At 36.0% G+C, this 72,089-nt stretch overlaps 2 protein-coding genes across 2 annotated transcripts; one reads left to right on the top strand and one right to left on the bottom strand.

The window, feature by feature from the left end:
- The first annotated feature begins 5,612 nt into the window (after positions 1 to 5,612).
- On the top strand, positions 5,613 to 6,908 carry LOC110106120. The gene is made up of 4 exons (XM_020835883.1): positions 5,613 to 5,941; positions 6,030 to 6,153; positions 6,295 to 6,588; positions 6,825 to 6,908. The coding sequence occupies exons 1-4, from the start codon at positions 5,613 to 5,615 to the stop codon at positions 6,906 to 6,908; spliced, it is 831 nt and encodes a 276-aa protein (XP_020691542.1).
- Positions 6,909 to 9,895: 2,987 nt separating this feature from the next.
- LOC110106101 (heat shock 70 kDa protein 17) lies at positions 9,896 to 49,809 on the bottom strand. Its single transcript, XM_020835857.2, has 14 exons — positions 48,769 to 49,809; positions 35,386 to 35,618; positions 26,319 to 26,478; positions 24,743 to 24,988; positions 24,524 to 24,660; positions 24,055 to 24,409; positions 23,746 to 23,904; positions 23,382 to 23,456; positions 23,203 to 23,303; positions 23,054 to 23,123; positions 12,406 to 12,462; positions 12,118 to 12,179; positions 10,584 to 10,656; positions 9,896 to 10,502 (listed from the first exon to the last, which is right to left on the bottom strand). Exons 1-14 carry the CDS (start codon positions 49,531 to 49,533, stop codon positions 10,299 to 10,301), a joined length of 2,697 nt encoding a protein of 898 aa, XP_020691516.1. The 5' UTR covers positions 49,534 to 49,809; the 3' UTR covers positions 9,896 to 10,298.
- Positions 49,810 to 72,089: the final 22,280 nt, after the last annotated feature.

A 72,089-nucleotide genomic window follows, 5' to 3' on the forward strand; every position in this document is an offset into this window, starting at 1 on the left:
GAGTGAGATGGGGATATATATAATAAAAATATATATAAAAAAAAATTGTTAGTGGCTTGCACCATAGCGCTCTACTTTAAAATTTTCTTATTTTTCAAATAAATTTATTTCAAACTTTTGGATTATTACAATCTCCCTACCTTAGAAAAATATATAGTCCTCGACATTTCTATATTAGTCTGAGAGAGAGAGAGAGAAAGAGAGAGTATACTCAAAATAAAATTTCAAACTCAAATCAATATAAATAAAAAATCATATCAAATCACAACAAACAATGGAAAGATTATACATTGTGTGAAAGCCTTCTTTTTCTTTTCTTGTGTGTTTTGGTCTGATTTGAGATTTCCTTCCAGGTTCGTCCGGACAAAATTGGGATCGTCCGGGATGAACAGTTGAAACATTGGCAACCCGAGAGCATCATCCCATGACGATTATAATTATCGTTCGTACGAAGGCAACCTGAGGGCACCGTCCAGGGACGTAAACAATTTTCATCTGAACGATTGGAGTTTAGAGGAGATCGTCCCAAGATGATTGGGGCAAATCGTCCGGACCATCGAGTTTGTTAAGTATCCGAAATAAGATATTTTGAAGAGATAGAAAGGGAAGGAGAGAGAAAATGAAGGGAAGAGGATGAAATTCGTGTTTTGGGCGTCTTCGGTCAGTTTTCGTCCGTCGTCGTAGTTGGGAAAGTTTATCGACTCGAGGTAAGGCACATTACGCCTATCTCAATTTTCAGAAATGTGGTTTTTGACGGATTTTCTGTTTAAAATTTTGTTTTCATTAACGAAAAATGGGCATAACTTTGCACCGGTTAAACTTTTATCGCGTAACTTTTGATATGTTTTTGAGATAATGATTTCATATGTTTTGAGTATTTTCTAAAAATTTTTCAAAATATATTTTGAATTTTGCGAGGTTTTTATTGGATAGAAAATTATCTGGATGTTGAAAAATGTTGCATCAGTATAATGAAAGTCTTGAATGATGTTTTATACTATCTCTGATAATTTAGTGATTTTCTGAAACTGTGAATTTCTGATCAATTGAATTTCTTATTGTCTATCGTTATACTCCCTAATGATATTCTGATACGAATCTGATTTCTCTGAATTTGATATGAATTGATATTTGATGTGATTTGAATGATAGAAGAAGGGAGTTATAAGGGGCCAGAATTCTTTGAGATTCTGTCTGAGTCAGGAAAGGGAGGCATAAGGGGCTAGAATCCTTTGAGATTCTAACTGGGTCCGAGAATATGAAAATGAATTCTGATATAATAATTCAGTATATCTAATATATTGTGCTGCTGTAAGCATAAAGGGAGGCATAAGGGGCTAGAATCCTTTGAGATTATGTCTAGGTCAGGGATATATGATTTAAAATATTCTTTGAATTCTAATTTGAAATGTGATTCTGAAATGTGATTTGAACGATTCTATGATATGAATTTTATTCAGTTCTTCTGTATCTATTATTTGATTCCGTACGATCGTTTGAATTCTATTTGTATATCTGGATTTATGATGAATATTTGACTTTTGTATGTTTATATGAATAAACTATTCTTTTAAAAGTTTTTGGAAATTATTTTGGAATGTGAAAATCTAAAGATTTTGATCGGTTAGTGTAGTCTTGCAGAGTTGTTAGCTCATTGTGGTTATCTTTATGGTTTTCAGGTTCTGGAAAAGGGAAGGAGGTTGTGGACTAGCCATTCAGGATCTGATTTGAAGTCATATGTATTTTTGCTAATTTGATTTTTGTACAGTCATGGCTTTTTCTGTTCAGTTCTTTCTATTTAAATCCATGTACTATAGTGTATATGATTAATTATTTTGATAAATGGTAGAGAATAAAATTATATATGAGTTTCTTTGTATATTTAGAAGTTTGTAGTAGCTCTGTATTTTCTATATGTTTATGTATTAGAATAAAGTCTGAATCAAATTCCAAAACTAGATCCTGGATTCATCCGTCGTGACTCAACGTAATGGGATTCGTTCTGATCGGGTTGGGACGTGACAAATTAAAGTGGTATCAGAGTAGTAGTTTTGGAATTTGGATTGTAACATAGAGTTCTAGGAATTGAACTATAAGTTTGGTGGGGTAGTTTCAGTCTGTCTGAGTTTTTATTATTTTCATTTTATGTGTATAGTTGCAAATTCTGTGTGATTATGGATCTGCCAGACCCAGATATGACTGATGGGCAGAGTGCTAGTCAGGCAGCTCCTGTGAATAGTTCTGCCCCAGTAGTTGGTTTAGATACAGTTTCCTAGTTTGATACGTTGGTCGCTCAGATGATGAGCGAGACGCAAAATAGAGTTTCTGCTGTTAGATCTGAAGATGTATATAGACATCTACAAATGTTTCTGAGATTAAAGCCTCCAAGGTTTAAGGGCACAGTTGAGCCCAGAGCAGCTGAGGATTGATTGAGGTTGGAAAATACTTTTGCTGGTATGTAATGTCCTCCTGATAGAAAGGTACCATTAGCAATTTTTTTGTTGGATGGTGAAGCAAAGCGCTGGTGGATGGGCCAACAGGAGGAGAAATTCCAAGGTAAACTAAACTCCTTGATTTATTAGGAAGAATTTTTTGAAGTGTTTAGATCTTGATTTATAACCCCTTCTGCAAGACAGCAAATGCAGGAGACTTTTCTGAGATTGGTTCAGGGGAGCAAGAAAGTTATGCAGTACGAGGCAGAGTTTATTGCTTTGACGAGATATGCTCCTCAGTTGGTGAGTACTTCTGTTGAGGAGTGTCATAGATTTCTGAGGGGACTTCGAGATAGTCTGAGGCAACCCCTGATACTATTTCACATTTCTAATTTCTCTGAGCTTGTTGAGAGAGCTCGACTGATTGAGAATGATCTAATGGTTACTCAGCAGCGGTGAAATGCTAATAGAAAGAGATTCAGTGGAGATGCATATAGCAGTAGTTTTTCTGGAAAGAAAAAATAGATTTGTAGTCGGAGAATCCAAGAGGAGTGGACAGTCAGTATCTTCTATAGTTTCTGGTAGTGGCAGTATGGCCAGTTCTAATTTAGTTAGTGGGGCACCAATATGCCAGAATTATGGACGGTGACATTTTGGCCAGTATTATAGGATGACGTGTCAGTGTTTCAGATGTGGTCAGTCAGGACATCGAATAACTGAGTGTCCACAAGCCGGATTGATCGACGATCTAAGTCTAGATCAGAGAGCTTTGTTAGACCGGTGGGAAGGCCGAGGACAGCTCCTCCCTATACTATTTCTGAAGGATCATCTGGTAGAGCTGGTGGCTCGGGTTCTGTGGCAAGGAGACCACTTAGTGGTAATCTGAGGGAGCCTAGTAGTTCTGTAGCTCCAGCTCTAGTTCGGCCACATGTGTACAGTTTGAATCAGCAAGAGGTTCGAGATGCTCCGGATGTGGTGATAGATAAAATTTATATTTCTGAACATCCCTATCGTGTTTTGTTTGATTTTGGAGCTAGTCATTTATTTATTTCGGAGCATTATTTTGATGCTTCGCAACTGGCTTTCGTTATATTACCTGTTTCACTTTTTGTTATTTTGCCACTGGAAATAATTTGATAGCCCGAAAGTTTTGTTTATGTGAGATTGAAATTCCAGGAAAGAAGTGGAAGGCATGTTTGATTTTGTTGCTGATTTCTTCGTATGATGTTATTTTGGGTATAAATTGGCTGAGTCTGCATTAGGCTCAGATTGATTGTCTGAAAAAGTAAGTTATATTGTTTATGGATGATGAAAGATTTTATTCCAAGAATTAAGAGGTGTTTAATTCTATTTAATTTCTGTGTTGGAAGTAAGAAGAATGTGGAAGAAGAGGTGTATGACATTTCTGACTTCAGTATGGGATATGAATATAGATGCGGGTTCTATTTCTAATATCCCGGTTGTACAATATTTTTTGGATGTATTTCCTGATTAGTTGGTTGGTTTACCTCCGGATAGAGATGTTGAGTTATGTATTGATGTATTTTCGGGTACAGCTTCAATATCTAAATCTCTGTACAGGATGGAACCGAAATAACTTGCAGAGTTAAAAGTTCAACTACAGGAGTTAGTGGATAGAGGATTTGTCCGTTCGAGTGTCTCTCCTTGGGGTGCACCTATTCTATTTGTGAAGAAGAAGGATGGTACAATGCATATGTGTGTTGATTACAGAGAATTGAATAAAGTTATAATCAAGAATAAGTATCAATTGCCGATGATCGATGATCTGTTTGATTTGCTTGCTGGGTCTTCTGTATTCTCAAAGATTGATTTGAGATCTGGTTACTATCAGGTGAAGGTGAGAGAAGCTGATGTGATTAAAACAGCTTTCAGTACTCGGTATGGGCACTACGAGTTTTTGGTTATACCATTTGGGGTAACCAACACACCAGCTATTTTTATGGACATGATGAATAGAGTATTCAAAAATTATCTGGATCAATTTGTGATCGTCTTCATAGATGATATTCTAGTATATTTTAGTTCTGAGGAAGAGCATGACAGATATTTGAGGAGTGTGTTGGAGACGCTGAGATGATAATAATTGTATGCAAAATTCTCCAAGTGTGAATTCTGGCTGAAAATCATTTCTTTTCTGGAACATATAGTAAGTGGTGAAGGTATTTCTATCGATCCCCAAAAAATTCAAGCAGTTGCTAATTGCCAAGGCCTACTACGGTGTTTGATATACGTAGTTTCTTGGGCATGGCTATATATTATAGAAAGTTTATGAAATGATTTTCTCAGATTTCTGCACCTCTGACAAGATTGACTCAGAAGTCAGTAGCTTTTATTTGGACACTGAAGGGTGAAGCTAGTTTTCAGAAGTTGAAGGATTGTTTGACTTCTACTCCAGTGTTAGTACTTCCCTCTGGTACTAAAGGATTTCAAGTCTTCAGTGACGCTTCACTGAAAGATTTGGGATGTGCTTTGATGCAGCATGCTCGGGTAAAAGCTTATGCTTCGAGATAGTTAAAACCACATGAAAAGAACTACCCGACGCATGATTTAGAATTGGCCGCTGTTGTATTTGCTTTAAAGAATTGGCATCATTACTTGTATGGCGTTAGGTGTGAGATCTTCATGGATCATAAGAGTTTGAAGTATATATTCACTCAGAAGGATCTAAATTATAGGCAAAGAAGATGGCTTGAGTTGATTAAGAACTATGATTTGACTATTTAGTATCAGCCTAGTAAGGCTAATGTGGTGGCAGATGCTCTGAGTAGGAAGTATTCTTGATTATCATATGTTCAGCTCACTTCTGATGAGTATCTGATACGAGATATAAAAAGATTATAGTTGGAGGTGTTATCTCATACTGATTATGGAATAATAACTCAGATGAGTATTCATCCCTCTTTGGAAGAGAATATTCATGGAGCTCAGAAGTAAGATACATAATATTTGAAGTTGATTGATCAGATCGAATCTAGTAAGAAACCTAAACTACGAATTTCTGATTCTGATATTATTTTCTGTAAGAATAGGCTGTGGATTCCTATGTCTAGAGATATGAGGAAAGAAATTATGTACAAAACTCATTATTCATGCTATACTATTCATCCAGGAAGTGGTAAGATATACGGAGATATGAAAAGCTTATTTTAGTGGCCTAGAATGAAAAGGGACATAGTTGAATTCGTTTGGAAATGTGAAGCCTGTCAGTTAGTGAAGGCAGAATATCAGCGACCGGGAGGTCTTTTGCAGTCGTTGCCTATCCCTAAGTGGAAGTGGGAAGAGGTAATAATGGATTTTGCTATGGGATTCCCCAGATCAAGGCAAGGGCATGATGCTATTTGGGTGGTTGTTGATCGGTTGACAAAATCCGCACATTTTCTTCCGATTAGACAGATCGATCAAGTGGATAAGTTAGCTCAAATTTATGTTAAAGAAATTATCAGATTGTATGGTGTGCCGAAAGTGATTGTATCTGATCGGGATGGCCGGTTTACTTCTAGACTTTGGAGAGGTATTCAACAAGGATTGGGTACTAAAAGATCTTTTGAGATTATGTGTTCTGGATTTTGGAGGCAGATGGGAAGATCATATCCCACTGATAGAATTTGCATATAATAATAGTTATCAGTCAAGTATTGGTATTGCACTATACGAAGCTCTGTATGGCAGAAAGTGCAGAACTCCTTTGACTTTGACTGAGGTGGGAGATAGATAAGTGATGGGTTCAGCTTTTGTAGATGATACAGTAATGAAGATCAATCTGATGAAAGAAAGGTTGAAATCTACATAAGACAGACAACAGAAGTATTACAATCAGAAGCCTAGACTGGTTGAATTTCAGGTTGGTGATTTTGTGTATGTTAAAATCAATCTGATGAAAGGTGATAGCAGATTTGGAAAAGTAAGCAAACTCAATCCAAGGTATGTCAGACCTTTTGAGATCATTGAAAGGGTTGGAAATTCTGCTTATAGATTGTTATTGCCTGATCAAATATCTGATATATACAATGTGTTTCATGTATTCTCTTTAAGAAAATGGATATCTGATTCTGGAAAGAAACTTGTTGCTGATGATATTGAAGTTCAGGCGAATCTACAATACAAAGAAGAGCCTGAAAAGATTTTGGCATTCGATGTAAGAAAGCTGAGAAATAAAAACATTCCTATGGTTAAGGTTCAGTGGAAGTTCATAATGGCCAGAGAGGCTACTTGGGAGAAGGAATCATATATGAGACAATTTTATCATAGTCTGTTTTGACTCAATTTTATATTGGGAATGTTGAGGATGACATTTTTCTAAGGTGGGGAGATTGTGAAAGCCTTCCTTTTCTTTTCTTGTATGTTTTGGTCTGATTTAAGATTTCTTTCCAGGTTCGTCCGAACGAAATTAGGATCGTCCGGGATGAACAGTTGAAACATTGGCAACCCGAGAGCATCGTCCCAGGAAGATTATAATTATCGTTCGTACGAAGGCAACCTGAGGGCACCGTCCGGGGACATAAGCAATTTCTTTTGAACGATTGGAGTCCAGAGGAGATCGTCCCGGGACGATTGGGGCAAATCGTCCAGACGATCGAGTTCTTTAAGTATCCATAATAAGATATTTTGAAGAGAGAGAAAGGGCAGGAGAGAGAAAACGAAGGGAAGAGGAAGAAATCCGCGTTTTGGGTGTCTTCGGTCCGTTTTCGCCCGTCGTCGCAGTTGGGAAAGTTGATCGACTCGAGATAAGACACATTATGCCTATCTCAATTTTCAGAAATGTGGTTTTTGACAAATTTTCTGTTTAAAATTTTATTTCCGTTAGCGAAAATTGGTATAACTTTGCACTGGTTAAACCTTTACCGCGTAACTTTTGGTATGTTTTTGAGATAATGATTTCACACGTTTTGAGTATTTTTTGAAAATTTTTCACCGAATATTTTGAATTCTTCGAGGTTTTTATCAGATAGAAAATTATCCGGATGTTGAAAAATGTATCATCAGTACAATGAAAGTCTTGAAATGATGTTTTACACTATCTCTGGTAATTTGGTGATTTTCTGAAATTGTGAATTTCCGATCCGTTGAATTTTTTATTGTCTGTCGTTATACTCTCTGACGATATTCTGATACGAATCTGATTTCTCTTAATTTGATATGAATTGATGTTTGATGTGATTTGAATGATATTAGAATGCAGTTATAAGGGGCCAGAATCCTTTGAGATTCTATCTGTATCAGGAAAGGGAGGCATGAGGGGCCAGAATCCTTTGAGATTCTCTCTGGGTCCGGGAATATGAAAATGAATTTTGATCTGATAATTTTGTATATCTCATATATTCTGGTGCTGTAAGCACAAAGGGAGGCATAAGTGGCCAGAATCCTTTGAGATTCTGTTTGTGTCATGGAAGGGAGGCATAAGGGGCCAGAATCCTTTGAGATTCTATCTGGGTCAGGGATATGTGATTTGAAATATGCTTTGAATTCTAATTTGAAATGTGATTCTGAAATGTGATTTTAACGATTCTGTGATATGAATTTGATTCTGTTCTTCTATATCTGTTATTTGATCCCGTATTATTATATATTCTATATCTGTTATCTGAATTCAATCTGATTATTTGATTTCTGTGCGATCATCTGAATTTTGTTTGTATATCTGGATTTATGACCAATATTTGACTTTTGTACGTTTATCTGAAAAAACTATTCTTTTAAAAGTTTCTGGGAATTGTTTTGTAATGTGAGAATCTGGAGATTTTGATCGGCTAGTGTATTCTTGCTAAGCTATTAGCTCACTATGGTTATCTTCATGGTTTTCAGGTTCTGAGAAAGGGAAGGAGGTTGTGGACTAGCCGTTCGGGATCTAATTTGAAGTCATAGGTATTTTTGCACTTTTGATTTTTGTACAGTCATGACTTTTTCTGTTCTGTTCTTTCTGCTTAAAGCTATGTACTGTAGTGTATATAATTATTTTGATGAATGGTAGAGAAGAAAATTATAGATGAGTTTCTTTGTATATTTGGAAGTTTGTAGTAGCTCTGTGTTTTTTGTATGTTTATAAATTGGAAGAAAGTCTGAAATAAATTCCAAAGCTATATCCTAGATTCATCCGTCGCGACTCAATATGATGGGATTCGTTCCGATCGAGTTGGGTCGTGACAAGAGGGACTGTAGTCGATGGGTACAGGAGGTCAGAGGGATTATAGTTAACGAGCGACGGAGGTCTAAGCGACTGTAGTCGATGTGTACCATAATACAAAGGGACATATTCAACACGAGACTAAGATACGAGGGACCGTAATCAGGAGGAGACAGAGGTAGGAGGGATCATATTCGATAGGTGATGGAGGTCAAAAGAGCATAATTGAAGATGGAGGTCAAAGGGTGGTCGTGATGACCGTAATCAACAGGCGACGGTGGTCGGAGAGACCATAAGAGAATAGCAACAAAGGTCGGAAGATGATCGGGCGAAAGTCTGAAGACTTTAGATGGCCAGATCGTAGTCAGATGGTTGGGAAAAAGTCTAGCATTGATTGGCAACCGGGCGCTTGTCCAATGTTGGTTAGACGAAAGTTAGGCAGCTATAGATGATCGGGAAAAAGTTCGGGGGCGGTATGCCAATGATTGGGCTAAAGTCCTATAATGGTTAGTGGTCGGGTGACAACCTAGGGACGGTCGGCTGCAAGGGTAGGGTCTGGCGGAGGTCAGTAGCTGAGTAGTGGTCCGACGATGGTCGAGACTTCTGAGTAGAAGTTCGAAGGCGATCAACCACCAGATTATGGTCCAACGATGGTCGGGCTGAAGTTTGGCGGTAATCGATAATAACCAATGGAGGTCCAATAATAGCCTGGCAGCAGGGGGGTATTTAAGTCGACCAACAGGAGTTTGCCTGAGGTAAATCTAGGTTGAACTCTAAATCTTTGAAGCCTCTGAGCTTTCTTGAATCTCCAGTCAATGGTTTCCTTCATGTAGAGAGTGAATGTTTATTTATAAATTTTAAAAATAATATGCCATGTAAATATGGAGAATGTAGGGGATAAATATGGAGTGCTCCATCAAACTGCCTGTATTAACCCCTTCAATCATATAGCATTTCATAGGCATTTATGCATCTTTATAATGTCAAAATTAAGCAATCTTGGATTCATCTCATCGAGCCATTCGATCAACCATAAGTATGCAATGTTTGACCATCATTTGGTCATTCAATTAATGCTTTGAACCTTTCAAATGTGCTTTGATCCCTTTGATTTGATGCCATTTGGGTTCGAATTGAACCGATTTTGATGTCATTGAATTCATCTCCTTGAGATATTCAATCTGCCTAAAATTTTGTTGAAATCAAAGTTCAAATGATCCCAAATTTAATTTTGAAAGTTTTAATTTAAATATGCCTAGAGATTCATGCTCAATCAGAACAATTTTTAGTTGTGTGTCATTACTAATAAATAATTAAGATATAAAGGTAAAATGTTTTATCTGCTGATAAAATCGTAAATGTTAACACCACAGAGCTTACTGGTGAAATATGAATGAACACGTTTAACATGCTTATAGTATAATCTGAAATCTGACATCTTGAATATTAAAAAAAGGTTGTGCTTAATGTCTGGGTGTGCGCCAATGCGGGAGTCTAAACTCAAAACCTTTTTAAGCCTACCAAAACTTCTGTTTGCAGGACCTAATTCTACCTATAACTCTGGTGATTATCTCAAATCAATAATAAGAAAAGTAGAAAATAAAAACATTCCGAAGATCCTGTATTGGCTCTCGTAAACTCCAAGAATACTTGCCGTGGCCATGTTCATCAGAGATGTTGTCGCACTGTTTATATGAAACAGCATTGCTTATAGCTTCATTCGGTTACAATTCATCATGAAGCTCAGGTTCTACGTTGGTGCTGGGGGAACTTGATGATTCTTCTGTGGATTGATCCTTCTGAGTGGAATTCTCATCTGAATTCGAGTTAGATGCATTAGTAGAGTTTTCTTTGCTTGTTGATTCTTCCTCCTTCGGAGCTTTCTCAACTTTTGGTTTGGGTTTTGGAATTCTGTTGACACTAGATATCTGCATAAATGAAGGTAATCATATATCACTCTGATTAAGATAACCACAATATTGCTGCTATAAGGAATAATTTAAATTTACCTTGTCCTGAAGTTCGGAAACCTTGTCATATATCTCTTCTGATGTGATGGCCGGTTTAATGAAGTGAGAAGTCCTGCAAAAATTTTAGTCAAGTGGAGCTTGGCTACAAGACGGAATTCTAAACAAACTCTTCCGGGTGGGGGCGGGGGCAGAAATAACTTAGCAGATCATGAGATAACCCGCAAACGGATTTTGACAGCAAAAAATTCATTAATTCACGTAAGCTCAAATTGAAAAATATTTAATCATCCCTTCATGATGATGTAAAAAAGGAAAATAGAAATTGCTGATTGATTAATTTAATGCAGCACCTAAAAAAAAAAAAAACTTTAGACTCCCTATCAAGTTCTTAAAACTAAATCCAACAACAACAATTGAAAAACTCCTTATCTGTGTTGCATGGCCATTTTAGATGTCTAAAGAAAATTTTCCTCTATAATTAGTCATGTGTATTTAAAGAAATAGTTAAGGAAATCTCTTGAAAGCAGCATTGCTGCAGTTCCAGTAGGGTGAGGTGATAGCGCCATGTAGATATGCATGTAAGTAGAGAGTGGTAAGAAGACTAAGCAATGTAGAGCTAAAGATAAGAAGCAGCAGATAGGAGCTATACCACATTGTAGATTTGATGCAGATGCAACTCCTCATCAGTTGCCACAACCCATAATGAAGCAATTCATGTTTCCATTTACAACAATGAAACAAGCTCCTAACTAAAGATTGAAGCTGTTAACCTTTACCTCATTTGGCATTTGTTGATCGTCAGGTAGATCATGGCATTGACACGGCATATGATATGCATGTCCTACTTATTTGCTTCAAGAATACAGAGGTTGGGAGGCTCAATACTTTATTTATAGATCAGGGCATGAACGACCAGAGCATTTGACATGGTTGTCATGCTGTTTTGGGGTGTGGCGCTTGGAATTTAGAGTTGTGAAGAAAAGCACTATGGTAAAAGCTTGAGCAACGTAGATATCAAGGATGGGGGCAGAAACATAACATGAACTGTTCACCGTGGCAGTTGAGTTGCGTTTTAAGAAATAAGTGACAGTTCCATATGATGCGTATTTAAAAAAAATCAGAGGAACATAGAAAAATAGACTATAACTTAGGTAACAGGTGGCAACACAATCAAACTCACTTCATTGCACAAACAACTCAATTTACTGCTTTATATTTGTCTACACCATCTTTTCACTAGCCCAAAACTTCCTGAGTATAGCTGCTACAAGTCTGCAACATTCCTACTTATATTTTAAAACTCCTATTTCTAATTGATGGATGGTCTGACAATAAACATATTATTTCTAGGATGAATAAAACCACTACTTTATAGCAGTCCGAGCAATCAGAATAGTAGGCATGCAAAATATTTAAGACTAAAATGATATCATGAAGTTTCTACCATGTCAATATTAATAAAAAAATATGCCAAAAAAAAAATTGTTATTAATCAAAAGTTTGGCTAACAAGACTAAAATATTTTAGCAACTATCATTCTAAATAGAAGATTCGAGATTCAAGTACTACTCACTCTTTTTGGAGGGCCTCCTTATCTTGTAACCAGATTTTGACTTTGTCAGCATCACTCAGAATCTAAGAGTAATTTATTTTAAGAAATGAAATTGGTTAGAACAATGCGCTCATTCGCTCAATAGGATAAGGTGGTTTATGTTGTATGGGTGGCGGGCATGCACATTGCTGCAAATCTTTTGAATGTGGGAGGTTTATTTTTGAAACAGATGGGGAGGTAAGTGGGGTAGTTCGAACTTGTTTTTAGACAACAGTAGATTTGTAACATTTCAACACTTGAAGTACTGACCTCATCAACTCTACTTTTTGGAAGCCATGGTTTGTTTTTCTCCCAGTTATCAACAATCTGCACAAGTTCAAGTAGAATGATGTCAAACATCAAAATTAATCACTGTTCAGTAAAATTAAGCACTTATTCTCAGAAACTAAAGAAACAAACGTAATAGTTCATAAACAAGTACCAAATAAAGCAATAATGGGAGCGGACAAGATAACACAATCTTTCAAGACAAATACGATCATACCAAACCCAGCCTATTCCTGCCAACATTTAACAGTATAACATTAATAGGTAAACTGACTCCTGTTGTTCACTGCTGATATACACCTTTCGGTAATGTTAAAAAAATATGTTTATCTCTTCTTTCAACTTAGAAATTGTATGCAAAGCAACCTAAAAGTATTTTTATGATAAACATTTACATTGCCATGGTTGGGCAATTCCTAAATTGGATTTAATAAAAACTTGTAAAAAAAAATTTATAAGTAAATTTCAGATGACTATACACTTTCCATCTTCATGGTTAATAATCATTCTCAAAATATTCTTGTTGAAGTTTATTAACTTCACAAACTATTATGGTCTCATCAACTTAGTCTATACATTAACTTGAGTTAGTAAGGCCAATAAAATCAGTTAACAGATGCTTCTATTCTAAGATCTCCAAGTGAAAAGACTGACAGATCATCTCAGAACAAGGCCAACTTGTCATAAATATTTCAAGCATAGCCACTTGAAGAGTAAAGATCACAAAAATACGAGCTTTTTAGGCATGCAGAAGTACATTAACAGTGATAAATATGTCATATTATTCTGTTTTGTCTATTTTGTTCTCATATGAGAATGTGAATAACAGGCTCAATTTACTTCAGGCTTTGTTTTGTTAGGATTTGGCTTTTTTTTTAAAAAAAAAAAAAAAATAGGATTTGCAAAAACACAAGTTTGATTTGTGGGGGAAAAGAAACAGTGAAAAGCTCATATTTGTAATCGTTCGATGGCCTCAGCTGTAGGAACTTGGAAGTGAATTTAAGAACCCACTCATTTATCCCAACAAAAGTAGCATCGACTATACCATGTAAAAGAAAGAGCACAAGACAATACAAAAGATTATTAACAAATGAAACCTTAATAGAAATGAATGTTGCTTTAGACAAATATTTTTTGAAATTAAATGTTTCATTACAGTCAAAAAATTAATGCATAAAAAAATACATTAGCATACTTTCTCTCCATGTCATTAATGTAGCACAAAACAGCTAGCTTATTCCATAATAGATCACATTTTCATAAATCAACCAAAAGAAGTCAAACGGGTAACAAAATAGTTCACGGGATCAATTTTCAATACCTTTTAGCCCATACTTAGCAGGGTCCAATTTTATATATTTAATTTTAATTTTTTAATATAATAAAAATAGGGGAAACCTCATCCTTATTTAACTGCTATGGATTTCATCATATCTTGAAGGTTTTGTCACTTTATAAATAGGGACAATAGGACAAAAATAGATTATGTTAAAAGAAATTTTATGAAGCCAATTGAGAGTTTTTTTCTAGAATCAAGTTGTGTATTAGTCACTCCAAGTTGTGTAGAGAAAGTCCTCTTTATCCCCTTTCCAAATTGTATATGCATGGTTCTATTTTGTTTTTTTCCCTTCTATTCTCTCTTTTATCTTTTTCCTCGAACAATTTTGCATCATAGCAACCTTCCCCTCCCCCTCTCCACTAGTCATTTGGTTCATAGAAATGGGTTTTAAAACCCTTTATTTTGCAATAGATTTGTAGACAAAAATAAATAATAAGTAACTTCATCAACTTTGAATCGAACACAATAAAGCAATCCCCTATATTTTTTGGTCAAGCTTAGTACATCCTCGCTCAAGATTCACTCCTATCAAGCTTTGAAAGATGTGATAACCCTAATTTGCATAAATTAATTTGCACAACTTCAATCCATATATTTTTTAGTTAACTGACCGTAGAAAGGATCTTTCATGAGGTTCATGCTTGCCTCATATTAGCAACACTGTAGCCTCTTTTGTCCTTCGTTGCACGTCAATGCACACACGTGTGCTCTCTTGCCCTCTTCCTAATGCATCAGTGCATTTCAAGTGCACTCACTAGCATATTGCCTTAAAATTGCTCACTACTCTCATACGCACTCATTGCTCTAGTGAACTTGAGGCTCTTCTTGCATGCTAAAGCTTCTTGAACACTTGTAACATCGAGTGCATGCTCCAGAGCATGCTTTTGCTTGCAATCGCATCCACCTGCACATGTTTTATTGTTGTCACATATTTGGATTAAGGGTTGTTGTTCTGCCTGTGTGCACCTGCTTGCTCTATACAGTGCTTGCAACTCTGGTAAGGAGCATTTTCACCTTGGTGCAGGTGTATGTTATACATAGTTTGGCACTTACGATGGTGCCATTGTTATTTAGGTCTCACCCACTTATGTTCAACTTCTGCTTGGCTTATTGTGCCTAAAATCATACATGCTTACTCCCTCTAGACTCGGATATTCTTTGGCAACCATTTCGCATACAACTCCTCCGAGTCAATAACATTATGATGTTTCTCCTGTAGCTAATCCCACTCCTAGGCCTTCTTTCTTTTTGGGATTTTTATTACCTTGCACTCCCTAATAATTTTTTGAGGTTGTTAGGGGCATAAAGGTCATGGTCCTTGTTCTAACTCTTCTCATTTTCCCACCCATCCCATTTCCAACCTGACCTGGAACTGCACACCACAAGTAACCTCCTCCTTTCAAGGCAAATGAGATTTCATATTATCTAAAAAGATGTCTCAGTTAGATTCTCACCCTTTTCCCACTCTCTTGTTGGGAAGTTCTTCTAGTCGTCCTCGAATGGAGGTTATTTGCATATTCATTGGCAATTTACATTTGGTTGGAGGATATAATATGGGCCTTATTAATTCTTGTCATGTTCTCATTATGCTATCAATATAATTTGATTACTCAAGACTCTTCCCACGAGAATATATGTGGAAGGGCTACAAATCTGTATGATAAGGAGGAAACTACATTTTAACTATTCTATTGAACCTCTTGCAACCCAAGTTTGAGTGTTTTTTATTTTAAAACCGAGACTCCAATCTGTTGTTTTGATAATTTCAAAAAGTATTAAAAAGATCATTTATTATTCTATGTATTATATAAATACTTTTTTTTTTGCTACTAACATTTTAGGAATAGTATAAGGACTATAGCAGCACACAAGATACAAAAAGCCAAGTTAAAAAGATATAGCTCAAGAATTGCAATTTTTAGAAAGGTCAAATATGTAATACGAGTCCGTATTTTCTTTTATTGAGTCTTTTTATATTTAGGTGTATGTTACGAAGACAACCAAACACACATTCATGAGTGGGGATAAGAGGTTGAATATTTAATTTGTTTGTTGGGTCGTACTGTAAGGTCAGTTATAATAGAAATTAAATTAAGTGTTTGATAAAATTAAAATTTAGCACACCTAATCATGACGAACGACCATGATTGTACATGACGATAAGTTGTTTTGATAGATACCATCTTGAAATTTTGGATTTTCAAAATAGGCAAATATGAAATTTAAAATTTGAATTAATTATACTATAATGAATTTGCATATTTTAATTTGTTAAGCAAGCAATTGAATTAGAACAAATCGAATCACCACCCTATTAAATAGTAAATGTCATTAAGATTGAAATACCTTTTACTGAATGAAGTCTAAAGGATAAAAAATTTGCATAATTAAATGTTAAATATTTAAATTGTATCTCTTGTACACTCAAATCTGAAAACTATATGTGTGCATCTCTTGTACACTCAAATCTGAAAACTATATGTGTGTATCTACATGCACCACCAACAACAACAACAACAACAACAACATCAAGCCTTTATCCCACTACGTGGGGTCGGCTACATGAATCCTTTTTCTCCATTGTGTCCTATTAAAAGCCAAATTCTCGTTTAAATCTAATAAAGAAAGGTCATTCCTAATATTTTCTAACCAAGTCTTTTTAGGTCTACCCCTACCTTTCTTAACACAAGTCAAATCTAATACCTCTACTCTCCTAACCGGGTCGTCGGAAGGCCGCCTTTTTATGTGACCAAACCATCTACATGCACCACCAGAAAAAAAAAATCTGAGATAGATTTTGTATTATGTATGAAGAAATAAATGAGGTTAAATAGTCTAAATTAAATATTTTATTTCATAATTATTAACTATTTAGCGTGCAGCTTAGTGAAACCATTATTGATAGGTATACTCATTTTACAAAGATTACTACCTCCTTGCATGCATTGAAAAAAGAAATTAATAATGTAAAAAAAATAATAAGATTCTTAAAAGGTTGCTCGAATCTTGAGATGCGATGTTGACGGCGATTTCAGAATCAAAAGATATGAATACTTACTATATTGATAATTGGCTTGGTTTATTAATTGAAATGAGCATAAAATTTTCTAAAGACCTATAGATACAAGAGAAAAGGAGATAACAATTGCCTTGAAGGCCAACGATATTGATAATTGTAAGTCTGAAGGAGGCGAAGAGAACAACATAGCCTTCTTGACTAGGTAATTCAAAAATTTTCTTAGAAAGAAGCAAAGGAGGCATACCGACAAGTGAAAGAAAGGTGACAAGCTGAATCAAGTTTCTATTGATTGTATTTGTTTTGAATGCAAAGGGCCAGATCATATAAAGTCATATTTGCCGCAATCAAAAAACTCAATCATCAAAGTAAAGTGTTGAGGACAAATCTGATAATGAGAAAAATAAAAGAAAACTTCAAAGAGCCTTTTGGGAAAATTTAAATTCTAAATCATCTGAGACAGAAGTTAAGGAAGATTTCACAAAGTTATGCTTAGTGGTTAAAGACAACGCGGGTGACATAGAAAGTGATTAGGTATGTAATTTCACATATGATGAATTATTTTCTTTTTAAAAAAATGCATGCAAGCTATAAAAAGTTAAAAAAAAAAAAAGTTTTCAAGCATAAGGCATGAGCATAATGTATTGGAATAAAAGCACACAGATGTAGTAGAAAATTTTGAGTGTTAAGGAATGAACATAATATATTCCTAGATCTATATTCTAGTTTACAAAAGGAGCAAGAGGAGCTCAAAAATAATCTCAAGGATAATATACAAGAGCATATTAATTTAGAACTTACATTTAAAGAATTAGGAGTGACTCTAGCTAGAATGGGATAGGAATGAGCATGAAACATATGTTAAGTTTGAGAATTTATAAAAGTGCAAATGAAGCATTACAAAAGGAAATTAATGAATTAAAGGCTCATGCATCAAGATTCATGCACAGGACACGGAGGAGTGCACCACATGCATACTCATCACATAAGAAAATTTATGATAATATAAGTTCGTTCATTCATTATCATTTTACTAGTATTTTTCTAATGATATGGTAGGACACACTGCACTTTGAGTCCACTATAGCACACTATGTTTTGAGGCCTAAAGCCTCACTTGCACAACATTGCAAGACCACATTGTGGGCTTCGAAAATTTGGCCCCGGCCTCCGCCCGCCGTTGCTTTCTTCAGGGGAGTTTTAACGAATTAGGTTCCGGGGTAAATTTTGGGAAGACATGAGTTTGTAGATAAGACACAACTCAGAGATTTCGCCCTCAATTTGCAAGGACTTATCATATGAGTTCTGGTTTCCTTCAGGCGCAAGCCCCTATAGTTAATTACCCCTCACCATAATGAGAGAGAACTTTCGATTAAGACTAGTCGTCAATCAGATACATAGAGAATACGTACTATCTGACATATAGTAGCAACACGGGCATTTGAAATTTGAAGGGTGTTTGAAGAGTGGATATTTAAAATTTAAAATTTCACCATCTTACACTTAAAGCGGATGGTGCGGGGAGTGATGATGGAGCCGATCAAGATTCCATGGTTCTGTCGTCCCGGGTCATCGTGGTCCCTAGTCTACTTAGTCAAAGTGGGTAGTCGCCCAACCTGACAGAAGGATCATTATTGGAAGCCATGGGTTGCTTCGTCTAAAGGTACCTTATAGACCTAGGGGGAGTATTTGTCTAAGGGGATATATATGAATCCACCTGAGCTAACAGAGAGCTTTGTGCCCTATCGATTATATCCTATTGATTCATATCTCAAGGATTTGATGCCACTAAGGAACGTATTGATTCTGGTCATAACTGTTATCTTGTGATGCCATTTAGTAGCAAAACAGCTCGGTTCAAAGGTTCCCGGGTCATAACCGCTTACCTGCACTGTCATTTCACGGCGAAACTGCCGGTTAGAGAACACGTACCACGTCATTATTGACAGGAGATTATTTGATAAAGAATCCTAGTGATATCTTCAACTATGCATTAGCTCTATGTGAGCTGAAGTAAATTTCAATTTATCCACCTTGGCAAACTATTGCGATGGATGGATTGATTTTACTTTAAGTGGTTAACGGTTGAGTTTCAACTTTAAATATCTGGATTTTGATATTTTTGTGAAGTTTTGAACATTTGAGCTTTGAAAACTTTTGGATTTTTGAATTTTACAGCCTCTGGAAGGCATTTTTAAATAATTGAAGTTAACCCCTCCGGTTGAGTTCTGTATTCAACGCAGCCATCATCGGGGTGTGTGGGATTATTTGAGAATTTCATTGATTAGATCTTGTCGACTCTGTCTACTATTTGGCATAGGATCGGGTCCCTAGGCTTTATAGTTTTGTTAATGAATTTTCTTGTTGGAGGCCTTGAAGGTCTTATATGAACATATAAAACAGATCTTCCGGTCGACACCCTGACCATATATATGTTTGATGATTTGAGCCGTGTCAGCTTCTATTTATCCGTATAGAAGGATCGGGCTCGAATTATGTTCATTTATAAACTCGTGCAATATCCCTAGACGTCATGTGTGTACCAGTAACACGCTCGTTGGAGCCCATGCAGGTGTTTGGGGGCATTTTATAATTATTTGTTGAACCTTGTGGACTCCTATTTACTTGCTTAGGAGGATCGGGTTCAAATTTATTAACCCGTGTAATATATCTAGACGTCACGTGTGTTCATACAACACTCTCGCCGGACCCATACGGGTCGTGTGATTGCACATGCCCTTATGTGTACCTATGTGTATACAAACTATAGTGCATGTGCGAGGGTTATTTGAAATATTTGTAAACACCTTTTGTCTTCAAGCAGAAATGTTACAAATCTGGTGGTATGGCCTTGTAGCTTGTAGATTGAGTTGTATGATGATTTGTACAAGTAGACTGTCATGCACTACTTGTTGCTTTCTACAGGTGGATTGTAGTACACTAATGAATCTCTGGCTTTTGCCTGTGGATGTTAACAGCAATTAGAGGTCCTCTATATTTGCTCGTAAATGGCACTTTGCATACACGAGAGGCTTCCTAGGATGGTTCATAAGTATTTGGATGTTTTGTAGCTTTATATATTTTCTTATAAAGAACATACGAACTTGTGTCCACAGAGGATTTATCGTAGTTACTTCATATCCGCTGTTGTTATCCATAAGTAACTTCATTAGTCATTGTAGCTCACAGGGAATAGTTGTATTCATCTACAAGTGATTCGACTTCAACCGTAAGGTTATCACAACCTTAATTGCATACCATTTAAGTGCATTTGTCTTCCATTGGATGATTGTTGGTTGTAGAGATGCTACGATATCCTTGCTATAACAGCTCTTAGGTACTCATGTTTGTAGTTGATTCACAGTTCTTGCTTGCATATGAACTGCAGGGTATTGCTACATTCACTTTGACGAGTTGTCACTACTTATAGGTGGTAGATGTATTTGCTTCCCCCTTGTGTTGTAGCGGATTGTATGAATACTTTAACACTTATCTATTTGAATACACGGGGAGTATCATCAATTGTAGGCAAGTTCACTATGCTCATCTGTTTGTATGTTGATCTCAACTGTAGGGAGTTGTATTTGTCATCATTTCCCATACCTGTTAATGAAGAATGGTGCACCATGGCGCAAAGGTCCCTTTGGAGCCATGGCGCATAGCGCCGGCGCGGCGCGCGCTATTTTGAACATGGCGCAAGCTATATAAAAATTATAAAATAATAAACATGAATATGAAATATTATTAAAAATGAAAGACAAGCTATCATAATAATAAAAGACAACCATAATATATAAGTTCGACTAAGTAACATCAAAATATCTCATAATTCAAATATTACATTTATGATCACCTAAAAGCAAACAAATTTAGATAAAAGAAGCATAATATTATCCAAGGGCTGCCGGGGCGGGGTTCGACCTGCCAGGGGAGCGGTACCGAGCTGTAGAGCGGTACAGAGCATGTAACTAGCGGTACCGAGCATGTACCGAGCATTTACATAGCAGTACCGAGTGGTATCATGCATGTACTTAGCGATACCAAGCGTGTACCTAGTTGTACCGAGCTGTACCTAGTACCGAGCTATACCGAGCGGTACAGAGCATGTAACTAGCGGTACCGAGCATGTACCGAGCATTTACATAGTGGTACCAAGCGGAATCATGCATGTACTTAGCGATACCGAGCGTGTACCTAGTTGTACCGAGCTGTACCTAGTACCGAGCTGTACTAAGCGGTACAGAGCATGTAACTAGCGGTACCGAGCATGTACCGAGCATTTACATAGCGGTACCGAGGAGTATCCTAGTTGTACCGAGCTGTATCGAGCGGTACCGAGCATTTACATAACGGTACCAAGCGTGTACCTAGTTGTACTGAGCTGTACCGAGCGGTACAGAGCATGTAACTAGCGGTACCGCGCATGTACCGAGCATTTACATAACGGTACCAAGCATTTACTTAGCGGTACCGAGCATATACCTAGCGGTACCGAGCTTACCTGTTAAGTTGTAAATTCTTGTAAGAAATAGCCGTACAAAATAACAGAGCTGTGCGGAATAGACGGAGGTTGCAAATCGGAGTCAGCTGGTAAGATTTTTATTGGAACAGACGAAGGAGGGCGCGGATTTAGCAGAAGCACTACTCTGCGGGATGATTCGGCGGAAACACCGACTTCAACTTCGGGACAGATTCGGCTGGATTCGGCGGAAGCAGCGAATGCAGCAAACAGAAAACAGAAAACCTTCGACTTCAGGATAGATTCAGTGACCTCGACTTAAGGACTGCGGAATGCGTTCGGCGGAATGCGTTCGGCGGATGCAGCAAACAAAAATTTTTTCATGAAATTAGGGCAATGAATAGTCGTTTATCTTAAAATATAGATATACTTTTAAATATAAAAAATATTCATATGTATACCGAAATTTAAAAACAATTTGGCGCACTATTTTGCCCCGTCCGCAATGCGCCATGGCTCACATGTGGCGCAAATAGCGCGCGCTATTTTAAACACATGCGCCTCGCCATGAACATGACGTCGTAGGTGCGTCATGCTGTGCGCCATGGCGCGCGCTATTTTGCGCCATTGACAGCTATGTCATTCCCCTTATACACATTGATCGACACATTTGCTTGTGTATTAATTTTTAATATTCATTGATATTTGCATCTTGATTGGCATGAAGTTTCACAACATTTATTGAAAGCTTCATACTTTTGATTGTAGGCACATCGATTGGAATGCCACTATATCTAACATATCATTAGTGTTAATATGTGACTTGTTATACGCATCATGATTCTTTCATCCTTGAAGATGGCTTCAGAATGCTGCCAGCTATACGGTCGTATTTGGACTTGTTGGATCCAACCTCATACACCCATTCAGGCTTCAGACTTGAGCTATGGGAAATATGCTTCACAATGCTGAATCTATTGAAGTTGGTAGAATTTGAGTCATCCTTTGTGGTTGAAGATTTAGAGTCTACGTACATTCGGTAATTATTCGTGACTCCTTCCCACTGGAACTTTAATTCTTCGGTCAATTAGGAGAATTTAATGAACTACACTTACTTGAACTTACCAAGTCAAATTGGCTTTTGTACTTCCTACAGTCCATACTAACGGGTTGACAAAGTGGGGATTCCGCTACTATGACCTTTCTTATGACGTATTGAGTACACGGAGCTGCCAGCAATCCGGTCATATTTGGGCGTTTTAGATCCAACCTTGTACACCAATTCGAACCTTAAGCTTGGATTGCTTCACTAACTCTTCCCTAATTTTCGGCAAATAAGTTATTTTGTGATTATGAATGATGTTCTAACAAACCCTTTCTACTTCTTACAACAATTGAGTTGGGATGAAATTAGCTACTTGAGGAATGTCTAGTACTCTAGCACTAAAAAAAATTCAAATTTGAATTCATTTCATAAACTTAAACATAAATTTTATGATTGGTTGTTAACTTAACATCAACTATCAATCATTCCATCATGCAATAGGGCAAACAATGATAGTTTTTAGTTTCCATATAAGCATTCTACTACTATCAAAATTTCAGTTGACAAAACAGCCCCATAGCACCTAACCATGGGCTAATATCACAACTTTCTAGACAAAATGATATATATATATATATATATATAATCAGAAATTATTCACGCTGTAAAATAAAGGGCCAGAAATCTAGATATCTAGGCGGCAGTAAAATCAAACTAAGCTTAAAGCAAAACAACCAACAATAGTGCATGGTGAAAGATGAAATGAAATACCTTTTGAATATCACCAAGATAAACTCGAGCACTTTCATAAGCAGCTGGACGAGCAGTTAACTCGCTTAATCTAAAGAGATGAACAAGGGAATAATATAATTTCCATTAATATCAAAAATAGACGGCAATTCTAAGTAAATGCTACCTACCTGAAAAATATTGGATCCCCAATAGCTTTCAATGAGTCTAACCGCTCTTCAAATTCATTAGCTGAAGCATCCTCCCCATCAGTGTACAACCAATCTTGAACCTAGAAATAGAAAGTGACTAAGTTAGGAAGTAGATAGTTTCTGAGGAATTTGCTTAGTTAGGTAGCGTTGGGAAGCACCTCACTAAGTTTCTCAACAAAAGAGCGTAACTCCTCCTGGCTTGAAATTTTCTTAATCTCCTCATTGTCATCAAGCTGCGAAAACAGTTCAAGCATATAATTATTTGACTTATAGAATGCGGTTTTTAATTTAAAAAAAGAAGAAGAAATTCAGAGCTCATACTCATATAGACAAGGCATTACCACAGTACTCATACCATTCAAAGCTAAGCCAATGCGTTCCATATGGCAAAGTTAAATTAAAATAACAGATTAAGGATGAATATAAAAATGAAAACTTATCTTGAAATTACACGTTTATGCTTAAAAAAACTCAACATAGAGGAAATCATGCATTACAGGGTATCCAGTAATGATTATTAACCTTCTCTCTTGTAGAATAAATATATTCCTCCAGACTATTTTTGAGTTCTGCTGTCCTTCGTCTTTCCAAATCCTTTTTATCAAGTTCCTCCAACCTAGTTTTTACTTCAAACAACATCTCCTTCGAGAGAACACCAGGGCCAATTTGTTTCTCCACTATCTACAGTAAATGAAATACAACAAATCAGTAAAGAAGACCAAAAATACTTTTTCTCGAGAAAGAGCAAGTAATCATAACAGTTAGCTTTCTATATCAGAAGCTGGTGAGACTAGATTAATGCTGGGGTATTTAAATGATTATTTATCTCACCTTCAACGGAACCTTAAATGTTCTTTTCTTCAAGACCTTCTCAGTTTCAGCTCCCACATTGTCATTGACTTCTGCACTGACATCAGAGGAGTTTGTTTCATTTTCAGTATTCGGAATTTCCTTCTTGCTGTCTTGGATGTCCATAGGGCTTCCTTCAGTGGATAAATTCAGAGTTTCAGTAGCATTCAGAGCATTTGAAGCATTAGTTTCTGCAGTGTTGATACTCTTAGGTACTTCAACCCATTCAGATAGCTCAATAACTGCTTCGGCTCGGTCAAGAGAAACCAAACCACTCCGGCTGAGAGAGAAATGCATGGTTGCTTTGATAGGAGAGGACAGGTTACGAGCTGAGTACCTTAAAGAAAGCAAGGTATATCACTTCATTAAGATTGAATATTAATGGCATGACCACTGGGATAATACATCAAAGCAAACATTATAAAATCACACTAAAATTTCTTTAGTGTACCTCTCAGTGGCTTCTGTAAGTCCAGAAACTGAAAACTGCACAAATTGGACAGAAAATACACCTGGTGGTAATTCATAAGCACTTTCATAACTGAGTGAGACAACAAAATCTTTGTTATGTTTGATAGACCTGAACAGCTGCATATCAAGAAGTCCATGAAGTAACAATGTTATTTTGCATCCAGCATATGTAAGAATGGACTAAGGACAGTAGCCTTACCTTGATCGGCATTTTCTTCATCCTTGGTACGAGTAAAAATTGCGTGCTTTCATCTTTCACAAGATCAGAACCGATTAATTCAACCATGAATCCATAAGATGAACCATCAATCATTCCCAGCTTGCGATTCAACTTTATTCCGTCACTCAAATTAGCAGCAAGCAATGATGAACCCAGAGCTATTGCTTCATCAGCATCAAGGTGCTTGTCCAGATCTTTCCTTCCAAGAAACTCCTGGAGTTTGGCCTGCATAAAATATAGAATGAGCAGCAAGCCTTCCTTTAGCTTTCAATTTTTTAGGTGATAAATTTCCATCAAATGTTTATGTTGAAGGATAATGGGACCCACAAGTCAACCAATCTTGATAAAGATCCTTAAGCACATAGATTAAGTATTCCAACCATTGGATCATCTTCTTTGGGCTTCCATTCCGTGCATCCTCTTTCTTTTCTAGCTGTTGGCCTCTCTTAGGAACTTTTTTCATTTTCTTAAATAACTTTGATTTATTTTTATTGTAAGCCCACTGGATATAATTATATAAATACTACCACATTTATATAGAATCTAGCAAAAAAATCAATTTTTTTTTATTTCTTTTATTTTTCTATATAATATCAGAGTGAGGTTAGGATTTCCAAATTCCAATATTTATTCATTTTTTTTTCTCTCTTCTTGTCCAGATTCTTCACTCTCTTTATTATACTTGATTTCTTTGAATTTCCTTCCAAGAAGTTGACCAGCAAGAATGGTAAAAATCATATTAAAGGAGAAATTCATAAGCTACAAGCCTCATATCGTCCAAATTGGCGAAATTATCTAAAATGGCCACAAATTTTGAAGAACCTTTGGAAGGAATGGGAAAAATCTATCATCTCATGAATCATACTTGAAAGCTGCGAAAAATTTAGAATTTGTATTTTGAGAAAGATGAAGCACATTTCTTGACTATGACATAATTGTAGAATACAATGATAACTAAAATCAATGGTTCATAAAAGTTACTCTCTCGGGCAAAACAAGTTTGAGACATTATCAAACAAATATACTCCAAATTGAAGGATGATTTTAAAAATGTTTAGATGGGTTAGTTGGTAGTCCTTTCCAGGCTAAATTGTGAGTCCAAAGTCGTCTGACTTTACCCCAGGCAAAAGTTAGGTGTTTCCCATCGAACAAAAAGATGCATTGAGAGCACTTCTACTAGTGTGCCTAAATTTAAACAGTCCGCAACACATGCTCTGCCTTCTCTGTGCACATGAGAAACTTGTGATACAAGAATCCTTCACATCACACCACTTCGCCCTTCAAACATGTTTCAATGCAAGATTTTAATAGCATACGAACATATTGCAGCTAATTTTCAAAAGACCAAGAACTAAACAATTGCTTCCATGTTTGTAACATGAATTGCTATAAGTAATAGAATACATGAGTTTTCGTTTCTATTGCAAATGCTATACCCAGATGAATTCATATAAATGTAGATAGATAGTGTTTAAACATCTAATCATAGTTTTAGCTAGGAGCAATGTTTCAGTGATATGTAATCATGCTGACATCTAAAAGTAAAAAGACTTGCCTGTAATTTTGGCACCCGAGTGGCTCCACCTATAAGCTCTACAGCATAAATGTCATTGACCTTCAAATCAGAGTGCTTCAGAACTTCTTTAACAGGTGCTAGGGATTGCTCCCATAAATCCTCGCAAAGTTCTTCAAATTTCTCACGACTTATAGTGCTTCTGTGAGAGAAAAATGATAGAGCACATTCATCAGACAATGATGGTTAAAAATAAGGATGGTATGTAAGAAAAATAGCAACAACAACAACATCAAGCCTTATCCTATTATCCCACAATGTGGGGTCGGCTAAAAGAATCCTTTTTCTCCATTGAAAATCAGTTGAATTAAAATTCAAGTCAAATTCAAATATATTTGCAACCTCGAGTTGGCTGAACTAACCTGTCAATACCAAGTTGTAAGAACTTCAAACATGTTTAACCACATACTTTCCCTAAAGATTTATATAGCGATCAAAATTGCACAGCCAAAAGACAAGTAATACTGTGCAAGTAAATACAGAAAACTATGTAGAAACATCTTATGTTTCTTGCAAAAAGAAAGATAACAGAAAATCAGTTTTGGGCTCCATCTCAATCTGACCAAATTCGCTAGAGTTGCATCTATAGACAGATATTTCTAAGAAGACCATGTAATACATGATGAATTAAAGAGTAAAAGACAGAAGTATGTAGAAAGCCCATGTAATTCGTAATCAATTAAAGAGAAAAAGAAAAAAAAATGAACTGTCATGTTTTTTTTTTTTTTTTGGGCAGGGGGGAGGGGAGCGGCAGAGAGCTGGCTGCCTCTAGGACTTTCATGGGGGCTCAGCTGGGAGCAGGGGCAGCGATGAACTATCTGCCACACATGCATGATAGAGAAAAGAGAAGGAGATATAGGGGAAGCAAGAGGGACTGAGAGCCATTGGGATTAAGAGATGTGCAAAAGAGGTCAAGAACATCCAAGAAGCACGCCATCATCAGTGTAATGGTCACCTAAGAGATTATAGAGATGCTCTATTGATGAGGTATCTCCATGCCAGACAATTCTTCCTCCTCTTCCTCCCCTCCAGTCATCAAATGGGCACCAACCCGACGATGGCAAGGAAGATTATCTTTATTTATCTTTCCCAACAAAATATTTCATCCTTATATTTAGGGCTTGAAAGAAGCCTAATATGATTGAATTGGCATTTAATCTTTTTTATCTAACGGAATTTACCAATAATAAAAGATATAATCAACTTGCAAAAGGGTTGAAGCTTAAACTTGAAAAAAATACTTTCTGAGATTATGTTTGTGGTGGAAAATTCTTCATATAGCATAATGTTTCTATTTAATAGTTTATCATTTAAATTAGTGAGTTATTTATTTTGTGCCTGTTCTATTTCCTTTAAGTGTAATTAGATGTTTAAAAATAAGATTGGTATCAGAGTGTGACTGAACATATTAAAACCCTTGCCAGTTCAACCATTTATTAAATACTTATGGTGAAGACATGCTTAAAACGATATTATGTGATCAACAAGGAGTAAAGGTATAATAGATGGCAACATCTTGAACTATTCGGATCAGTATTCCAGGATTTAATGGGATAAATGGGTTTGTTTCATGCACTTGAACATAACACATTCAAAGGATATGAGTTTGTACTTCAAACATTTTTATGAAAATGACTATTCCTTCCTAAAAATCATTATCTTATGAATATTAGGTTTGTTACAAGTACCAAATATAATATTCAGGCATTTTGTCATCCCTTCACTTGAGAAAAAAGCATACATGTTTCATTGAAGAGATTTGAAATTCATAGTCAACATGATACCGTTTTAAGCATTTTGTTATAAATTTATCATTTTAAGAAAAAAAATTAAATTCATAGGATATGTCAAAGTGAACTAACTAACAGCATCTTTGCGGAAAGCGTTCAGACTTTTCCTTGTCATGACTTTGCGAGACACTTTATGAACTAACACAAGGCGGCTACAGGAGACGGGAGCTACCCACGTGAGCCCACCAATTAAATTTATACTCTACATGATTCATTTTATCAGCCAACACATTTGGTATTTTTAGTACTAATACTCACTATAGAGAAAGGATCAACAGATTCCTTCACATGCCAAGGTCAATGAGTTCCCACATGGAACCAACATGTATATTGTCTTCGATCCATTGGCTTCGACTAAGAATAACTAGAGACCATTGATTCACAATGTATATTGTCTAAAAAGTTGAGTCACTTATGTTGAGAAAGTTAAAACTTAGTTTTCAATTGTTGATATTCTTGCAACATGTATGTTTTTGATGATTCCAAATATTATTATTTTAATTACAATTTCTCCTAACATAGTTTGGATGCATTATTTTGTTATTTGTGTATACTAACATTTCAGGAAAATCATACTCCGATTGTTGAAGACTAACTGATTAGGGTTCATTATAAATGATTAGGGCTTTTTTTTTTTCATAAATGATTAGGGTTCATTGTAAATGAAGTATGTATTTTTCATTTTATTGAGTATAAGAGAGTATGATTGTAATTGAGTAACTGTGCGCACACACACTGGGGGAATGTTTAAAATTATAAATTTTTTAAACTAATCGTACTGTACAATCTCATTTCGTACAGGATGATTTGTTGAGTTATTTTCCCCTACTAGCAGTCAAATGAACTGCAGGTAGAAAATATTTCTAAGAACTGATCGTACTGTACGATGTCGTCTTCGTACGTACGTCATCCAGAGTACGAATTGGACGGGTCCCTTTTCGTCCCGACGAATTCAAAGTTTTTATGAATTGTACGATGTCATCTTCGTACGTATGTCGTTTAGAGTACAAATTGGATGGGTCCATTTTTGTCCTGACGAACTTGAAAATTTTCTGAACATATCGTATTGTACGATGTCGTCTTCGTATAGACACCATCCAGTGTACGAAAATGTGGGGTCTCTCTTCGTCCTGACGATGATGAAAAATTTTCTAATTGTTCGTATAGTAAGAACTTGGTTCGTACTGGACGATCATTGTGTACGAAGTCATTTTGTACAGATTCACAAAAGGTTTGTACGCAACAATTTTTGAACTATTCGTACGTACAAACTTACGATCGTACTGTGCGGCCGTACATGCTCAAAATTAAAAATTTCAATTTTCTGGACGATTTTACGTGTCTTTCATATAAAAGGTTCTTAAAAATTGACGTGAAAAAGTTCTTCGTGATTTTTCAAGAGCAATTGAAAGAGTGTATTTGGGAGTGTTTGAGAGAGATTTCTTGCAAAAGAAGTGTGAAGGGTTCACAAGGTTACTAAAAGGTAAGGATCTCTTTGTGTATTTGGTTACAAATCTTCTTTTCTTCTTTCTAGTTGCTCAAGAGAAGGTCTTTGAAGTAGATGACGGTACTCTGTAGACACTTGGAGGGTGTGAATAAACGACGGTACTATGCCGACACTTGGAGGGTGTGAACAAACGACGGTACTTTGCCGATACTTGGAGAGTCTGAAAGAACAACGATACTCTGCCGCACCGGGGATAGGTGGAAGAGAGGGAATTTGTAAAGGCTTCTCCGTCTTACTGTGGGTGCTAAAGTAGAGTCACTTTTGGTAATAGTGCAATACCTAAAGAGGGAGTCTTCAGGGAGTGGATGTAGGTCGTGTTCAACCTAACCACTATAAATTTTTGTGTTATTTTATTTTTCGTGTTTTTATTTTTTCTACAATTTTTGTTATTGTGGTTGAACAGCTCATTTGAAAAGATAATTAAAGTCGAAAAGTTATTAAAACGGTTTTCTATTTAAAATCCAAGAGAATTTTTTTTAAAAAAAATTATCAATTCACCCCCCTTTTGATTAGCCTTGGAACAATAGTTTAAGTTTAACAATCTATACGGAGTCAACAAGTGGTATCAATCCTTTATTTCAAAACTATAAGTTTAGACTACTTTTTGAAAACGAAAATGACTACTTTTGAAAACCGAAACACACCTGAAGGGTATTCGATCACTTGACCTCCGTTATTTGATAATATTCCATTCGATTTTTGAAAAACACGCAAGTCTACATTTCCTCAATCGTTTAATTATCGTATGTGGATTTTAGTTCAAGAAGGGTATACTAGGCCAACTAGACTTGTGCCATTAGAGTTGAAACACCCTTTGCTGGCTGGACTGTAGAAAAACATGACTTAGCACAATTAAACGCTAAATGCTTAAATAGTTTCTTTTGTGCATTTAAGTCAGAAGATTACATGCGGGTTTCCACTTATAAAAATAGAAAGGACATCTAGGATAAACTCGGTATTACATATAAAGGGACTAATGAGGTAAAGGCGTAAAGCAATCTAGATTAAATATCTTGTTACATGATTATGAACTATTTCGCGGTTTCCACTTACATGGCTCTCAAACGACAATAATACTTTAGGTCGAAGTCGATGGTAGCGTCCTGCTTGATATCAGCGGCACTGTCTATTTATGTTGTCGTACTAGGAGTAGCCATAGGGTTTGCATGAACGCAGCGTGAGGAGAAAAGAAGAGAAGTTGTCTAGCAGAAGGAGCAGTTGAGGGTTTGCACGAACGCAGCACTATGGGTTCATTCGTGAAAGAGAAAGGCAAACAATGTTTCTTAGGGGGGGAAATTTCCAAAATTACCTTGTTTACAAAGTATTTTTTTTAGGGCGGGCTCAGTGGATTGTGGTTTTGCCCATCATATATGCATAAATTACTCTTGCAAAGTTGAAAGAATTTGAAGAACAATGACTATAGGTTATTTTAATGGAGTTGATTTTGCTCCGATTATTTTCAGTGTGAAATGATGTTTTCATTCCCTATTTACCTATTTAGATTAAGAAGGTCCTTGGTGTCTAGTTGTTAAAAGAGATCATAGTGAAGCTATAATATGTGTCAATTGGTACTATATTTTGGTCTTTCAAATTAATAGCATTATTGGAATCTAATACTTGACAGAGGTCTCATTTGAGTTACAATTTTGTATAATTATAGTAATTAGCTATTATTATATGTTTTCTTTCACTAAATTTTGTCCAAATTATGATTTAATGTATTGAATGTATGTTCCATAATTTGGCTTAAATTTTTATTAGTTTAGTCACCAAAAGTTATCAAGTATTCTTTTTTCGGATTTATATACTTGTATGTAGTTTTGAATTTAGTAACTAAAATAATGTAAAATGTCAATTTGACTTAAAAACATTCAATCATTCAATGCCACAATGCATATATTTGATCTACTCAATTCTCGAGATCTAATATATGCTTCAATCCATGCTTTTTTCCCAACAATTTCTGCCAATATTTATAGTTTTCATCATTCGTGCTCTATGCTCTAATTTGGCAATGTTTTCATCTTGACATGCATCCAAAAATACTTCATTAAAGTGGGACTTGGTTTCCTCCCAAATGTGGTCAAGGACATAGATCTTTTCACATAAGCGTTCATCAACTGAATCAACAACATCATCAAAGGCCTCACACCAATATTGTCACCATGTCAATCTCATATTCACTTACAACCCAAGTCTTATTATTGTCCTCAAGTTTTGCCATCTTATCATGGCTAAAATGAACCACTCATCTACCTCCATTAAGAATCACATTCATTTGCATGTCACCTTTAAAGTTAATGAAAAGTGATGCTCACAATCTTGTTGGCTAAATTCTCCTATCTTTCTCGCATACACTATTTTGTTACAAATCATATTCACCACCCAATTGCTTAATCATCCCGTCCACTCACCACACTATCCTCTAATACAGAACTATTTCACTCGTGATCATTAGTTTATATTTCACTTATTATCCATTAGTATGTATTTGTAATGATCATTTCAAAGTTGATCTAACTTACTGACATACTCAAATAAGAAGCATTCAACATGGTTGTTTGTGTTTTTCTTGCTAATGTTATGAGACCAAATATTGAACATATTTCTTGCTAGTTTTCTACTTATCTTTTGTCCCTAAATTACTTAATCACTCGCTTGCTAAATAATCGCATTTGCACTTAGAACCTTTCATAGCTTGCATGAAATTTTAGCTTCTACAACTCACAATACCATGATACTTGACAAACATAATGCAAATTAATAAACATTTGCATGCTCCTCACACTTGATGACCAAACTCTTATTTTGATTTTGCCAAAAGTATTATTATGCGAATGAATACACAAGATTTGCAACACCCTCATGCTCTTGAGGTTCACCCGTATAATCACTCTAATTGGGAGAACCCAATAGAAAAGGATACAGAATGATTGGAAATATAAGCATCTATGATGCACCGACACGACACTTAGAGAGGGTATGCAGTGTCGGACACGTGTCGGACACGGACACGCGTCGGACACGGCATGGACACGTGTCCGACACGGCATTGGAGTGTCGCAATTAAAAAAATTAAAATTAAAATCGGACACGCTTGTCCGGTTATTAAATGAGGTATCGCTACGTACATCTCGGACCGCTCAGTACATGCTCGGTATTGCTCAGTACATGCTCGGAACCGCTCGGTACCGCTAGGGACATGCTCGGTATTGCTCAGTACATGCTCGGTATTGCTCAATATATGCTCGTACCGCTTGGTACATGCTCGGTACTGCTAGGGACCGCTTAGTACCTCTAGGTACATGCTCGGTATTGCTAGGTATATGTTCAGTACTGCTAGTATATGCTCGTACTGCTAGGTACATGCTCGGTATCTTCCCATACAAACAGCTTACAACTTTTAAAAACAAGCAAAACTTCAAAATTACTCTTACAATAAAACCCCCGTAGGGGCAGCGCCCCCTTGGACCCCCGGCAGACTGGTATATTGTTGTATTCATGTTGTCTTATTATTGGGATATTTTGATTTCATTTCATATCAATTTAATTTGGTGTATTCATATGTATGATTGGTTTGTTAGCAAAATGAGCTCTGCTACTGGCGGTATATTAAAAAAATATTATATATCCATCTGTCCACGCCGTGTCCGTGTCTTATATTTTTAAAAATTATTATATATTATATTAAAAAAATATTATGCAGTGTCCATGCCGCACCCGTGTCCTATATTTTTAAAAATTGCCGTGTCCCGTGTCCGTGTCGTGTCCGTGTCGCTGTGTCGGTGCATCATAGATAAGAATCTATGCCATCGCCTAGCATACAAAGTATAGCTATGGTTTAAACTGCACAATTTGAGACAAACCTTCAGGCACACCTCAACGCAATTTAAAAAAAAGGCAATGAGACATGTCTCATGCTTTCTTGATGAGGCTTAAACCTCAAATGGGATAAGGCATACCTCAAGGTACAAGTCAACAAAATTTTAGAATAATTTTGAAAAACACATAGATCTTTAAAATTAGAGTTAGGTGATTTAAAGTTTTTGACTCATAAAAAATATATACATAATGAAACTTAATTACATGACCGAAACAAGACAAAACTTGAGAAATCTCATGACTTCAAACTTGCAACCGCACAACCCTCACATGACACAATAATACTATGTCATCATCATCACTAAACCACCACCGATACTTCTCTTCCAACACTTCATCAATTATTGTTGGAAACCCATTTCCTTAGTTTTAGTATGAGGAAGGAGAAAAAGCTATTAACTATAAAGATGATTCTAATGAAGACCCTTTAAGTGATGAGAGTAGAGGAGACTTTTGAATTCATAAATTATAATCTTAAACTGCTTATTTATGTTGAAAAAAATACAATTTATTTTGCATTGTTTTTAGCCATATATGGCTTTTATTTCCTTTGACTTTTTAAGATATTATTTTAATATCTTACTCTGATATTAGTATGTTATTTTTTATTTCATACTTTTACTTAATTTAAAGGTTTAATTAATTCTAAGACTTGCGATCCAAAACATCTTGAGGTATGTGCCTCACTGTACAGAAAAACAAACACCTCAATATTGAATTGTGCAATTTTAAATCTCGAACTTGTACCCTCAAGCTGCTCCACATTTCCATTATAACCCAATCTACATCAAACATATAATCACCCTACTCTGAGAACTGAATTAATCAAGGATTGAAGCATATGGGAGTGAGTTTGATGCATATAAAGCAGGTAAGATAGAAGAAAACCAAAAAAGCAAAGACGTCACTAATAACGAGCACTAATGGAGCATTTGCTAGATAACAAATGCATCCAACCAGCTGTAAACCAGCTGCAAAGAAGAATTAAGCAGCGAATAGCTAAGGAAACTTAAGCAGCTTGCAAAGCAGATTTCAGCTACCCGAGAAAGCACAATATGTAGCTACACAGTCGCAACAGCAGTTTCGTTGCAAACAATAAAGTAATGAGCAGATTTTGAACAATAAACAAATCTCGGAAAACAGAAATGGCTTCGTATCTATAAGTCAAAAGATCTTCGATCCTTGTAGGACCCTCACTCTAACACAGATTAATGCCTGCTGTAACTCAATCAAATGACAATCGATCACTCAACCACATCTTGTTTATTATTCAATAGGTTGAAATTTCTATGGAGATCAATAGTAAGCAATGGAAAATCATGGGGCTTCTGTGACTGAAGAAGAGGGGAAGAGGAGCTACCCTAGGGATGAGAGGAGGGGAAGAGTAGATAACTTGGTTTAGGCAGCCTGAGGACAGGAGGAAGAGAAGGAAGAAAAAAAGATTTCATTTCATCATCAAAATCAAATGTTTCATCACATCCCACCCTCTTCTATTTACAGAAAAGAGGTCTCCAAATTACATTGTAATGCAAACAAAATCTAAGGCATGAAAACTAACAAATGGCATCAAGATCATCTAAAGCATCGTAATAGCCTGTCCATGATTTATCTGAATCAGAACCCCTTGGCACAGCTAAATGAGAATGCCTGGACTAAAAGCAAAATAACAGAATAGAAGCGCATATTAATAACTATGATAGAATAACATAAATATTCATATTATCAAAGGAAAATATTCTCGAAGTTGTCCTGTAACCTCAAATTAAAAATGACATGAGAAATCTAATATTTATGTTATAACTAAAATTTAATAATAGTAAACAAACAAAAATTCTAAATTTTAAGTTTAGCTAGATCAAATTTTTCTAACCTGAAGTCCCGTTCATCATAAAGTGATTCAACTGATAAGGGGGCCATAGTGTTTGCACTAAGGATTTCCTTCGTGCGTTTAACTTGTTTCTTCAATTTAGCCATTGCCTTGGGAGAATTCCTCACATCAACCCCATTCCCAAGTTGCTTATTAAACTCATCAGCAAAATGTTCCACTAGACGTAATTCCATATTTTGTCCTCCAAGATTTGTTTTCCATCTGACATCTTTGACCTGTTCGTGCACAAACAGTGAGGGAATGAACAAATTCAATATACACATTTTTTAGGTGGGCTAAGACGGGGACATCGGATTCCCTCTAATAAACCTCATAACATGAAGGTTCTGCATTTTGCTTGGGGCGACTAAAGAGGGAAGGACATAAGCAAACGTGAAGACAAGATTATGATATTCAATGAAAGAAAACCACACTATGAAACAATTCCAAATATGGATAGCTGAACAAATAACAGATCAGTATATCAATGACATAAAATGAGCTAATAAACAACTAGCGGATTAACTTCATCTCAATTTCCAAAAAGTACTGGTTTATGCTACTCTTGTATTTGAGATTAGAATTAGGTATGACAAACAAAGATTTCCGAACATTTTCTTCAGCTACAAACATATACACAAAGGTCTACTTTAGGATTAGATATTTAACTAGCAATAATAAACCTTTAGAGTCTAATGCTCGAGGATGACATAAATTTGCTGACTGGTCATTCTTCTAAGGTCGTACAACTCCAGCAATAAAGAGAGAAAACTAAAACTCTTATTCTAAATAATAATTTAATCAGTTTTTGTTGAACATTTTATCCCCATCCACCTCACTAAATTTTTACCATTGAACATGTATCTTGAACTTACAAATCTAAGTTCTATTCAGTTTATAATTAATGGAGTAGTGTGAAATGCTACCGCCAATCCACCTTCATTTTCTAAATGCTTTGAAGCATGAACTATTTAAGATGGTCACAGGGGCTGTATCTAATTGAATCGAGCTAACCTCAAATCATACCTAACTCAAGCTTGGCTTACTGGCCAAATCACGATCTCGAATTGAATCTACACCTTCAGTCGAGCTCGAACAAAAAGCTCAAGCTCGGCTCATTACAAAATAGCATGCTCATGAGCCAGCTCGATAGGTTAAGGCAACGCAAAACATGGTGGCTCTACAAAAACAAAAACGTCGCCATGATCAACCAAAGAAGAAGAAGGCATGATTCACACTACGTGAAAGTATTTGCAACTTGCATTTTATTTTTTTGAGCAATATAGACCCTAATTAATTTAGTTTTTCAAATATGATAGTCATTTCCCATAGAAAATCAGTTAATTTAACCAATAGTGCCTGCCGGCCTATTAAAAGAAAGATAGTTTTCTAACTATGTGTCTGCAACACTAATAATTATTGCCACAAAATAGCAGCCAAGTTATGAAGAGACCCCTAGCAACTACCGCATTAACCAACACACAAAATAAATTGGACATACTAGTCAATCAGTGCATTTGCGAGCCAAGCTTCATCAAATTCAAGCCCGAACTTGTTTAATATACCAACTTGAGTTTAAGCTCGAGCTTACAACCCATTAAGCTCAGCTCAAAATCTCGTTAACAAAGTTGAGTTTGATCCGACACACAAGCAAACAGACTCACTTTCACCCCTAACAATCACCATATCACGTTACCACTTACCATGCAAGCATGTTAATTTGTATGTCATTTTTCATGCCTAAAAGGGATCAAACTATAACAACCAAAATTTTCAAGAATATAAATATGAATTTTTTCATTCAAACATCTACCCATTTCAAAATTATTTTCATTAAATCTTATTTTAAATTTGGAGCAAATTGATATATAGAAATACACCTAAATTACAAACCTACTTATATCTATATGCATTTAATAGTATCTCAAATATCGATATGCACAGGCTTGTTTTTGAGGAATGCTTCGAGCTTGTTGTGTGATAGAAAAGTCCCCCTCTTACTTAAGGGAAAATTCTATAAGATTGTAGTGAGACCTGCAATGCTTTATGGTGCCGAATGTTAGCCATTAAAAGAGAAGCATAATACTAAGTCAAGTGTTGCAGAGATAAGGATGTTTAGGTGGATGAGTGGCTTTACCCTTAGAGATAGGATACAAAATGAGCATATATGTGAAAAGGTTGGAGTAGCTCCAGTAGAAGATAAGATTAGAGAGATTCGCTTTAGATCGTTTGGTCACATTAAGCAGAGGCCTTCGGATGACCCGGTTAGAAAAGTTGAGTTATTATATTTGATTTATGTTAAGAAAGGTAGAGGTAGACCTAAAAAGACTTTAATAGAAAATATTAGAAATGATCTTTCTTTATTAGATTTAAATGAGAATTTGACTTTTAACATGACACAATGATGAAAAAGGATTCATGTAGCCGACCCCACGTAGTGGGACAAAGGCTTAATGTTGTTGTTGTTGTTGTTGTTCAAATATCTCTATGCATGTAATAGTATCACAGCTTAAGTATTTAATAAACAATAATTAAAAATGTTAATTAAATTTTATACTATAGCTAAATAAGTCATTTAATGCATGTAGCTATTGCTAAACCACTAAGCTAAGCATCCAAGGGTGGATGGTAGATCGTGCGGTTGAGGTAAGCTGGGTAGGTTAGTGGAATGTGGAAGTGGATATTAATTAAATTATAATGTTTAAGTGTTAAGCCTTTGTATTCTTTCATTTCTCCCCAACCAGCTGAATTAGTCCATGAGCTGAAGCTTTGGGGTGGCGGGCAGATCCATGAGGGCTGCTGGTGATGTTAATTGCTGCTGTGGTTGCTGAAATTTGTTAAGGTTGTAGTGTTTGTTGAAATTAGTGTTGCTGCTGGTGATGCAAGCTACTGTTGTAGTTGTTGAAATTTATTTTAAGGGATGTACTTTTTGCCGAAATTGGTGTGTACTGAAATTAATTTCAGAAATTCAATAAGGAATTGCTAAAATAAAGGAATTTATGAATGCTGAATGCTGCTATTTGTTGAAATTCGGTGTGCTCAAATCAGTTTGCTAAATTCAGTAGGAAAAGGAAGAGAAAATAAGAGGGGGAAGAGAAAATAAGAGGGGGACTTTTCTATCAAATCCAATCGAGGCACAATCTTACATGTTAACCTCAAAAGCACTCTTCCTCATTCAATCAAAAATCTTTTATTTGAGAGTGCTCCTAAAATCGAATCAAATCCAATCGAGGCGAATTCAACACAAGTTGACGCCGATTCGAGTTCAATTTCACAAAATTAACTTGATCTGACACAATCAGAACCAAAACGACCCAAATTAGTTTGAGTCGAATCCAATTTGGGCTCAATTTCAGCCCCAATTGACTAATTTGGGCTAAATTAGCTTTTCAAATCAGATTTTCCAATCAAGGGCAGAGATTTTACCTCAAATCCCACCCAATTTCATGTCAAATCCATCAAAGAATCCACTTGAGTGGAATGTATCTCATTTCGCGCATAGAGTAAGCGAGATAGGCGCATTTGGGCGGTCAACCCTGTTGTGTGTGCGCCTCTAAGAGAATGAGAGGGAGAGAGGAGCCTCATTTGGCTCCCCCAGTTCCGTCAGTACCGAACCAGAGCGCAAGAGAGCAGGAGAAGGAGGAGAGCTGAATCCCTTGCGTGTGGAACTCCTATCACGCCGAAGACCTCTGCTCGCGACCCCCTATTCGCGTGCAAGACCTCCATCCGACTCCGCCTAGACCTTCGGCTGGGCCTTCCAGGAGCTCCACCTCCCTCACACGCTGGACCTCCTGATGCCGCGAGCTCCCATCCGCAGCCCTGATCTGATCCGAAGATCTTGATTTCATCCAGGTTGGAGTCTGTGCGGCATTTCTTCTGGAGGAAGGTTTCTACCCCCTTCCTTCTTCAACTCCAACGAGTTCGTAGTGGTCGAGGAAGCTGTTGGAAGCTTCCAAACTGCAAGGGAAGCTTTCGAAACCTCCCAAACAGCCGTTTGGAGGCTTGGGAGCGCCTTGGACAGTGGCGACGATGTCCGGAGTAGCTTGGACAGCAGTTTTCTTCCCCCGGAGCAACTTGGACAGCGATTTGGAGCTTGGATTGGAGCGCTTGGACAGCCCGGGTGAGTTAAAATACTAAAACTTAGGAAAAGCTCTAAGGCCCCCTAGCCATTGATGTGTGGTTGACGTCCCCAAGCCCTAAGTCCTTAGAAACTTCAAATTTTGCTTTCCTAAAATCCTTCATTTTCTATCCACTTGCTTTAATCATGGAAATCAAGTGATTTTCCCTTGATTTGCTCTCAAGTGAGAGCTAAAAGGAAAGCAACAAGATGCCGAGTCATTGGACTTGTGTTCAATGCCTCTATCTTGCATGTGAAAACATTCATGTTGTGCCTAATGCCTTCACCTACAAATTAATCCTTAAATTTAGGAGATTTCACTTGATTGTAGATCAAATGTTGAGGTGTAGACTTTCACAATGCTGCATGCTATGTTATACTCCTTAGATTGACATGTTATGACAAAATTAACATACAAATATAGGAACTCACACTTATCAAGGCCTAAGGAAATAACGATGGGTCATCCTTACCTCTAACCCTTGAAATCCCTCAACATTTGAGGCTTTCACTCTTGCTTTCAATCCCCCAATAATACGAAAATTGATTGGGGTCTTTTCCAAACCTTAGATGCGCATTTCCTATATGCATAGATAGGATTCAAATATGAGAGTAGCATATGGAGTTACCCAATTTTAACCATCATAAAAAAATTGACATATGTTTAGGCACCTTACATATGCTAAAATTCTTTGCCTTCCAAACTTGGTGAAAGTTTTTAATGGAATTGTTTGATTTAACATAAATATATGTGATATCAAGTTGTCGTTAGGTTTACCATAAGTCTCCAAAGACTTACATTACAAACCCCATGACATGCATAATCAACGAAATCCATGACAAGCTTCTTCATCAAGTTTAGTTTGCTTAAAATAGTGATTGTCATTTGCTTAAAATAACCCACAACTTCTAGAAGTATGGAAGACAATTAAATATGCTCATTTAATTCTAAACAATTTTGAGGTTGCATGAGCCTTCATAAGCCCATGAAACACTTACGTTTGGAATTATCTAATCCTATTTATGGACCTTCTAAATTAGAGGTTTGGAATGAAATTATTGAAATGCATGTCTATATCAAGGGTTGTTTGTTCACTTATCTTCTTGTACCAAAATTTTATAAATTTGTAAGCATACTCACCTAATTCTTAAGTGCTTGTAAAGAAAATGTGGAATACCTCATAGCCTTTAAAGATTCATGGGGTATGTTCCATCATATTCCGGAATTACCTAAGTATGATTAATAGAATTTATAAATTAAGGGTTTCAAATACAACGAGAATCAAACTTAGCATATGTTTATTCTCCTAAACATACAAACCTCATTCGCACATTTCTAGGTTTCTTAGATTATGTCGAATCCGATTTTGAAACCTCTTAGAAGTTATAGGATACCAAGTTTTCCCTCTCCACATGAATTTGAAACATTCATTCAAACTATAGGGAACTCTCTTTTCTATGCAATTCTCCTTCATACATGATGCTTGGAGCCTCCTCAAGGCTCCAATTATTTTCTTGCACGAGTCCTAGTGTATATTAGGGGTTTCCTTTATATGACCTCTCTTTCAAGCATAAATACTTCAGAGCATCTCAACACTCCAAACATTTCATCACATGATCAACCATGTCACTCTCTTGTTTGTTGAAACATAAAATCTATAAACAATCACCTCTTTCATGCATGATCATTTGGGACCTCTCAAGTCTCCAAACAAATCACTGCATGAATCATTTGGAGCTTAGGGCCAAATCCTAAGCTACCTCCTTCATTTGTTAAGTCACAAAATCAACAAATGAATACCCCTTTCTCTCATGTATGATAATTTGGAGCCCTCCAAAGGCTCCAACCAAACATTATTACATGATGGTTAAATCTTAGAAACAAATTTTAAGTCACCCACCCCTTATTTGTTGAGACAAGATCAATAAACAATTTTCTTTCCTTTTCATGAATGACCTTTGAAGCCTCTTCAAAGCTTCAAATATTTCCTTGCATGTCTCCTAGCCTATCTTAGGAGCTATCACCCATCTTCATCATGTATGGTATTATGGGTCTCTCTAAAATCCTATAACATATCATACTTCAAATTCTTGAACTATAGAATCAAATTCTAAGTTCATTCATCATTTTACTTAACCTAAACCAAGCAAATAAAGAAGTCCATTTGAACACTAAATGTTCAAGAGATCTCTTTCAATCTTGCAACCTCTAAGTTGCACTTCATTTCTCTCTTTCCACAACTCAAAAGTTGTAGGAGACCACCTCATTCTCCTAAGATTCAAAAGTAAGAGAATGTATACATTGAACACAAAATATTCAAAGAATCTTCATGAATTTGCAATCTCTAAGTTGCATTTTCCCCTCCTTTCCTATGAGTCAATATTGTAGGAAATTCTTCAACTTTTCAAAGCCCAAAAGCTGTGGAAAATCCTCCACCTCCTTGTTTGTTGCTTCTCTAAACCTACATGAAAGTTTCCAAACGACTTTCAAGAAGTTCATGAGAAGTTGTAGACAAGCATATAACTCCAATCACGCCACCCTTCACATTCCTAAACCCAAACTAGGAGAAAGCATGTCCCATTTTGAACAACTAATGTTCAAGAAACCTTCATTAATTTGCAACCTCTAAGTTGCATTTCCTTCCCTTTTTCCTACAAGCCAAGATTGTAGGGGAACATCCAAATCCATCTTCATGCTCTCAAACTCAAATTGGGAGGATGTATATCTTCTCTTTGAACACTAAATGTTTAAAGAATTTCCTCAAGCTGCAACATTCAAGTTGCACATCATTTTTCTCTATTTACTCAACATAAATGTGATAAATAGCCATCCTTCATTGAAAGCATAAACTCAATGATCCACCCCTCCAACTTGCAACTCCAAAAGTTGCATGTTCTTCCTTCACTTTGCTGCAAGTTAAAATCGTTTGCCTAACCTCAAAGTAGGCAAGTAAATACTTCTCTTTGAGCATCAAATGTTCAAGGAATATTCGTGAATTTACGACTCTAAGTTGCCTTTCCTTTCTTCCATCCCTCCAACCCAAGTTGGAGGAATGAACCTACTCTCTTTGAACACTAAACGTTCAAGGAATTTCCATGAGTCATGACTTCTAAGTTGTATTTTGCCTCTTCATTTCCTACAAGCCTAAGTTGTAGGAAACCTCCAAATTCCCTTTCATTTGCCTAGCTTCAAATTAGGCAAAGGAATATTTCTCTTTGAAAATCAAAAGTTCAAGGAACATTCATGGATTTGCAACCCACAAGTTGCATGTTCCTTCCCTCGTTTCTACAGCTCAAAAGTTATAGGAAATCTCATCATTCTCTTAAACCCAAATTAGGGGAGTCCCCAATCTCTTTGAACATCAAATATTCTAAGAGCGTTTAGAAGTTTGCAACCCAAAGTTAAATCTTCTTTTCTCCTTCTACAACTCAAAAAATTATGCAGATTTCTCTCATCCCACTAACCCAAGTTAGATGGACGAATATCCCTTTCTTTGAACACCAAAATGATCAAAGAAATCTTTTTAGTTTGCAACTTCCAAGTTGCATTTCCCCTTTTCTTCTCTACAAACCAAAATTATAGAGAAATTTCCTCATTTTCATAACTCAAAAGTTGTATGAAACTTTCATACTCCTAACCCAAACTTCATGAATGAGTTCCTCTCTTTGGATATTCGAAAGTCCAAGGGATCCTTGATGTATAGCACAAATCTACACATCATTCTCTTATGTTTGCTTAATCTAAATTTAGCAAACTAAATACCCATCATTGAATATAAAAGTTCTACAATAATTCCTCTTGATTCGTAGCCTTAAAGTTACAAATCCTCCTTACCTATTGAACAAAAATCAATAAGTGACTCACCTTTGTTTGCCTAATCCAAATTAAGCAAATGAAACCCAACTCCTTGAATACAAAAATTCTAGGAGATATCATTTTGATTTGTAGCCTCAAAGCTACTAATCTTCCCTCACTTCTATAAGTTACAAAGGCGTTGAAAGATATCCTATCCTGGCCCAAAAGCTATAGGTTCCCTCTCCTCCTCTAACTCCAAAGTTGTAGGAGATTTCCCTTCTCTTTAGCTCCAAAAGCTAGATGGAGTTGTCCAACATTTAGCTCAATAGATAAATGTTGAATTCCTACATTCTCCTTTTAGCTTCAAAAGCTAAGAAGGATCTTCCAACACTTGGCTTAAAAGCTATGTGTTGGATACCTTATTTCCCTCTTTTTTTAACCTCAAAGCTAAGAGAAGTGTCAGTTTCCTTTCCCTGACTCCAAAAGCTAGGGAGAATCCTCCAATATTTAGCCCAAAAGCTATATGTTTGACTCCCTTTCCTTAGATCCAAACTCTAAATGAAACACCTTTTGCGTGACATACCACACAAGCCTCACACACTTAGGTGCACAGCCCCCTAGGCATACTAGAACTAAGATTTTTCTTTTTGTGCGTATGTGGTTGATGATTTGGTGTGATTGCCTAGTGGATTGTCTGCGTTGTGGGCACTTGCCTTTAAATGGTTAGTGTAAAAATATATATGCTTTTCTTGCAGGTGGCCATGTCCAAAGATGGGCGCTCATAAATAATAAAAATGCTTGCATGACAATTGCCACTTAAAACCCCCCAAGTGATGTGGCCAATAGGGTAGAAGCAGTTGCTTAGCACTTCAAGTGTAAGCAAATTTTGTGTATGATATATTATATGAACTGCCTTCTAACTCAATTTTACAGGCTTGAGTCTTTCCTTTTTAAATATGTATTTGATAGAATTAGGATGCAATCAAATTTGTTGTATTTAGATTGAAAGAAAAAGGTGAATCAGAAGTATATATCTATGGAAGTTGAGGCTTAAGGTTTATAGGAAGCTAAAGCTTGAAGACCTCACAAGCAAGAGTTTGTAAATAAAATTTGACTGGATTGTATAATGGCAGGCAACTCAACTGCCAAACTTAATTGTACTAATTTGGACATTAGTTATATTTTCGCTTTAGTTGATTTACAGTTGATTTACATTTTCTCACATGTATTGATTGTTTACTGAGTGTGCAATAGAAAAGCATGATTTTTCCTAAATATCTTTCTTTTTTTACTTGGGGGTGGTCTGGACTTTTTGATATGATAGACTCTTAGGACAAAATAAGATTTCTACCATTTTAAAATGTAAATAGCTCAAAAATCAATTTAGGCTTCATGATTTTTTAAAAAAAGAAAATTGCAAGGCTCCTTTTCAAGGAGCCAAATTTTTCAAAATTTAAATTGAGCATGTATAGCCAAAAAAAATGTCTCATGTAAAATAAGCCTCACTTAAGAAATAAATAACAAAAAAAAATCTTTCTTAGTGAGTCAGCATATGCATACCCTACATAAATAGGCATATTGACCTCGAAGCCAAATTATAAGCACTACTTCCTAAACAAAAATAACCATAAGCTCTTTATATGCATTGAGTCTGAAAAATATGGTTTTAAAAGCATTTAGGAGGATCTAGCTAGTAGTCCTTTCAAGGCAGGACAATAAATCTAAGGGGCGGGCTCACTGCGCCTCATGTGAGGTGTAGTTTATAAGTCTCTTTTGGATTACGTTAGATTTAAGTTCAAGGCACTATCTCTCGGGAGTCCTCGCCTTAATTTTAGGATCTGAGGCAATGGTTGATTCCAATCATCATATAAGTCTTCACCTTCCGAGCAGTTCTACTAATATATGTTGTTGGAATATAAGCCCCGACCTTCAAATCAAAATGATCAACTCAAATAAAATTAGATTTCTAAAGTATAAAGCTCAATATAGGATAGTCCGAGCACCTCTGAGATTTTTCAAAATCAAGTGCTCCTACTTCACATTCTTTGGCTCTCATTACAAAATATGATTCTAAGTTGATCAATTCTTCGTTGAATCTCCTAAAGGCCAAAAACCTTTAAACAAGACTTTCACGGATTCATAAAAAATCAAACTTTAGCCAATATTTAAATGACTTCAAAAAGAAAAATAAAACTACTAGTTTAATTAAAAGTTTTCTCAAGCATCAAAGCTTGAGATATAATTAACCATAGAGGCTTACCCAAGCCCCTATGGAACGTCTGTACCCCAAAAATAAATAAACCTCATTCAACCAAACATTGAATGGGAGAATCTCTATTTAAAATTATAAATTTTATCATTGAGTCCATAAGGAAACATTGAATAGGAGAATCTCTATTTAAAATTATAAATTTTATCATTGAGTTCATAAGGAAATGATATTTTTATCGTACAGGATAATATATCATCATTCTTAAGCTGTACTCAATCATAAAGTATGCAATCCGTTTGAGGAGAACAAAATTCTCTAACAAAATGTTTATGCTTAGGTTGTTTATAAGTGGAAGAGAGGTCAGGATTTCTGAGAGCAAATTCACTCGATTACCCTAGAGAACAAGGTGAGATACAATGTTTAAAATTGCGTATTCGGGTATTGAGGCATTTCTCATTAGTGAGGCGAGGCGTAAGCCTCAAGGCGTTTTGAGGCGTAAACCTCAAAATCAATAGATTGCGTAAACATAAAATTATAAATTTATTATATACTAATGAGTAAATATTATAAAACATAAAAAAATATAAGATATGAAGTGAAATCAAAATATTTCAATAATAAGACAACATAAAATATAGTTCAACTCAAAATTCTATCTTTCAGAAACCCCAATATTCTTTTCATTAACATATAATTCCGATTTCAAAAAATAAATAGCAATGACATATCACATAATAACTCATAAGCCATCAGCACTGTCATCACTAAGGGGTTCTTCATTTGAATCATCATTATGGTGAACTGCTCTCTCCCCTTCCTCCTCTCCTATAAAGTCTAATGTCGGGCATTTACTTCAAGATTTATCTAAATTTTAATATATATCGTGTGAGGCGTAAGCCTCATGCTAGTGAGGCGAGGCGGGCCTCAATGCGGGCCTCAACCAAGTTGAAGCGCAAGCCTTATAAAAAAACTCGAGGCGTAAGCATCGAGGCGTTTTTTACTGGAATTGCGCAAAGGCGGGCCTCAAGGCGAGCCTCATATTGCGCAATTTTAAACCATGGTGAGATGTTCATACATTGGTATAGAAAATAATAACACTTTATATAATTACAACTGCATTTTTATGTGATTGTGATAGTCATTATTTTTAATTTCATTATGTATTTTATAGCTGATTCATCAAGTATTTATTTCAATAACAATTTTGATGATTGTTATTAAAATATGAAACATATTAAAAGGATAAATGAAAAAGGCTAATGAAATAAGTCATATAAGAGGGGATAGGCCCGCACAAGTAAAGGCAAAAGACCTAACGAGAAAAGCCTTAAAGAAGTCGTACATAAGGTACCCTACACTCTCTCACTTTTAAAAGTTGAGAATTCGTATACAATCTTGAATAAGAGAGTAGCGCTCAATTTTAAAAGTTAGGAATATGAACTCAATCTTAAATTTAAGAGCTATAAGTGTGCAAAATTTTATAATCATCATATAACTTGCCTAATGTATTAAGCAGTAAACATAACAAGAAATGTGAAAAGTTAGATATATATTGATGTCTTACACATCTTATGATTATAATAGAAATTCCTTTATATTTTCAATTGATTGCAAACATTTTTCTTTTTTCTTATATGTTGTTTGTGTATTTCATTAAGCTCTATCTCATTAGATATTATTGTACTACAGAAAAGAGGAAGGAGCCAATGGGACACTATACTGGAAGGTTAATTGCACTTTTTGTGACATACGTTTTGGGTGTACTTAGAGTTTAAAGTAGAAGCTGTGTAGACAAACTTTTGGATATGTAAATATTATTTGAAATTTTAGTAAGCCATGTATTTTATTTGATGTATTTTAAATATGCTTCAAGTTATGAATTATTGATGTCAATAATAGATGTGGGGATAGACCGGATAGGCTACTTCCGACTCACTTGATCCTAATAGAAATATTTCAGGATGGGTATTAATAAGAGATATGTTTGTTTAGATTCTCATTCTTTATTACACTCCAAATTGATTAAAAAGGTTCAAAATAAGGTGTGACACAAACACTTCTAAGAGATCTTTTGGACAAGCCTTCAATATCCCTTGGAATATCATAAACATATGCTAAATATTAATTACGCAAATCGCATTATGAGAAATATGACTTGTCAAATTTATTTGTAAGTCTTTTGATATAATGAAGGTTACAATTTTACACAGCATTTGTCATAATTTATTACAAAGTATAATGAGTATGGTTGAATTTCTTATTTTTCTATTTTAATAAAAATCCATGACATTCTACTTTGTATAAAATTTCTCCTTTCGGTGTGATTAAATGCACTCCTTATGAACCCAATATCTTTTGTTTGACAATTGATATAGAAATAGAAATGCTTCCCAAGAGTTTCTTTCATGATAGGAGTTTGGGGAAATACCTAAGCAAGCACAATTCACAAGAAGTAAATTTGAATCGTATTCAAATTTTTGTAATTGCTCCATTAATTTGGTTAGCATCAAAGAGGTTCTAAGGATAGAATGAAGTCCACACGAATAGGTGCAATTATCTTATATTCACCTAAATCATTAATCTTTATTCTTTCTCTCTCAGGGTATTATAAGTGTTTCATGCATGATAATCGTTTGATAGAATGCCTAAGCAAGATGTCAAAAATTCCCAACATCTAAATTTGAATCAAGCTCAAAGTTTTTGTAATTGTTTCATTAATCTGGTTAGCATTAAATTAATGACGTTCATGAATATCAAGCTTCTTTAACACACCTAAAATGGTTGAGATATTTCCTGCATGTTACAATCAATCTTCTCATCCATTTATCCTTCCCGTTTAACCTATTTATTATTCTTGTTCGCATGGTTGTATAAAATGTCCTATTTTCCTCCAAATATTCTCCACAGGTCGTGCCATCTTTTTAAGTTATAAGCCCTCCCAAACTGTTGTCCAACGCTACACAGGTATCTGGAGATGCTACCCACCATCACAACCCACAAATAACCATCATACATATAAGAAAAACCTTGGTAAGCAGAACCACTTAAAAACCTAAAGAGATGCTATCCTTGCAAATACATTTTTTAAGCCAAGATGTTGCTCAAGATGACCCAAGTATCAGATACCTTTTAGCTTTTCTTGTTGAGCTATAGATTCAATTCTAGACGAGAGCCAAAAAAATGATTTTTTTTAAATCGCATAACCTTTTAAATAAATATATTTATCTAACGAAAAATAAAAAAAAATTAATGAGTAATTACCTGAAACTGATTAACAGACACAGCCTTTCCAAACTCCTTCGCGTTGTATGCTGAAAAGTAAACTAGAGCAGCATAGGTATTTCTGGAGCCCATATCATAGAATATTACATGCCGGGACTCGTTTGAAAAATCCTTGTCAATGCCATACTGCAAAGCAGCTCCAGAATGCTCATGAATGAGAGACAGCACATTGATTCCAGCCAGCTGAGCTGCCTGAAGAACCCCCCTCCGCTCTGTCTGTCCAAAATAAGGCGGAATGGCGATCACCGCATCCCTGATCGGCGACCTCGGGTGTGATTCCGCCAAGCTCATTCCGTATCGGAGGATCATCGCCAGCAACTCTTCCGCCGAGTACACAACCCCATCATCCGTTTTGAATCCTGCCGCTCCTCTAGAATCCTCCACTAGATCGAAAGGCAGGTACAGCGAATCGATCATGTCTTTCACGTACTGGTAGGGTTTCCCAATCATGTCCCTAACCTGAGAGTACACTTTACTTGGGTAACGTGCGGTGATCCCCGCAGCTTCCTCGCCGACGAGGCGATTACCGGCATTGAAGGCAACGAGCGCTGGGGATTTGCGCTTCGACATCTCGTTGATGACGATGGAGATAGGAATCTGGCCAGGCTTCAAGTTGACCACTGCCACTTTCATCCATTCGGAACCTAGATCTATGCTCGCCACCGCAGGTTCTACTGGCGTCGCAGACAAAAAAATAACTAAGAATATGGGGAGAATAAGGAAGGCCGCCACTCCGGATCTCATCTTCGAACGGAGGCCTAACAGTCTATGGCCCGACAGGACGCTGTAAATCGCGGCTACAACACAGTTGAGAGGCAGTATATCAAAGAATGGAAGAAGAATCTAATCATGGGTGTCAAGCGCGAGCTCTTAGTGAAGTTTCCAGTGGGTTTGCAGTAAGGTTTTAATGGTTTTCTCAATTGTTCCCCAGTGCGGGAGACGAAGAAGTGGTCGGAAAAACGCAAATGCGGGAAGAAAATATAGCAGCTTTCTTCCTTGGTTACAAGAAAATCAAGTCAATTTATTCTAGTAATAAACTATTTATAAGTCTAAAGCAATTAAAAAGCCTTAAAAACGTCATACATCCAATGAAATGTAAGCACGTGGAGATCAGTACACGTGGCACTGTGCGGTTGAGCTAGTGTGTTGGAGCTTGGTATTTTCCGCAATAAACCGCCTAAGCACACGCATACATGATTCTATGCGCATATTAGTCATACCGTTGAGCAACTACATTGGGCCTTCGCATCCCATAACCTCTAGCCCAAGTTATGTTGGATACTAGAAACTTCTATGAGTTTGTATATTTCTATAAATAAGTGAATAAATATAATATAATTGCGTGCAAGATATACACAGTGATAAAGTTAAAAATTTTCGTCTCAGTGTTACACGGACATCCAGCACACAAATAGAAAAAGTATAGAACACCAGAATTTTTATGTGAAAAGCCCTAGAAAGGAAAAAAACTATAAGGTCACGCCCAATTGAAATGATTCCACTATTGTTTGGTTGGATTACAAGAGGGTAACTTGTCTCTGAAATTGAGGATGATCATATTACAATAATTAACCGTCGGGTTGAAATTATGAATGGAGATAGAAAATATGGCAACATTTAGTGGTCAGGTGGAAATCCGAATTCAATTAACGATCTGGCGGAAGTCAAGCGTTAGTTAGCAGTCGGACAAAAATCCGACGTGAGTCGGCGGTAAAGCAGAAGTCAGGCGTCGGTCCGCTGCCGGGTGGAAGTCTGGCGGTGGTCGAGGAGTCTGGTGGCAAGTGAGCTCTCTTCCTTGCTTCAATCCACTTCCATGAAAAATGAGGGTCTATTTATAATTTTCTATGACGGCATAACCAGTAAATAGGAAAAAGATAAATGGTAAATTGGGAGTGGTTTGAATGGATGGTCGATGTTGATTCCCTTGATCGTGGACTGTTTATTTGGTATTTTAATATGTTAATGATATAAGAATTTAACGATCTTCAGCTCATTGGATTCGTCTTGTCGAGCCACACAATTCGAACATAAGCATGTAATGTTTGAAAACCTTTTGATAATCCAAACTATGGTTTGAATCTTTCAAATGTGCTTAGGGTATTTGATTTGGACTCATTTGGGCTCGGATTGAGTCAAATTGGATGTTGTTGTGTTCGTATTTCCGAGACGTTCAATTCAATTTCAAGTTTGCTGAAATCAGAGTTTAGATGCTCTCGAATTTAATTTATGAAATTTTCAACTTAATTTTATTTCGAGACTGTACCTAATCAATAATTTTTTTTAATGATATATTAGTTGCCACTATATTTTCAGCCATTGAAGCTCTAGAAGACAGAAAATACATATCACAGTATTTTGAATTAATCGAATTGCAAAACAATGCTAGAAAGTTGATTTCCAAAACATTCCAAATGGACAAAAATTGATTATTAAAGTTTTATTGAGCTTCACAAGTGTCAAAATTTGAATTGGAACGTCAAAAAATGATTTCGGTAACCCTACAGAAGTCTTATTTGGACTGTCCGGGCAAAACAATTCAGGCCCAGACTCGATTTGGCGGCCAAACCAACTGGATGTCGGCCACTACCACCTAAGGCGGCTTTGCGCCGCCAGTATGGAAAGGGCACGTAGTTTGGATCTGAGCAACTGACAACCGCCAACTTCAGTTAACTGTTAAGAAAAAAAAAATTAAGGGGGCGCCAGCTACAGCTTCCCATCTTATAATTTTTTTCTGATTTTTTTTTTTTTTTTGAATAATTTTGAAAATGTTAATTTTATGCCCAAAAAAATCTAAAAAAATACTAAAATTTAAAAAAAAAAAATCTAAAAATATAATTTGGGGGCAAATTCACCCCCCCCCCCCCCCCCACACACCCCCCTCTCATTTTATCCTATAGATAACCCCATTATGGCAATAAAAACTTTTCACCTTCTCCTCTTCTTTCTCCCTCTAACTTTCTTACAGTTGAGGTTTTCCATTATTTTTGTAGGTGATATCCTTTACTCAAATTCAATGTCCCTCTCTTGTGTAGAAGTTAAAATTTTTGGCCTTCCCTCCGAGTATTGCACTAAAACTTAGTAAATCTCCTTTTGCTCCCATAGCAAGGGGGAGAAGCATTTACAAAACACCTTTCCACCTACTTTTCATTATTTTTGGTCAGTGGTATCCCCTACAAAATCAGTACCCCTCTTTAGTGTAGAAATTCAAATGAGTGACCACACCTCCACCAAAATCCTCCTAGCCCAAGGAGATCACTATGTTGAAAGTTTGTTAGGGATGTTAAGCCCTTATGAATTAGCCCGAGGATAACCAAGAGGGGGGTGAATTGATATTTTAAAAATCTTTCAAATAATTAAAACACAAAACTCAAACAAAAATTCACCACAACGATAATAAAAGTGCAAAAATTAAATATTGAAGAATCAATAGTAAAGAACATAAAGATTTATAGTGGTTCGATCAACACGACCTATGTCCACTCCCAGGAGGTGCCCTCCGAGTATTGCACTAAAACTTAGTAAATCTCCTTTTGCTCCCATAGCAAGGGGGAGAAGCATTTACAAAACACCTTTCCACCGACACCAGTGAGGCAGAGAACCCAACTCTTTTTGCTTCCTCCTAAAGCAGGCAGGGAACCTTGATCAATTATTGAAGTGAACCTCTCTCAACCCTCCAAGGATAAGGGACTATGATGAAAGAAAAACATGTGGATCAAAGCTTGGATCAACCTTTATGAAACCCTCTCACAAACTCCCCTCACAAGATCCTCTCTCTCCCTCTCCTCCAGGCTCTCTCAGGTCAAGACAGTAGCAAAAGATGTTCTAAAGGATAGATTAAGTGCTCTTAAATAGAAGAGCTTTGGAATAACTCATTAATTGCAAGGAACCGACTCTATCGTTCAGAATGATTCTGGGATGATCAGATGAATTTAAGCTTAATCAGCAAGGATGAATTTTGTTTATAAATCCAGGACGATATAAAATTATCTTGTACGATTAGTACAAATCGGTGAATATCATCAAGTCAATTGCACTGAATGGATGTCTGGATGATAAAAAATTAGCTTGATCGTCTAAGCCAATCTCACGATCATCTTGGACGATTAGTTCAAATCCGTGAAAATCATCCAAAGCATCGCCCTAAGTAAGAGCTATCAGATGTTGATCATCTAGGAGCAACTAAGGTATTTTGAACTAATCATCCCGGACAATCCTGCAATCGTCTAGGATGATTTGATCGTATCAATTAAGTCTTAATTGTTTCCCTTAATTACTAAATTAATTTAGGGATAATTGTGTGCATCGTCCAGGACAATATTTTGGACAATGTCCAAAAATAAATAATACCTAAAAAGATCTAGCGACTAATTCTTTCTGATTTGAGCATATCATCCCGGAGGATACAAATATCATCTAGGACGATGAGCTTAATAACGTCTACCTTAACAAGGATGCCCTAATTATGGATTTTATTTTTAATTGATTGTCCATGACGATATTTGGATTATCCTGGATGATGTCCTCAAAATAGATAACTCTAAATTAGACAGAAAAATTCCCCCAAGTGTGTGTGTGTGCAAGCTTACTTAGCATCAAGAACCACATTATTTATAATAGACTCAAGAAAGGAAAAAGAATTTTACAAACTGATTATGACCTAGTCTACCCAATCTTGAGCTGGTTTAACTTGTAATTTTAAACTTTTGAACCTGAAATGTTAGTCGGCAAGGCAGTCATAAAAAAATTGAAGTAATTTCTATCATCAAAGTTCTATTTTTGAAATCAGATATGCAACAATCTCGACATTTTTTATGATGGCAAATATAAACATAATTAAAGCAATTTAAAATAGTTTTTAAAAAATAGTGAGACAAAAATAAACACAGTTTAACAGCCCAATAATAGAATCAAACTACATAGCAAATAGTACAACTAATTACTCCCCCTTTTGACATCACAAAAAGGAGGAAAATAAAAATAGTAAAACAATAACAAAAATAAATAAAGAAAAAAATTCATAAATAAAATAATATAAGTAAAAAATAAACAACATATAACATATCAGAAATCAGTAGGAATCAAGTTCATGCATTTATGTCAATCACACCCAATCTAGTTCTTAAAGAGCTGAAAGTGTCGAAGGCTAGTGGTTTAGTAAATATGTCATCCAGTTGATTCTTAGTTGCCACATGGTGTAACTCAATGCCTCCCTTGGTCACATAGTCTTTAATAAAGTGATGTCTTATATCAATGTGTTTAGTCCTTGAGTGTTGTATATGATTCTTAGAAATATAGATGGCACTAGTGTTGTCACAAAGGATTGAGATTATACCTACAGGTAATCCTAAATCTAGAATTTGCTGCTTCAATCAAAGGATTTGGGCCACACAACTCCCTAAGGTAATGTACTAAGCTTCAGTAGTGGAAAGTGCAACAGACTTTTGTTTTCTACTGGACTAGGAGACTAAATATTATCTTATGAATTGGCAAGTCCCAAAAGTGCTCTTTTTATCCACCCTACATCCTACAAAATTAGAATCAGAATATCCAATGATCTCAAAAGAAGTTTTTTGCCTAGGGTACCAGATTCTTAAGTTTTGGGTCCCTAAAAGGTATCTAAGAATTCTCTTAACTGCAGTTAGGTGGGATTCCTTAGGATCAGCTTGAAATCTAGCACAGAGATAAACACTAAACATTATATCAGGTCAGCTAGCAGTCAGGTAAAGTAGAGATCCAATCATCAATGTGTACTTCTTTTTATCAACAGACTTTCCATTTGGGTCCTTATCCAACTGAACACAAGAGGTAATGGGAATATTAATTAGCTTGGCTTTATCAATTCCATATTTCTTCAAGGTGTCCTTTATGTACTTTGATTCATTCAAAAAGGTTTTATCATCCCATTGTCTTATTCTAAATCCTAAAAAGTAGGACAACTCTCTCATCATACTCATCTCAAACTCCATAATCATTATTTAAAAAAAAAATAATCACATAGCCTCTTATCAAAAGATCCAATAAGTATATCATCAATATAGATCTGAATAATGAGTAAATCATCTCCTACTTTGCTCAAAAAAAGGGTGGTGTCTACGCTCCCCTTAACAAACTCCTTCTCTAGAAAGAATGTGATAAGCCTCTCATACCAAGCTTTGGGTGCCTGCTTTAATCCATATAAGGCCTTTTTTAATTTTAAAACATGATTTGAAAATTAAGAACTCTCAAAACCTAATGGTTGTTTTATAAACACTTCCTCTTTTATTACCCCATTTAAAAATGCACTCTTAACATTCATTTGGAAAAACTTAAATCCTTTCTAATATGCAAAGGCTAATAGCACTCTAATGGCTTCTAATCTAGTTACAGGGGCAAAGGTCTCCTCAAAATCTATCCCTTCTATTTAGTTATACCCCTTAGCCACCAATCTTGCCTTATTCCTAACCACCACATCAGATTTATTCACCTTATTCTTAAAGATCCATTTGATTCCAATAATACTTTGTCCCTTTGGTCTTTCTATAAGCTCCCAAATATCATTCCTAACAAATTAGTTTAACTCCTCTTACATGGCTAAGATCCAAAACTCATCAGAAAGGGCTTGATTGATGTTGGTGGGTTCAATCATTGAGATAAAGGTAGAGTGGTTCATGTTCTTTCTAAGTCTATGTCTAGTCCTAACTCCTTCAAAGGGGTCTCCTAAGATCAATTCTTTAAGGTGACTCAAAGAGTATCTCTAATCTCTAGGCAAAGTGTGTGTAAGTTCAACCCTTTCCTCCAGATTTATATTTTCTACTCCCTGGGTAATCTCACCTACTCCTTCAGTATTTTGGGGCTCTACCCTCTTCTCCAAATTTCCAACTCCATTGGTATTCTTTCCAACTTCATCTTATTCCTCAACTCTAAACTTCCTAGAATCAGATTCATTAAACACTACATGAGTAGTCTACTCCACCACCAATGTCCTCTTATTAAACACCCTAAAAGACTTCCCAATACTAGAATATCCTAAGAACACTCTTTCATTAGATTTTGGGTTAAATTTTTCTAAGTGAGACTTCCCATTATTATGAATGAAAATCTTACAATCAAAGACATGGAGGTGGAAAAGATTGGGTGTCCTACCCTTAAGGATCTTATAGGGTATCTTATTAAATTTGGCTTTAACATTCACCCTATTCAACACATAACAATCTGTGTTTATCGCTTCAGTCCAAAAGTATTTTAGAAGTTAATACTCAGCAAGCATGGATCTAGCGGCTTCAATTAAGGTTCGGTTCTTCCTTTCAACTATCCCGTTATGCTAAAGGGTCCTAGGAGTTGAAAAGTTATTGCTAATCCTCTTATCCTCACAAAAGTGTCCAAATCTCTCATTTTCAAACTCTCTCCCATGATCACTATGGATGGTCAAGATCTCACAACCTAGTTTTTTTTTAAATCCAAGTGAAGTAGGCTATAAACGCATCAAAAGACTCATTCTTATGTGACAAAAATCTAATACAAGTAAACCTCGAGTAATCATCGACAATCACAAAACCATAGACTTTCTCTCTTAAGCTGGCAGTGCTAATGAGTATGAACAAATCCATGTGAAGGATATCTAAAGGTCTAGAGGTGCTAATGTCCTTAATGGAGTGAAAAGTGGAATGGACTTACTTTCCTAATTGATAGGCATCACTTTTATGAACTTATGCTTGGGGACACCTCTAACTAGGTCTTTCTAGGTCACTCTTCTAAGGTTTTTCACACTGGCATGACATAATCTCCTGTGCCACAACCAAGAATCATCAACAGTAGTTTTTAAGCAAAATGAATTAGTACATTCAATATTATTTAAATCAAGTAAGTAAACATTGTTGATCCACTTTCCCTGTAAAATAATGTTATTATTTAAGCTTATGATGCAAGTGTTTGCCAAGAATTTTATGATGAAGCCATAGCTGACTAATGCTGAGTAAGTTGTATTTCGATCCATCTACAAGCAAAATATTTTCAATCAAAAGGTTCTTGTAGTTTCTAATTATACTTACGCCCACCATTTTTCTGGTGGTGTTGTCTCCAAGAGTAACCTTGCCTCTAGCCCTGGCCTCTAGCTAAATAAATTGATTAGCATCTCCAATCATGTGTCGTGAGCATCCGATGTTCAAGTACCATATGCTCTCACAAGGCCTTTTGTGAGAGAACTCTTACAAAATCATCAAACATCAAATTTAGGAACCCAAACATGTTTTGGTCACTTCTTATAGAAAGTAGTATGCAATGCATGCGTGTTATGCTGTGAATCATATAATTTAGGTATATTCTAAATCTGTTTTAATGGATTATGATTTTGATAATAGCAAACACTCTTATTTTTCTACAACTACCTTGCCTACTAACATTTCAGGTCCACAAGATCAGACGACAATTAGAATCAGCTCAAGATTGGGTAAACTAAGTCCGAGTCACTTTGTACACTTTTTCCTTTTCTTGAGTCTATTGTAAAAGATGTGGCTCCGAATGCTAAGTAACCCTATACACACACACACACACCTTGGGAGAATTTCTAACTGTTTCTTAGAGTTTATTATTTTTGGTAAAATCGGTCGGGCCAATATTTATATCGACCTGGATAATTAGTTCAAAAATAGAAACCCTAATTAGGGCATCATGATTAAGGCACCCATCATTAAGTAGATCGACCTGGATGATATTGTATCGGCCGGGATGATTGGCTCAAATCAGAAAGAATCAATCGTCATGATCTATTTAGGTATTCTTTATTTAGGACAAAATCCTGAAAGATATCCTATCGGCCTGGAAAATGCAGTATAATTATGCCTAAATTAATTTAATAATTAAGAAAAGCAATTAAGGCTGATTGCACGATCACATCGGCCGGACTGATTGCAGGATCGGCCAGGATGATGGCGTGGATGATTGACATCGACCTACTTCTATTATGAGTGATGTTTAGGACAATTTTTCTCAGATTTATACTAATCCTCCATGATGATATATTATCGTCCTGGACAATATGACCAAAATTACTCTAATCGTCCCAAACCGATCGGGCTGATTGAGCGAAATTTACAATGATTGGCTAGACCGATACCTCTATCGGCCTGGATGATAAATTTGATTTATATAAAATAAGAGCTATTCTTAAGCTCTTCTATTTAAGATCTCTTATTTAACCTTATATTAGATCTTTTGCTACTGTCTTGACCTGAGAAAGCCTAGAGGAGGGGGAGAGAGAGGGAGAGAGAGAGGGGATTTTGTGAGGGGGAGCTTGTGAGTAAATTTCACAAGGCTTGCTCCAAGCATTGTTCCACTTCTTCTTCTTTCACTAGAGTCTCTTATCCTTGGAGGGTTGAGAGAGATCTTCTTAAGCAATCAATTAAGGTTCTCTGCCAGCTTTAGGAGGAAGCAAAAGGAGTTAGGTTCTCTGCCTGCTTAAGGAGGAAGCAAAATGAGTTGGGTTATCTGCCTCGTCGGGGTCAGCGAAAAGGAGTTTTTGTGAGGGCTTCTCCGCTTTATTGTGGGAGAAAAAGGAGAGTCACTATGTTTAGTGCAATACCCGGAGGGCGCCTCCGAGAAGTGGACGTAGGTTGAGTTGACTGAACCACTATAAATTTATGTGTCCTTTCACTACTGCTTTTCACATTTATTCTTCCGCACATTGATTTTCATTGTGGTGATTTTGGTTTGAGTTTTGTGATTATGTTTGGATCTAAATATTTTTTAAAATACCAATTTATCCCCCTCTTGGTTAGCCTTGGGATAGTTCATAAGGGCTTAACATCCCTAACGAACTTTCAAGTAATATCAGAGCGAAATTCATAAAAATAAAGTTTAAAAACTTTTTGAATTTTGATCCATGGCTAACTCCGATAATCATAATACTGCGGAAGGGTATTCCATTACCCAACCACCTTTATTTGATAATATTCCATTTAATTTTTGGAAAACTCGTATGTCTACTTTTTTACAATCAATTGACAATCGCATGTGGATGCTTGTTAAGGATGGTTATACACCTTCGACTGGTAAACTTAATGGTGTTAATGTACTTCATCTTTTTACTGAATAGACACATGATGATAGGGATTTAGCACAACTTAATGCAAAATATTTAAATAATTTTTTCTGTGCTTTAAAATCTGAAGATTACATGCGTGTTTCAACTTGCATTATTGATAAAGAAATTTGGGATAAATTGTGTATTACTTATGAAGGAACTAAAGAAGTCAAGTAATCTCTATTAAATATTTTGTTTCATGATTACGAACTTTTTCGTATGAAACCATATGAATCAGTTTCTAAAATGTATACAAGGTTTACTCAAATTGTAACTTCTTTACTTGCCTTAGGAAGAGAACTCACTAACTATGAAAAGGTGAAAAAAAATTTGAGATGCTTGCCTTCGTCTTTTGATGTAATTACTAAATCTAAATATTTGAATATTTATTTGATTGATAACTTACTTGGCTCAGTCATTGCTTACGAGAAAGGGGTGAATCAAAGAAATCTTGATACAGGTGAGAAAAAGAAAGAGAAAGCTGTGGCACTGAAGGCCAATAATATGGACACTGAATCTTCCGGATCTGAAAGCGATGATGTTGCCTTAATCATAAGGCAATTTAAAAGCTTTCTAAGAAAGAAGCAAAAAAACCATCAAAAGTGGAATAAAGGTATGGGAAACAAAAATTTAAAGTTCTAATGATATGATTTGCTTTGAATGTAGGAAGCCATGACATGTTAAAGCTGATTGCCCTATAGTTAAGTATTACCTAATAAAGGAAAAGGGTGAGGAGAAACCCAAGTTTAAGAAGGACAAGAAGAGATTCCAAAAGGCATTTTGGGCAGATTCTGCATCAGACTCCTCTAAGACTGGAGGAAACAACAAACTTGTGCTTAATGGAAGACGATCATCTTGGTCATGGTGATCAAGAAGAGGTATGTGAACTAACTTATGAGCAACTACTTGAAATTTTAGAACAAATTCATGCATTATATAGGAAACTTAAGAAAATATAAGCTAACTTGAAATTGAAATTTTTTTAATTTACAAAAAGGGTATGAAATCCTTCTTAAAGATCATTCTACAATTAATAGCAATCACATGTCTTTATTTGATGAGTTTGATGCATTAAACAAAAAGCATGTTGAATTATCTGATGCACATGATTTCTTAAAATCATCTCATGCTGAGTTAGAAAAGGAGTTTAAAAAGTTAGAAAATCTAAAAATTTTAAAAATAAAAAATCATCATCGCATGCATCACATAAAAAGAAGCATCACCACATTAGTAGATTAATGCATCCTTTTCCTAGAGTTAGATGTTTTTCATGTGGCATGCTAGGACACATAACACACACTTACACCATTCACCATTGTTCACATTGGGTCTGGAGACCCAAGTTATATGATTCATAGCATGCATTGCATTCCACTTTCCATAAGAAGGAACCCAAACATGTTTGGGTTCCTAAATCTGACATTTGATAATTTTGTAGGCAAACTCTCACAAAGGCCTCGTGAGAGCATGTGGTACTTGGACAGTGGATGCTCTTGACATATGACTGGTGATGCTAATTAATTCATTTTGCTGGAGACCAGGATAAGAGACAAGGTTACTCTTGGAGACAACACCACTAGGAAGGTGGTAGGCTCAGGTATAATTAGAAATACCAAGAACCTTCTGATTGAAAATATTTTGCTTGTAGATGGACTGAAACACAACTTGCTCATCATCAGTCAGCTTTGCGATAAGGGCTTACTTAATCATAAATTTTTTGGTAAATTCATGGATTATCAGCTTAAATAATAACACTATTTTGCAGGGAAAGCAGATCAATAATATGTACAAGCATGAATTAAATAATATTCAATGTGCTGTTTCATTTTGCCTAAAAACTACTGTTGATGATTCATGATTGTGACATAGGAGATTATGTCATGCCAGTATGAAAACTAGGAAAGTGATCCAGAAAGACCTAGTTAGAGGTGTTCCCAAAATTAAGTTTTCAAAAGACCAGCTTTGTGATGCCTATCAATTAAGAAAGTATGTCCACTCCACTTTTCACTCCATTAAGGACATTAACACCTTTAAACATTTAGAAGTACTTCGCATGGATTTGTTTGGACCCATTAGCACTGCCAGCTTAGGAGGGAAAGTCTATAATTTTTTGATTGTCGATGACTACTCGAGGTTCACTTGGACTAGATTTTTGTCACACAAGAATGAGTCTTTTGATGAGTTTAGAATATTCTTCACTTAGAACTAGAAAAAGCTAAGTTATGAGATTTTGATAATCCATAGTGACCATGGGAGAGAGTTTGAAAATGAGAGATTTGGAGATTTTTGTGAGGATAAGGGGATTAGCCACAACTTCTCAGCTCCTTGGACCCCTCAGCAAAATGGGGTAGCTGAAAGGAAGAACCGGACCTTAGGGGAAAGCGCTAGTGCCATGATTGCTGAGTATTCACTTCAAAAATACTTTTGGATTGAAGTAGTTAACACAGCTTATTATGTGTTGAATATGGTGAATGTTAGAGCCAAATTAGATAAGACACCCTATGAGATCCTTAAGGGTAGAACACTAAATCTTTCACACCTTCATGTCTTTGGTTGTAAGGTTTTCATTCACAATAATGGGAAGTTTCACTTAGGAAAATTTGACCCAAAATCTGATGGAGTGTTTTTAGGAAATTATAGTGTTGGGAAGTTTTTTAGGGTGTTTAATAAGAGGACTTTGGTGGTGGAGGAGACTACTCATATAGTGTTTGATGAATCTGATCCTAGGACGTCTAGAGTTGAGGATGATAATGTTAGAGAGATTACCACTAGAGTAGAAAATTTGGAGAAGAGGGTAGACCCCCAAAGTACTGAAGGAGTAGGAGAGATTACCCAAGGAGTACAAAATAAAGATCTGGAGGAAAGGGTTAAACCTACACACACTTTGCCTAGAGATTGGAGATACTCTTTGAGTCACCCCAAAGAACTGATCTTAGGAGACCCTTCTGAAGGAGTTAGGACTAGGCATGTACTTAGGAAGGAAGTGAACCACACTTTCTTTATCTCAATGACTGAACCCACCAACATCAATCAAGCCCTTTATGATGAGTTTTGGATCTTATCCATGCAAGAGGAGATGAACCAATTTATTAGGAATGATGTTTGAAAGCTTGTAGAAAGACTAAAGGGATAAAATGTAGTTTGAACCAAATGGGTCTTTAAGAATAAGATGAATGATTATGGTGTGGAGGTTAGGAATAAATCAAGATTAGTGGCTAAGGGGTACAACCAAATAGAAGGGATAGACTTTGAGGAGACCTTTACCCCTGTAGCTAGATTGGAAGGCATTAGAGTGATATTAGCCTTTGTCTATTATAAGGGATTTAAGCTTTTTCAAATGGACATTAAGAGTGACTTTTTAAACGGGGTATTAAAAGAGGATATGTTTGTAGAATAACCCCCAGGTTTTGAGAGTTTTCAATTTCCAAATCATTTTTTTAAATTAAAAAAGGTCTTATATGGAATAAAGTAGGCACCCAGAGCTTGGTATGAGAGGCTTATCACATTTTTACTAGAGAAGAAGTTTGTTAAGGGGAGCATTGACACCACCCTTTTTCTAAGGAAAGTAGGAGATGATTTACTCGTTATTCAGATCTATGTCGATAATATACTTTTTGGATCTTCTGATAAAAGGAGTTTAAGATGAGTATGATGGGATAGTTGTCATACTTTTTGGGGTTTAGCATAAGACAATTGGATGATGGAAGCTTTCTGAATAAATCAAAATACATAAAGAACATCTTGAAGAAATATAAAATGGACAAAGCCAAGCCAATTAATACTCCCATGACCTCGGGTGTTCAGTTGGACAAGGACCCTAATAGAAAATCAATTGATTAAAAGAAGTATAGAGGGATGAATGGATCTTTACTTTACCTGATTATTAATAGACATGATATCATATTTAGCATTTGTCTTTATGTTAGATTTCAAGCTGATCCTAACGAATCCCATCTGACTGTAGTTAAGAGAATTCTTAGATACCTTTTAGGGATCCAAAACTTAAGAATCTGGTACCCTAGGCACAACACTTCTTTTGAGGTTATTGGATATTCTGATTTTGATTTTGTAGGATGTAAGGTGGATAGAAAAAACACTTCAGGGACTTACTAATTCATAGGACAGTCTTTAGTCTCCTGGTCTAATAGAAAATAAAACTCTATTACACTTTCCACTGTTGAAGCTAAGTTCATTGCTTTAGGAAGTTGTGTGGCCCACGTCCTTTGGTTGAAATAGCAAGTTCTTGATTTAGTATTACCTGTAAGAACAATTCCTATTCTTTGTGACAACACTAGTGCCATCTGTATTTCTAAGAATCCTATCCAACCTTCAAAGACAAAGCACATAGACATAAAATATCAATTCATTAGAGACCATATGACCAAGGGAGACATTGAATTACACCATGTGGCAACTGAAAATCAACTTGCTGACATCTTTACTAAATCACTCGCCTTCAACACTTTCAGTACTTTAAGGATCAGATTGGGTGTGATTGACATAAATGCATGAACTTGATTCCTACTGATTTCTGATCTATTGTTTATTTTTTGTGGTTTTAACTTTTACTTCTTTTATCTTATTTTTTTTATTTAGAAATCATCATTGAAATTGATATTTTATGCCTTGTTTTTTTATTTTGAAATTTTGCGAGTCAATGCTTTTACATCTCTTAATCTGTTAAAGGGTGAAAACACCGTTGATTATATCTCTTTCTCTAACCTCTTTTAGTTGTGTAATCTTCTTCTCTAAATAAAAATCTATTTCAAATTAACAAATGGTTTTTGAAACTGAGATATTTTCAATCTTGCTACAGTAATCTATTTTATAAATATAATGTTCAAAGTCTTTATTTTACTTTCAAAATTTTGTAATATTGTCATTGAAATTATCATATAATTTTTTATTCTGCTTTGTGATTCATTCTTCCCTATAGTATAGTGTGAGCTTTTCTTCTCTAATATCTTGAAGATATAATTAAAACGAAGAAGATTTAAGAATTTTTGAAAGGGATCTAGCTTGTATAAAAGTTAATGAAAAAAAATGGTCAATGATACCAAAAATAAAATATGTGCAATGACACCAAATTGAATACACACACACACACACACACACACACACACACACACACACACACACACAAAGTATATCAAAAATAAAAAAAATGTGCAAAGTGCCAATCAAATTGATAAGAGGCATAAGATGAGCTCACTAAAAGCAAGCTTCTTTTCCTTTTAAAATTTTTAAATCTTAAAAGACTTCATGAGTCACTTGATATTTTTAAAAGACTTGATTTCAAATTTCTAATTGTAATTAATTACTTTGATATATTATTCTATAAAATATTTTTCTAGAAATAAGTTTTTGAACAGATTTCCTTTTTTAAACCAATTGGCTTTTTTGATTTAGATCTTTTGTTTGTTTTCAAAAGACGGTTTACCCTGAAGAAGACTGAGTTAGGGTTAACAGGATCGGTTGTTCTAACTATTTTTTGGATTTTGGCGATGTTAACTCAATGATCCTTACAAAATTTTAAAATCAATCATATGAAGACTATGTCATATTCATGCCTTGAAAAAAAATCCTTGTTTTGTTTGTGTTTATCTTTTTCGTATTTTTTTTTATTTTCACTAGATTTTGATGTTTTTGGGCCTTCTCTGATCATCTCCATCCTATGATTCTTAATTTTATTTTTACATCGTCCCGATCGATACCCCTATCGGCTAGGAAGATCTGATCAACTTACTCTAAAAACTCTCCTCTGCCTACTAATTTGATTTTCTACTTCTGATCGTCCAGGACGAACCATTATCGGCCTAGATGATCCATTTTCGACCTGGACGATCTAATCATCTTCTGCTTCTATCATTTTTATCGGCCTAGCCGATCCATTTTTCAGCCACGATGATGTTCTCCTATTTATGGAAAATCAGCCTGACCAATCCTCGTGTTCGTCCTTGATGATACACATGTATATACGATTAAAATCTTTAAAATCAATCAGGATGATCCATTTTGGATAATCGGCCCGTACGATCCACATGTTTGAGTTGGCCGATACACGTGGCACATGACTTAAATATTTTAAATTCGGCTGGTACGTGGACATCATCCTGAACGATCCACCAAATCGACCCGGACGATCTACTTTTTGAATGGTCGTCCGGCTTGACTCCTCAATATGATCTCCTATGTCTAATGCTCCCGACCAATATCTGATTGGCCTGGATGAACGGACCGCCTTTTTGACCAATCAGCCAGTACGCAATTATTGAACCATATCAGCCTGGATGATCCTGCGATCGGCCTAGTTAATCTGGCTGATTCTTTATAAACCGAGCCCTTCCAACCTTTTTTTTTCACACAAATTTATCCTTACTTCCTAATTTCGGTTTTCTTGCTATGGTTGGAGGAAAATGCTCTCGTCACAAATCTGAAAGTTCCTCAAGGACCACTTTGGACCCTCGTTTCCTAGAGGCGGATGATCAAGCCGCCTACCAGCGCTACAAGGAGGCCGGAATCACAGTTTCCCAGATAGTAAATCCAAATTTTCTCTCTTATCCAGTACTAGACTTATTTACCCATACCTCCTTGTGCTATCTTCTGGCTCTTGTTGTCCCATTTAATTCTAATTTGCTCTACGAGTTCTTTGCAAGTCTTCACATTAATTCTTCTTTTACCTCTATTGCCTTATATGTGAATCGACGCCCTATCGATATCACATATTACGATTTTGCGGAGATTTTGCAGCTTTCCACCACAGGGGATAAACTTCACACCCTGTGCTCTGATCCTGATTTTGACTAGTCTACGACCAATAATTTTCTTCATAATTATAATACTAATTTTCACATGGGTGAGACTAGCATCTTACTCAAGGATGCTAGGACCGTCCAATACGTCCTTCGCACTTCAATAATTTCTAAGGATGGTGATCATGTTCACATCACTCCCCTTCTTTCTCACACCACCTTTTATATTTTAGGAAATTATGAATTCAATGCTACCGACCTGATCTTCCGCTACATTGACCATCTTACTAACATTCGGGATCCAGGTCATAGGAGGAAACCTAATCTAGCCCTAGGATATAACATTTCTTATGTCTTATAATCCAAATATAAAATCCAATAACCTGCTCCACCAAACCTTCAACCTACCTTCTACTCTAACATTTCCTTTCAAACTCTTTACAGTACTCTTCTCCACCTAAGGGACGGGGAAGCTCAGGCAGGTGAAGAGGAAGCTCCTACACCTGCTCCTACACCTGTTCCGACACCTGTTCCGCTCCGCCAGCACTCTCAACTGGATTAGTTGGTGGAGTGCTTTGACCAGTGGGAGGGCTGATTTGACACTTATGTTGCTGCACAGGAGTAGCAACATGCTGTGGACATAGCCCACTATGAGTAGTACTGCACAGAGGACTTAGCTTATTTTGACACCTACGTTACTTACCAGCAGTAGCAGCATGATCAGGACATAGCCTAGTTTGGTGCCCAGTTTGCTACATTGTCGAGCTACTTTCAGCAGGCACCTCCACCACCACCTCCTCCTTCAGATGATCAGGGGCCATCATTTTTCTACTTTTCTTTTAGTTTACTTCTACTTTTCTATTGATTAGTTTCTATTTTTTCTTCTTCGGTTTATTTTGTGCATTTTTTTTGTCTCTGCCTTTTTGAGATGTCAAAAGGAGGAGTAGTATGTTTGTACTTGTATCGTTCTATTCTGATATTTGATGTTCTCTATCTTTGCATTGCTTATAGTACACTATTGTCTTAACTATTTAGAATTGTTCGTTGTGTGTTTTCCATCATAAAAATGGGGGAGATTGTTGCAAATCTATTTTCATGGATTATGATTTTGAAGATAACAAATACTCTTTTTTTTTCTACAACTGCCTTGCCTACTAACATTTCATGTCCATAAGATCAGATGGAAATTGGAACCAACTCAAGATTGGGTAGACTAAGTTTGAGTCACTTTGTATAATTTTTCCTTTTCTTGAGTCTATTGTAAAAGATGTGGCTCATAATGCTAAGTAACACTGCACAAACACACCTTGGGAGAATTTCTGACTATTTCTTAGAGTTTACTGTTTTCGGTAAAATCAGTCAGGATGATATTTATATCGACATGGACGATTGATTCAAAAATAGAAACCCTAATCAGGGCATCATGGTTATGGCAGTCGTCATTAAGTATATTAGCCTGGATGATATTATATCAGCCGAGACGATAGGCTCAAATCAGAAAGAATCAACCACCATGATCTATTTAGGTATTCTTTATTTTAAGACATCCTCTAGGATGATATCCTATCGGCCTATACAATGCAGCATAATTATACCTAAATTAATCTGGTAATTAAGGAAAACAATGAAGGCTGATTGCACGATCACATCGGCCGGACCAATCGCAGGATCGGCCGGGACAATGGCATGGATGATTGACATCGGCCTACTTCTATTCAGGGTGATGTTCAGGATGATTTTCCTCGGATTTGAACTAATCATCCAGGATGATATACTATTAGCCTGGATGATATGACCAAAATTACTCTAATTGTCCCAAACAAACTGGGCTTATTGTGCGAAATTTATGCTGATCGGCCAGGCCGATGCCCATATCAGCCTAGATTATAAAGTTAGTTTGTATAAAATAAGATCTATTCTGAAGCTCTTCTATTTAAAATCTCTTGTTTAACCTTAAAGAAGATCTTCTGCAGCTATCTTGACCTGAGAAAGTCTAGTGGAGAGGGAGAGAGAGGATTTTGTGAGGGGGAGCTTGTAAGGGAATTTCAGAAGGGTTTCTCCAAGCATTATTCCACTTCATCTTCTTCCACATACTTGGATGGTTGAGAGAGGTCTTCTTCAGCAATCGATCAAGGTTCTCTGCCTGCTTCAGGAGGAAGCAAAATTAGTTAGGTTCTCTACCTACTTCAGGAGGAAGAAAAAGGAGTTAGATTCTCTGCCTCGCCGGGGTCAGTGGAAAGGAGTTTTTGTGAGGGCTTCTCCACCTTGCTGTGGGAGAAAAAGGAGAGTCATTGTGTTTAGTGCAATACCCAGAGGGTGCCTCCGGGGAGTGGATGTATGTCGAGTTGACCGAACCATTATAAATTTCTATGTCCTTTTACTACTGCTTTCTATATTTATTCTTCCACACTTTGATTTTCATTATGGTGATTTTGGTTTGAGTTTTGTGGTTGTGTTTTGATCTAAATAATTTTTAAAATATCAATTCACCCCCTCTTGGTTAGCCCTGGGATAGTTCATAAGGGCTTAACATCCCTAACTAAATTTCAGGGTCTCCACACCCATTGTGTGCTACGATGAATGGTGCAAGTGTGTGCTATGTGTCCTAACATGCCACATGGAAAACATCTAACTCCAAAAAAAGGATGTACTAATCTACTCAGGTGGTGATGCCTTTTTTATGTGATGGATGCAATGATGGTTTTTTATTTTCAAAAGTTTTGAATTTTTTTAATTTTTTGAATTCCTTTTCTAATTTAGCATGGGATAACTTCAAGGAATTATGTGCATTAGATAATTTAGTATGCTTTTTATTTAATGCATCAAACTCATCAAGTAAAGACATGTGATTTCTATTAATTATAGAATGATCTTTAAGTAAAATTTTATGATTTTTTTATAATTTTAAAAACTCCAATTTTAACCTAGCATGTGCTTTCTTAAGTTTGCTATATGATGCATGAATTTATTCAGAAACTTCAAGTAGTTGCTCATAGGCTAGTTCACATACCTCTTCTTGGTCACTCTGGCTAAGGTGTTCATCTACCATTAATCACAAGTTTGTAGTCTCCTCTTCAACTTTAGTATTAGAGGAGTCCGATGTAGAATTCTCCTAGAATGCCTTTTAGAACCTCTTCTTGTCCTTTTTTATCTTGGATTTCTCCTCACCTTTCTCCTTGATTTGGTGTGTTTTAAGTGTAGGACAATCAGCTTTAACGTGTCCTGGCTTCATGCATTTAAAATAGATTATATCATTAGAACTCTTGAAATTTTTATTTCCCTTACCTTTATTCTAGTTTTGATAGTTCTTTTTCTTCTTCCTTAGAAAGCTTCTGAGTTATCTTGTGATTAAGGCAACATCATCACTTTCAGACCCGTAAGAATTAGTGTCTGTATTGTTGGCCTTCAGCGCCATAGTTTTCTTCTTCTTTTTGTCACCTACATCAAGATTTCTTTAATTCATCCCTTTCTCATAAGCAATGAGTGATCCAAGTAAGTTATCAATCAAACAAGTATTCAAATCTTTAGATTCAGTAATTACAGTAATATTTGCATCTAAAGAGGAAGGTAAGCATCTTAAAATTTTATTCACTTTTTCATAGTTGGTGAGTTCTCTTCCTAAGGCATGCAAAGAGGTACAATTTGAGTAAACCTTGCATACATTTCAGAAATTGAGTCAAAATGTTTCATATAAAAGGGTTCATAATCACGTAATAGAATATTCAATGTAGATTACTTAACTTAATTGGTTTATTCATAAGTGATACACAATTTATCCCAACTCTCTTTACCAGTAGTACAAGTTGAAACATGGATATAATCTTTAGATTTTAAAGCACAGAAAAAATAGTTCAGACATTTGCATTAAGTTGTGCTAAATCCCTATCATCAAGAGTCCATTTAGTAAAAGGAAGTGGAGTATTAATGCCAATAAGTTTACCAGTGGGACGTGTATAACCATCCCTAACAAGAATCCACAGGAGATAGTCAATTGATTGTAAAAATGCATACATGTGAGTTTTTCAAAAATCAAAAGGAATATTGTCAAACAAAGGTGGTCGGGTAATAGAATACCCTTTCAAAGTATTACGATTACCAGAGTTAGCCATGGATCAAAATTCAATAAGTTTTCAAACTTAATTTTATGAATCCCGCTCAGATACCACTTGAAAGTTTGTTAGGGATGTTAAGCCCTTACGAACTAGCTCGAAGCTAACTAAGAGGGAGGGGGGAGGGGTTGAATTGGTATTTTAAAAATCTTTTAAAGAATTAAAACACAAAAATCAAACCAAAATTCATCACAATAATAATCAAAGTACAAAAATTAAATATGGAAGAACTAGTAGTAATGAATAAAAAGATTTATAGTGGTTTGGTCAACACGACCTATGTCCACTCCCTAGAGGCGCCCTCCGAGTATTGCACTAAAACTTAGTTACTCTCCTTTTGTTCCTATATCAAGGTGGAGAAGCATTTACAAAACTCCTTTCCACCTACATCGGTGAGGCAAAGAATGTTGTGAATATGAGATTATGGAATAGACTTTTGATGATAGCAAACATTCATGTTTTTCTACGACTACCTTGCCTACTTATTTTTCAGGTCCACATGTTCTAATGCAACTCAAGCCAGCTCAAGATTAGGTAGATTTAGGTTTAGTCAAGTCTGTAATTTTTCCTTTCTTGAGTCAATTATAAAAGTGGTTCTTGATGCTAAGTAACCTTGCACACACACACTTGAGAGATTTTTTATGTTTTTCTATTTTGAGTACATCGGCCTGGACGATGTTCATATTAGCCAGAACAATCCAACTAAAAACAAAAACCCTAATTAGGGCATCCTGGTTAAGGTATCCATCATTAAACGCATCATCCTGGATGATCCTTATATCGACCAGGATGATAGGCTCAAATTAGAAAGAATCAGCCGCCATGATCAATTTAGGTATTCTTTATTTCAGAACATCAACAAGGACGATCTATACATCAGCCTAAATGATGCAGCACAATTATACCTAAATTAATCTGATAATTATGGAAAGTAATTAAGGCTGATTTATATGATCACATCGGCTGGGCTAATTGCAGGATTGGTTGGGATGATATCCAGGATTATTAACATCGGTCAAACTCTATTCCATGTGATATTCAGGATGATTGTACTCAGATTTGAACTAATCGGCCAGGATAATATTGTATCGTCCTGGATGATGTAACCAATTTTCTTCTGATTATCCCAAATCGTCTCGGCTGATTGAGCTTATTTTGTTCTGATTGGCCAGGACAATATTCATATCATCTTGGACGATAATATCAGTTCTTGAAATTTTATTTAAAGGACCTGAATTTTCTCATGCAAAGAGACCTTTAGCGGCTGTCTTGACCTGAGAGAGCTAAGAGGAGAGGGTGAGAGAGGGAGGAACTTGTGAGGGAGAGTTTGTGAGAGGGATTCACAAAGGTTGCTCCAAGAAAGATTCCAAGGTGTCTTCTCCAGTCTTTGTATTTCATCCTTGGGGGTTCAAGGGAGGTAAGCTTTAGCAATTGGTCGAGGTTCTCTGCCTGCTTCAGAAGGAAACAAAAGGAGTTGGGTTCTCTGCCTCGACGGGGTTGACGAAAAGGTGTTTTTATGAGGGCTTCTCCACCTTGTTGTGGGAGCAAAAGGAGAGTCACTTTTATAGTGCAATACTAGGAGGGCATTTCTGGGGAGTGGACATAGGTCGAGTTGATTGAACCACTATAAATCTGGTGTGATCTTTCTTTATTTTGATTTCTGCATTTATTTTTTTGCACTTTGATTTCTGTGGTGCTTTTGATTTAAGTTTTATGCTTTAATTGTAAGAAGATTTTTTAAAATACCAATTCACCCCCCCCTCTTGGTTAGCCTTGGGCCAGTTCATAAGGGCTTAATATCCCTAACAAACTTTCAAGTGGTATCAGAGCGGGATTCATAAAAATTAAGTTTTTTGAATTTTGATCCATGGATAACAATGGTAATCATAATATAATGGAAGGATATTCTATAACACGACCACCTTTGTTTGATAATCTTCCTTTTAACTTTTGGAAAACTTGCATCTCTACTTTTTTACAATCGATTGACTATCGTATGTGGATGCTTATTAAAGAAGGATATTCTCCACCTTCTCGTGAACTTAATAGAATTAAAACTGAAGTAACTTTTATTGAACGGATTTTTTATGAAAGAGATTTAGCACAACTTAATGCAAAGTATTTGAACTATTTTTCCTGTGCTTTAAAATCGGAAGATTACATGCATACTTCTACTTGCACTATTGGTAAAGAAATTTGGGATAAATTATGTAACACCTATGAAGGCACTAATGAAGTTAAGCAATCTCGTTTGAATATTTTATTGCAAGATTATGAACTTTTTCATATGAAATGATTTATGAAATATATATAAGTTTTACTCAGATTGTTACTTCATTGCATGCATTAGGAAGAGAACTGACTAACTATGAAAAAGTGAAC

This window comes from Dendrobium catenatum, unplaced genomic scaffold (assembly GCF_001605985.2).
Source record: "Dendrobium catenatum unplaced genomic scaffold, ASM160598v2 fragScaff_scaffold_853, whole genome shotgun sequence".
Classification (NCBI taxonomy): Eukaryota; Viridiplantae; Streptophyta; class Magnoliopsida; order Asparagales; family Orchidaceae; genus Dendrobium; species Dendrobium catenatum.

Coding starts and splice junctions, on each gene's coding strand:
- LOC110106120 (XM_020835883.1), top strand. CDS start 5,613: ATGAAAAGGGACATAGTTGAATTCGTTTGGAAATGTGAAGCCTGTCAG. Junction 6,154..6,294: donor CTCCTTTGACTTTGACTGAG/GTGGGAGATAGA, acceptor GTTGAATTTCAG/GTTGGTGATTTTGTGTATGT. Junction 6,589..6,824: donor AAAAGATTTTGGCATTCGAT/GTAAGAAAGCTG, acceptor ATTTCTTTCCAG/GTTCGTCCGAACGAAATTAG.
- LOC110106101 (XM_020835857.2), bottom strand. CDS start 49,533: ATGAGATCCGGAGTGGCGGCCTTCCTTATTCTCCCCATATTCTTAGTT. Junction 35,619..48,768: donor TGTCTGTTAATCAGTTTCAG/GTAATTACTCAT, acceptor GTGCACGAACAG/GTCAAAGATGTCAGATGGAA. Junction 23,457..23,745: donor TTTATTCTACAAGAGAGAAG/GTTAATAATCAT, acceptor CTGTTTTCGCAG/CTTGATGACAATGAGGAGAT.